Genomic DNA, 71,195 nt, shown 5'->3' with positions numbered 1-71,195 from the left:
ATTACGCATTGAATTTCATTAAAAAATTGTGGAAGAATTTTGGTACTCACAACTGCAAATATAACGATTCTTGGTAAAGCAAGCGATTATGATTTTGTTACCATTCATCACCACTTACCTTTGCGAGGCAGGGTTCTCAGCTCTTGTTACAATAAAAACTAAACATTGAAATCGTTGGGACAATGAAGATGACATGCGTGTTGCATTGTCAAAAACTCAACCACAGTTTGGTTGTTTAGTTCAGGAAAGGCAACGACAACCCCCTTAAAGTTTCGGCATGGCGCTTTGCGTCCTTATTCAACTTTTGTTCTTTCTCTTATTCAATATTCCTTTTAAAGGGGAAAAATGTTGGGAACCACTGGGTTAGTTGATTAAGAAACATTTGCTGTAATACTGATTTATTGAAACACAATAAAAACAATTTCAGTAATATCAACATGCAACCAGAATAAACATTTTTGCACATATTATAAAAAGTGTATAATACCAACATGAAATGCAGTGTAGCCACACCATATAACTTTGTTTATATAAAGGTAAAGAGTTCAGGTTAACACTACAAATAATATAAATCCAACAATAGTGCATTATTTCAAACATGAAAACATTATATGACAACGTCATTAAAACATATGCATAAGCAATCAGTGTATAATCAGTTCAAGGGCATTTTGGGCAACATCATTTTTATTCTACGTGTTTAAGCTCATACACAACATTAGATATGACAATGTAGTGCGTTGTTGCTTTTAACTTGGTAAACTATTTTGAAAACAATTATTGTCAGTAAGCCAAACTTAACTAATGCCTCATAAATGGTAGGGGATTTGATATTATTATTGAAACACAACAAAAAGGCGGTTGGCAAACAAACAAAAGTTTCGGTAGCAGTGACAGGCTGTAAAAAAATCACAACCAGTGTCCCAACACAACATGCAAATACAATACAGTATTATTAAACATATACAGATTAGTTTGGGTTTCTTTTATAAACGTCATTTGTACACAATAATATTGGTTACACATAAACCTATGGAAGTACCAAGATTATTAAAAAAAGTGTTAGAGGCTTTTATGTATATTTTATAAAGCAGTACACAACAACTGCTTAGGTGGGTCCTGTAAAGTTGAATAGTTGTGCTTTTAAAATGACAGCTTCCTGACATATGAACACGGCCATGCTCTTCTTATCTGATTGAATTTTGTTAGTATTCTTCAGACTACAAGTAGTAGCCAGACTTTCCTACAAATACATAATGCAAAATTGGCTAGGTTCATTTTACAAATAAATTAAACGTAAAGTGACAGTTTTTCAGAGGTAACATCATTGTACATTTATCAGTATATAAGGATAGTTGTTTATCTACAATTAAATAACAGCTAAAACTTTGTTTTACAGTTTTGTAAATTAATTGATATTATTATACCTTTATTTATGTGCCTTGATGTACACCAGCGGCTCTTAACCTCTTCTAGTCAACCACCACCTGGTTTCACAAAAAAAGTCTCAATTTAATGTTGATTATTTGAGCGGAGCTGATTTTAAATTTATATGTAGTTTAATTTACAACGATAAATTGCAACATTATTCCATTTGAAATAATTTTTTAAATTCCCATTAAAAGCTGGAAAATAAACAAACCTTGTCATTCCATGATACAAAAAAGTTTTGGTAGTAACCAAGCACTTTAAGAAAGCCAAACTCGATAACTTAGACCAGGATCATCATTCAAGGGATTGGGAATGCTTTGTAAAACAAATTCAGCTTGATTTGCTCCAACTGGATAAAATAAAATGACAACAATAGTATCACTGCGTTGTCATTCAAATCTTGATCAGAAAAATATTTAAAATTAGTTCATACTGTCAACCTAAAAAAGCATTTTAAATGAAATGTGAAAAAATACTAAAAAACACAATATTAGATTAACCAAACCTTTTGATTAGGTTTTACTAAAAGAACAAATTATTTTACCCAAGTAATTTCAAAATAATTATTCAGACATATTTTGAACAAGCATAAAAATAGCACTTACCATATAACTAATTAATCCAATTCAGAAGCAGTGTTATGAATGAAGTTAAAACATAAACATGTTTTCAGTTACCAAACCCTAATTTATTAATTCTAAAACAAACAAGGAATAAAATTATTGCAACAATCCAAACTCTATAGTGACAGGCCATTGAAAATATTTCTGTAAATTATGATCGATTATTAGTTATATTTTAACTTCTAAATGGTAATGTAAACATAAACATCCTATCTAAGCATAGCCTTACGATAATCTTATAAAAGTTACAATAAACTGAAAAAACAAGCTAAATATCATAGTGACAGGCTACTAAAATTATGCTGTTTTACCTGTCACTGCAGAATATTACTCTTGAAACACATATTTTCTTACTTCAATCTTATAAAAATTTTATTAACATAACTAGAATATCATGGCAGTTACATTAAACTGCAGAAAACTAGCTAAATATCGTAGTGACAGGCTGGTCAAGTGCTTTTGCTATTTTACCTGTCACCGCACAAAATTGAAACTTAAAACAGATATTTCCTACTTTTTTAATAAAATATGATAACTATACAGTCTTATTAGGGTATAACATAACTACAATATCACAAAAGTTGTATTAAACTGCAAAAACTAGCTAAATATAATAGTGACAGGCTGCTAATAAAGTGTTTCTGTTTTTTACCTGTCACTGTAGAATATCGGCATTTAATGCACATGTTTTCCCTACTTTTTAGTGAAATATATTACCTATAATAGTATTGAGGTATAGCATTACTATAAACTGATAACAGTTGCATTAAGCCGCAAATACTAGCTAAATTTCATAGTGACAGGTTGTTAAAAGTTGTTCGCATCGGCTGAACTGTCACTGCGAGAGTTTACTACCTTCCTAACGGATAGTATTCACCTTTTTCGTACTGATGTGATATGGGATGCGATAACCAGCACTTCTATCAAAGTAAATTGTCAATACTATTCCTTGAAAGTTTCGTTTTGCTATAAAAAAAACTGTAATATTGTAGTGACAGGACGTTAAGAAACTTCACCTGTCACTACAGAACATTTACCTGTCACTAGTCTCAAAGCAGCCGCATGTCACCCTACTGACAGCTGGCAGTAGTAGTGACAGTTTGGGCTCAAACTGTCACTAGTTTACTGACACCTGTCAGTGACAGGTAATAGTGACAGGTGTCACTAAAAAAGTCACGACCCCTCCTCAATAAACATGCGGTTTAGCAAGCTCACTGTTAATCTTAACAGAAACGGCTGCGACAAAACCGGGGGCGTTGATGTAGTGATCGGTGTTGCTACGGATATGTAAGGCACTATAGCGTTGAAGGTGTGTTGCTACGGGTGCTTGCCGACTACATAACTCTCGTTCCTTGTATATATCCGACTCCAAAAGGCTGCTAACAAACCCGACCTTGTACAACTTCTTTAAGTCTAACTCAGTTGCTATTGCTCGTTGAGTGTATTGGCAGTAAAATCACAGTTAGGATAAGGTAACACAGTGAATCAAGCCGCTAGTTTAAAGCAATAAGAACATAGAAAAGAATGGCATTTACACATCAGTGAAAACAAATGACATAGACACACTGCAGGTTGTATAAGTGATGTTACAGTGTTGTTAACAAGGACATTTTTTCAACCCAGAATACAATAATTCAAATACAAATACCATTAATTAAGTGACTTTTAGAATTCATAGCAACATGCAAAATTAATTACGCAGTAATAAAGCACTGGCTGGCAAAGCAGAATACTGTAGGTTTTTTTTTGTTCGATCATCTCTAAACATAGTGTAAAATTAGGATTAGAAAGGTGCTTAGAGGCAGTATAAAACTATCTAAAAATTCAAATAAAAAACAGACATGTACGCTTTTTAGGTGGTGCAATGCAAATGTTAAATCGATTGTACAGGAAGGAAATTATTTCCTGAATGGCTTCCTGTAAGTTGATTTTTCAGATTTTATCACAGTTAAGTTACGCGATTGTACAGCAGATTTGATATACTGGTAATAAAATAATATTCTTGCATATTTTGTTCTTCAGGCTAAAAAAATCTTAATTTCTTGATAAGATTAGAACATTGGGCAGGACAAACATTTCACACATGAACAGGAAAAGGACTCCAGCCATAAGATCGAGACAACAACATCAACGTCGAAAAAAAAAAAGTTCGGCATAAGACCAAAATAGGCCTAACAACTTTGTTAAAAATAAGGTGTGCACACAAAAAAAATAGAGAAATTATACTGGAGTTTCATCAGTATTCATCAGTTTTGCCGAATCAGCATCAGCTAACTTTTTCGTGTCATTTTGATATTTCTTATTAGATTTATGTTTACTACATACAATAAGCAATGCCAAGGAAAATGCAAATACAATGATAAAAGCGAACCAAAAGAGGACCCCCATTTTATCCTTAGGCGTTTGTGGCGTTTGTGTCACCAAATTTTCAATCGTGGTAGTAATGGTATGTGGAGGTGCAAGATCCACAGAAGCAGAAGCGCTTTTGTTGTTTGAAAAACCTTCATCAGGCTTGCCAGAAGGACTAGCATCGCCATTAATAACCTCAGGTTGCAAAGTTGAAGTAGGAATCAGCGGCGTTGGGCTGTTTATAGGAGTTGCAGGAGTCGGTTTCAGTGACACTTCTGGGACCTTTTCTTTCACAATGCTTGGGTTTATGGGGCTGCAAAAAGGGTGAGCAATATGCATGATGTATTAACATTTTTTGTAAAGTAATAAATTCGTACATAAAACACAGCAATGTTTTACTCAACATTTTGGTCATCCAGATAATAATTATATTTTTATGAAATGAATCATAAAAAAGTTTAAAAAACCCCTTTGTATAATAAACAACGATTTTAACAAAATAGAAATTCTTAATTGTTTCTGTTCAGATTGTTAAAATGATACAATACATATCAGGTGGGAAATTTGGCCTGTTGCACTTTTAGTCAAATCCATGGATTTCTTGAAAAAAATCGCTAAAATGCATATAGCGATTAAAGTCAATCAAACACACAAAAATTATGTTGCAGTTTGCTGGTTTTGGTAGTACTTAATTTAACAACTCACAAAACTTTGTAATTTACTACAGCGGCACAATTTAAGCTGAATAAAAGTATCTTTCCAATGTGGAATATTTACGTTAAGCAACGGTCTGTGAAATAGTCCGGGTTCGAATAGCCAGATGGACACTGGACACAAGTTTTAGAAGCGATGCTGTAAGTCGTCTGTACATCCGGGCACGCCTCCTTGGCAGTTACACATCGATTGTTGTAGAGGAATGTTGGTTCTCTGCACTGAAAGATAAAAAAGTGTTTGTGTTTTAAAAGCCTGGCAGTATATAATTTAGTATGCATAATAACTTATAAAGGTTTAAGACAAGCAATACTCTAGTATGTTTTATTAACATTATTTTTGTTGGTGGTTTAATCGCTTTCTAAATAAATTATGTATAAACATTTTCAAAAAAAAGAAGGATGTTAGTGAATGCTATAACACAGCGGTTCCCAAACTTTTCTAAAAATTTTGTCCAGTGGACCCTTTGCAATTATTTTGCTATTTCACGTCCCTATAAAAATTCAAGGATCAGTTGAGTCATGTTTCTTGTAGTACACTAGTGCAGTCATAATTCTTTCTAACTTTCAAACTAATGCGAACCATTCACTGATAGCAGGTAGTACAGCATAACAGGTGCTTTGTGATGTCAAAATAGACGACTAATTCTCATTGTGGACCCCCTGAAACTGCAGTATGGACCCCGGTTCGTCCGCGGACCCCAGTTAGGGGGGAACCGCTGATATAACACATCTAGTTTTGAATGATTGTACAAGTTATGTAACTATGGTTAATTTGCGTTGCCCATCGGCAAATTAATGTACTGAAGATGACTGAGTCATGACCCCACCAAACTGTATTTTTAACATGTTTTAAATAATAAAATGAAAATTGTTTTCGTGCAATGTTCTAGGTGATTTTTTGGCATCATTTCAGACAAAAAGCGTCTCTCCACTGTTCGACTCTATTCAATGAAATTTTAACAAACTTAGCCTAATATACATAGTTTTGGCACTTTAGTCAAATGTATTCCGGTATTAAATTCTGTACAAAATACAAGCCGTTTACTAAGCTCTGAAACATACCGATTCACATTTTGTCCACCTAATTTAGTTTATGTCAGGTTGTCCGTGTTTCAAGATTTATACCGTTTGGCAATATGGCAATTATTTCAAGTTTCTAGTGCTGCCGACGGTTAAAAACAATTGCCCATGTTTACATAGTAGCTGTCATAAACTCATTATTTGTTTGCTGTTTCTAAACTAGTAAGTTTTAGTAGTTTGCATGTTTATTGCAATTACAATATATTTAAATATATCTTATCAACATTTAAACAAATCAAAACATAAGCAAGACAAACCTCCAGAAAACTGTGTGTACCTGTAGCAAAGAGCATGCAAAACAGAGCAAGTGTATTGAGAATTTCCATAAAATTCATAATTTTTCAGAATATATATAACAAAACCAAGTTTTTGTAAACAAAAAGCTTTTTTTCTAGAATAAATAAACCTTTAACGGAATTTTCAACCATATATAGAAATTTTAAAACAGTAAAAAAATATAAAGCCTAAACAAATTACTGTCTGACCAAGGATATTGATTTCAGTATAGGAACAAGCTACATAAGGGTGACATAACGCTGATATTCCACCATTAATAAACAACAAAGGTGAACAGGACTGGGGTTACCAGATTAAAAGTTTGATTGAAAGGTAAAGATTTAGTACTTTGAAATCCTACCACAATTATAAAATCAACCTACAATATTTGGGCTAGGGTGCGAGTTAGCGTTTGACTTTGGGTAAAAATACTTGACCCACCAAACGGCAACGCTAACCCAAATATGGTGATCTTTCATCATTCAATATTACTTACTGCACGCTACCGTTGTCCACTGATGCGTGACTAGCGCCGAACTGTGTGTTTTTAACCGGAACAAGACAGTGGTTCTCAAACTTATTTGAGCGCGACCCAAATCTGAGTTTTATGAGCATCTCACGACCCAAGCCTCAAACATCAAAAAATGTACTTTTTCTGATATGCATGAAATAAAAAAAGACACTACAACTAGATATAGTAGCCTACAGTTTACACAGTTCTATGATTACAAACAAATGATTGATTGATTTTAGTGTGATTGGTGAAACTAATTTTTTTCCTTTATATTATCAGCGTGGCTTGTTGTGGTAACTAAAAGCTTACACCAGTCTTAACAGCTACTGTAGTTGACTTTGGCTATTGCTATACTGTAGCTGGCTGCCATCAAAACGATCATAAAAAAACACTTATGATGCAATAATCCAGGTTATAGATTTGACACGTGAAAAGCTTATCGTGCAATAATTCAGTTATGATTGAATAGAAAATACTTAAGAAAAAAGTTCGTTTGCGCAGGATTGAATCACCATAAAGCGACCCATTTTTTGACCCTGCGCGACCCATGTTTGGGTCGCGACCCATACTTTGAGAACCACTGCAATAAGACCTAGACCTAAATTCTTCAGAATAAGGCCTAAATTCATCGGAATAAGGCCTAAATTTATCGCAATTAGTCATAAATTCATCGGATTAAGTCCTAAATTCACCGGAATAAGGCCTAAATTCATCGGTATAAGTCCTAAATTCATCGGAATAAGTCCTAAATTCATCGGAATAAGTCTTAAATTCACCGGAATAAGGACTAAATTCATCGGAATAAGTGCCGAATTCATCGGAAAAGGCCTAAATGGCCAAAATAACGCCTGAACCTGTGGGTAGTAGACTAGAGGGTATGGGACGATCGGGGCCATCGGTCTGGCATTGGCCGTTTTGGTGACTAAGTTTGTACGCCGTAGTCTGATCGGTGCCGCCAGGAAGCATCGGATTTTTAGTCCTGTTTGGGGTTATTGGTGGGTAATGGGTGGGGTTAGAAAATGGGTTAGTGTTGAAATTAGGGGAGTTAGTGATGTACTTAGGGGTGTGGATTGGGGTTGGTTAAAGTGTTGTTTAGGCCTGATTCTGACCTTTTAGATCTCATTCCGACGGATTGAGGACTTGGTCGGATTTAGACAGTACTTAGAACTATTTTGGCCTTAATCCGAATTGTGTTTTATTCTGACGTTGGCGTTGTTCTTATCTCGGTATTATGGCTGGAGTCCGTTTCCAACGTTCGCAATTCATTCTATTTAATACGTCTTATAGACTATCGGCTTGAATCACCGCTCCGTTTATCGTGTATTTCTGAGATTTGTGAATGAACTCAACGGGCAATATCAACTGAGTGAAGTGACTTTGTCGAGAGAACAAGAGGTGGTTAAGGTAGGAGATTTATGGCCTGTTCTTCGGAGTCAGTTTCCTAAACATTTTGGCTCGTGGCACACTTTTAACAGAACAACAATAGAGAAATTTTATAATCGCTCTTAACACACGACAAACTATGTGTAAATGTCTCAAAATTATTAATTCGTAGTGAATAGTGCGTATTTAAGTCTAAAATGATTGCGTGTATGCCTATTGGTAATGCAAATACTCTCTTTTCCGAAATTACAAAATGTTTCGTGGCACTCTTGGCAATCTCTTAGGCACACTATTGTGCCGCGGCACACAGTTTGGGAATCACTGGTCTTGACTATAGGAACGTGTGGGCGACTTCGGCAGCCGTCGGCTCTCGTCTGAAGAGCCAGCGCTTTCTTACCCGTTTCTACAGCCCTCCCATTAGCTAAAGTGCGGAACGAATGATTTGCAGAGTGTAGACGGTACCTTTTTTGTATTTTTTCTTTTTTACGTACCATATGGATTGAGTTCTCCTCTTAGTTGCAAATTAATTCTATAGCCGTTTACCGAACTTTAAGTTCATCATCCATATATGGAAATTCATCATCCATATATGGAAAATAAATCATTAACCGTACTTCGAAGTTACATTTTTTTATCTTTGCAAATGGCTGCATTAAGCATTACGTCATACATTATTCTGTAATGGACTCAACATTTGGTCGAAGTATTTTCCGTTTCCTGCACCTCATTTATTGACGGCCAACGGCCATCGAGTCCTATTTTGTTTATCCTAGCCTCAATTATTCAAAACCTATCATGTAGCAATAAATATTTCCTTGGGCAAATCACATTCCTTCTTTTTTATAAGGAACTCTTCACGATTTTGCGTGTTATCCTTGCGCAAGGGCCTTCTTTTCGCAATCGATCACTGAGAGTGAACTTGACTCGTCGAGATTAATTTTTGCCCGAGAGAAGAAAATATTAAAAAAACAAAATCGTCTAGTTTATCAAAGACTTGTGCGTTAAACTAAGGGAGAAAGACAATACAAATAAAAATACTTTCGCAATGTGATTCTTGTGTTGTTCAACATATACAATATCCTGTTCTTAATTCCAAGTATAGCTATCTTATAAGTTTTGTTAAAAAAGTAGCAAAATGCAGTGTTGTAAACAAGTTATTTTGAAATGACTTAAGTCGCAGTCAAGTCATTCGTAAAATAACCTAAGTCCAAGTCAAGTCATTTGTAAAATAATTTAAGTCCAAGTCAAGTCTTTTTGAATAAATAACAAGTCAAGTCATAATTAGAGCAAGTCACCTTCAAGTCACGTCCTTGTCGTAAAAATAAATAAAGCATTGAACTATTGGAATTTTTAAACTCGTACGATTATGAGCAATAACTGAACTAAAAAATGAGAAAAACGCAACTTATAGCAAGTAAATTGTTTTATGTGCAAACATTTGGATAACTAGTTCAATTTTATAAAAAAAGACTTACATTAAGCACTTCAATTCAACCTAAGTTATTTGCCCAAAAGACTTAAGTCAAGTCAAGTCATTTGAAAACAGTGACTTAAGTGCACTTAAGTCAAGTCATTTATTTAAGTCATTACAACACTGGTAAAATGTTAAAAATGCATTTAAACAAAATATCCGATTTATTACCAATTATTGCCTGTATGAACTTATGCAATACGTCAGCGCACAACAAGACATATATTAATTCTTAACTGTTCGGTACAGTAAACAGAAAACTTTAATTTTAATGAATGGTCCAGTAGAATATCTTAGTATTTTTGTATGCTCAACAATCCTGATTTGACATCAGGTTTGCGGAGTCCGAGTCTGTTTGTTTTGCTGGAGTCGGATTCTAGTAAGACTACCCGGGTCGGACGTGCGCATTAATAAACTTTGATACTAATAAGGTCGCAAACTGTAAGTTGCAAATGTGGAATAGCATATTGTGGAAAAAATTTACGGCATGTATTGTGATAGGAAGGATTAAAACAACCATATATGAGTGGATTGCTGATATGAGTTGATCCACTTTGTTTTAGTTTCGAAAGGGGGTGAAATACAGACTGTGGAGTCGGGGTCAGAACCAAATTTCGAGTCGGACTCGGTTTATTTTCAACCAACTCAGATGCCTTGATTCAACACATACTTCGTAAATCAATGTAGCATTGTTTAATGAAATACAAAAAAAAGTTTCTGAAAAAGTTGGTTATGAAATTAGTTGAGTGCTGACTTAATCTAACAATACGCTGCGTTATAGTGGCAACATTTGCAATTAAATATGACAACACACAAGAAATTACTCTGAGAAGCTCCATTCAACGTATGTGCACAGTTGGCGTGTAAGTTTGTTTTTTAATTGTATCTAATTTACTTCGACGCTTGCTTTATCGTACATGCCAACAAAGCTAGTCAAGTGTGATAAGAGTTTTATTGGGATATAATTGCCCTCCTTTTTTATAGCAGGACTGCTGAGTCGGTATCGGCGGAGTAGCTTTGTTTTGCTGGAGTCGGGACTCGAGTAAGACGACGTAAAACTACTCGAGTTCCGAGTCTGACTTTTAAACTGATATTACCGCTTACTCTTAACTAAACCAATAATTTATTTATCAAAGTCGGCAATTTTTGTAGCCTATATGATATATTTTCTTCACACATATAATCAGCAAGAAATAACGGAAAATAAAGGAACTTTAAAAAAAGAATCGTAGTGCTTGGTTACCACAATCTAATGCAGACATCAACCAACAGTGAAAGTTGCAAAAGATTCCAGAAAAAGATCAGGATGTCGTAAAGTTGAAAAGGGATGATGATGAAGATGATGTCCGATAGTTCGAATTTAATTCCGATACCCGATATTTGGGACAGAAGTATCGGAAATCAGACCCGATACTAAATGACGTCATTACTTTGGTTAACAAGCAAAGTCAAATTGAAAACGTTATGTTTTTCCGGTTGTTCGCATAAAATTGCGTTGGGGGAACTTAATTAGCTGCCTTTATTGTTAATATGCTTTAAAAAATGCATTTTAAAGTGACAAACGGTCAGTTAGTTTGAAGACCATGGCTGAAACGTTTAAATCAGTTTGACATAGTCAGACTTGGACAACTAGATTTATTTTAGCTTTTTAAAATTAGATTAGAATTAAAATTAGAGCATTTTAGTTTTTTCAAATTAGATTAGAATTAGAATTACTGAATTCCTAAAAAAACAAATTTTACTAGAATCACATACAACCAATTTAATTTAATCGGAAAGTATTCTTATAAGAATGTGAATGGTAAATATGTGTGTGCTAATTTTTAGGCCTTTTTATGCTTTTTAGACTGTAAAAATTACATACAACTCGTTCCAACCAAAGAGTTTTAATTGAAATTCTGTGTTTTAACTGAGTCACTAAAAATGCCGTTGGGAAAGTAGCAGTTTTGGTAAAATCCAAATTAGATTAGAATTAGAGCACACACGCAATTCACAAATTAGATTATAATTAAAATTAGCCGCATTTTGCTCTAATTCATTAAATTAGAAAACTAGAATTATCTAGTTGTCCAAGTCTGGGCATAGTATCGGACGAGTATCGATATTACCACTATAGTCATCAGGTATCGCCGCCGATCCAATATTATCGGACATCCCCAAAAGATAGTATTCCAAAATATAAAGAAGTATTCCAAAATATATTTTTATACATTCTACCAGTCAGAAATAAAAATATTGCTAGCTCGCTTCGTCCACAAAAACAAAAAGCAGTGAGGCTGTTTAACGGGGCAAGACGACACCAAGCGGAATCTTGTAAGAGTTCACGCTGCCGTGTGGTGGCGCGCGAGATTAAAATGCAGACGTTTCTCCGTGCATATCGTTCCAACGTTCGTAAGTGTGCAGCATTTCCAACGAAACACTGGGACGAATGCGCTTCAGCGATTGGACGAAATCGTCCATGTTGATTTTGCGCATCTGAAAAAAAGGTGGTGTTTCTGGGGTAGCAACACAAGTTTACGCAACAAATTTCAAGACTTTTAAAGGAAAAGTAAGAAGGTTGTTAAAGACCTAAAATTGGATCGCTCGGCGTTTTTTTAAAACTAATTCGAAATCAACATAAACAAACATTTTAACGGCAATTTGAAAAACACAAAACTTAAGCTAGGCAAAAAATAAATTTAAAGACTATTTAAAGACATTTGAAAAAAAGGTTCTTCATACAACCTTGTGACAACCCTGAAATCGCATTTGCAAATATTTTACAATTTCTGAGCTAAAATAGGCAAAAATAGCCCCCCACCCCACCCCATGCTGATTAGTGCGAATTTAAACGTTATGCTGACATCTTGCGCCATTGCGAAACATCACGTGACTGCATTTCCACACACCTTATGACGAGTCGAAATATGATCTGAACTTTGTTTTAAAACGGCTCTAGTTGCAAGTTGAGTCCCTTTTTGGTTTGTTCATTAATATTTGGTTTTCCGTATTTCGTCAACAAGATACGACATTTTTTGTAACGGCTATCCAATTGATTTTGTCAAACAATGCATAAAAAAAAGTTTTACAAATTAAAAAAAAATTCTCTAGAAATGTAACGTGAGATGTAGGAAAGTAATCGAGCGCTGTCCATAAAGTGATAAGGTATAAATACGAAGTAAAAGTTTACCTTTTTAGCGTCGATCGTTTCAAAAAGATCTCGCGGAATTTCTGCAAACAAATGCAAAAAATTTAATGAAGTAACGAAAATACAATAAAAATAGACCTAAAACTGTTATCTCGCCGGCAAGTGTCCATCGTATTTTTACATCGTTGGACAATTTTTCATATATTTCAAACCTTTTTTTATATATTTTTAATTTTTCTGAACAATTTTATATATTTTAAACCTTTTTGTTTAAATATTTTTATTTTTTCGGACAATTTTATATATTTTAAACCTATTTGTTATTTATTTTTAATTTTTTTGGTTAATTTTATTTATTTCAAACCTCTTTTACATATATTTTTAATTTTTTGACAATTTTGTATATTTCAAACCTTTTTTATATATTTACGATTGATTTGGACAATTTTATATATTAAAAAAAATGAAAATAAAAAAGTAAAACCTAACCGAAAAAATCGGTGTTCTTATTTAAAACCCAACCACCCAAGATAAAAACGCACGATCGACCACGCCCACTTGATACTAACCCCTGATTGGTCCGAGCGCTGCGTCCTTAGCCAATGAGGTGAGGTCGCTGAAGGAATAGCTCTCACACATCTGAGAGAGGCGGGCGACTTCGTTGGACTTGAGCGGGGAGTCGTGCCTGTTGAGGAGGAGGTTTAGGAGGTCGCCTCTCGTCTTTGCGTCCGGAAGACGAACGTAGATCCTCTTCGGGAAGCGCCTGGTTGGAAGGGAGGTGATTTTGGTTGTATGGAGTATTTTAATGAATTACGGTGGTGGGTACCAGTTTTCTAATTCTATAAATTATACCAGAATGCGACTATTTCTAATTCTAATCTAATTTGAGAAAAAAATGAAACGCCAAATTTAATATTTGTCTAATTTTGAAAAACAAAATAAATTTAGTTATCTATGTCTGGGCGTGGAAACGGTCTGCCTAACAATTTTTATTGGAATCGGCGTTTCTTCTATTGCTTAACTCTGCTATCGAGTCAATTTTTGGTTGCCCAGGAAACAAATTTTGACTTAATTGTTTTTTTGACGGAATAGATTGATTTGAGCAACACATTGTTGCATGATTTTTTTAAAGTTTGCGACCGGCGGAACACAAATTAGCTATTGTTTTGAGTTTATGCAAATTTTTTAGAAAATGCTTCGTTGCTTTATTAGCACATTGAAACGAAAAATAACTACAAGTAATGAAGAAAAACAAGATGCTGGTAATTTAGGAAAAAACGAATTCCAGCGCAACCTAATGTGATAAACCAGGCCTGTGTGGTTAATTATCGGGTCGGGTATACCGTATACTGCTTTAACGAAGGCGTAATGCAGTTAAAATCTTGTTGAAAACAATTATAAGCTAAATTTAAAAAATCTTAAGTGAACGATCATTTTACTTGCTATTTGCGTGATAGTTATTTTTAATATCTGAACACAGAGCACTTTTATAAACAGTTATTTCAAAAAAACTTAAGTCCAAGTCGAGTCATTGGTGAAATAACTTAAGTTCAAGTCATTTTAAGTATTTTATATAACAAGTCATTATTAGAGCAAGTCAACTTCCAGTCAAATCACTGATATAAACATAAAACGTTTTACCAATAAAATTGGTAAATTCGTCCGATGATAAGCAATAATTCAACTATAAAATAACAAAAGTGACTTAAGTGCATTTAATTCAAGTAATTGATTTAAGTCATTACAACACTGACAGCGAGCATTATAAAATAACGAACATGACTAAAATGACAGGAAAAAGGGTTAGGAACCTGAGTGCTGCGTCGTCCAGTTCATGCGGTCTGTTCGTGGCTCCCATCACAAGTATCCTCTCATCTGACTCTGTACCTACTCCGTCAAACTGGAGGAAGAATTCGGTCTGGAGTCGACGCTGCGAGTCGTTGTCACTCTCCTGGCGAGTTCGCAGCAGCGAGTCAATCTCGTCTGAGGAGAAACGAGTACGAGTTGTGAAAAGTCAATTTCACAAAAGTCTTAATAAAGTTCTTTTTAATCGTTGGTCATTTTCTAGATATTTAAAAAAAAAATTTCTTTGTGTTTGAAATTTTTTTCTTAAATTCTAAAATTTGTTTTCAATGTTTCTTCACAAAAGTGGTTTATTTATTTTTGGATATTTTGTTATTTGGATTATTTAGAAAATTACCAGGTGAGCGATTTTTGTGGGAAATTTAGCTTGTGTGGCGTTTCTAACCTATGCCCCCAAAATTTAAAGCTTCTATGACGGAAAAGGGGCTTCGATCTTTATTTGCGAGTAATAATAAATCTTATTCAAGTCAACGATCTCCTACGCAACACCGGTTGAGAACCACTGCCTTAAGAAGGTAAACCTCACCAATAAATATGATGCTTGGCTGAACTTCCCTGGCCACAGCGAACAAAGCTTTCACCATCTTCTCTCCCTCGCCAACCTGACGAAAAAAACAAAACAAGGTTGTACAATACAAGAGCGTTTAAGGGAATTTATTAGCGAAGAATGGTCCTCGGCCAACATAATTTGTTTGATAAAAAAATTCCGAAATTGTTTAATAATTTGAAACCCGTTTTTGTTTCGATTTCTTGCTGTTGTTTTCATAATTTATTTGGTTAATGATTTTCCACCATTAGTAGGAAATAAAAAGAGATAGAGTGAAATGAACTTTTAAGTATTGTATTCTTTAAACCATACACTGACACCTACAAAAAATTTGATTAAATTTGTATCAACTTCATGCTCTATTTTAAGAAACGTCAAACTGTCTAGATTAAGTTTATATTACTACGTTCTGTTAACATTTGAGCATTGCTGAGCAGCATTATACAATCACTTCTCACCCGTTTTGTTAAAAAAGCTAATAAATGAAACTCTAGTTAATTTAAAAACTTCAACCTTTATAAAACAAATGGCTTGAATGATTATGTGTTTTTTACAAAATTAGCTATATCAAGCAATGCCAGTCCCATCGACAGAAAATGTAGGTTAACAGAACAAGACAACCAGGCTAAACCCTATTTTCCTTTCTTTAAAAGCCCATCTAAACTGGAATTTTAGCTAAAATCTGGTCAACATACACAAGAAAGTAGTTAAGTACACTCAACGCACCCATTTTGAAGTCAGTGTTGCTGCACTGATGTTAAAGAAAACCGCCTTGGCTTCTGACGCAACAGCTTTTGCAAGAAAGGTTTTGCCATTTCCAGGGGGACCAAACAACAGAAGGCCTTTCTGTGGAGATCTTAAACCTTAAAAAAATATAATTATGTTTCACTAATATAACTAGGTATATGAATATTGAATATACAAAACAAAATAATATCATATCAAAATTTGCTCCCTTCAAGAGTAAGTAAATCAGGGATTTTTTTTCACTAAAATGATTTAAAAAATAAGGGTCTAGTTATTACTAAAAAGAATACTATAGTTTATGCTCAAATTTACAACTTTTGCAAACGCATTGATGAATGAACAATTTAACATAAAGTGTCAAATAACTAATTACAAAGTAATAGACGGATCCAAACACTAGATACATAGTTATAAATTACTTCAAAGACATGATGTAAAAAAAGGTACCTGAAAACAGGTCGGGTCTTAGTGCTGGCAGGATGACAATTTCTTGCAGAGCTTGTTTCGCAAGCTCTTGTCCAACAATGTCTGACAGTTCGATGGAATTTGTTCTGTAACGTTGACAAAGTTAAACCGATTTATAAAAAAAGTCAAACAGCTAAATGTATATACACACTTATTTACTGACAGAACTGGCAAAGAAAGGTTTCAAAAAGGAAAATCTTTTATAATCGGGGAGTATATATTGTTGGTAAAATAGAGATTACTTTATTTTGTTAACCATATCATAATTTAACTCAAATATGTGACAATCAAACTAAACTTTTGTAGTACATACCCTGGTTCCACTGCTGTGTCCATTATCTTGTTGGCCATGTCTTTAGGGACAGACTTTAGATGTTTCCTGATCGATGATTCACCTTTTTCTGTCAAGCTGTTTGACTAAAATCATAGTAAAAATCCTTCATGTAAAGTTCTGTTAAGAAAAATGCTGAAGTTTAATTGAAACTAGACTGTAAACAGTAGCAACAAATGAGTTTTACAAAAAACGTAAAACAGCCTTCAATATTAAAAATGTCTCCCACAATGTAGCAGGCAATGGTGCTATGGTTGTTTTTCGACATACTCTCCTATGAGTCTGTGTAGCTCAGTTGGCAGAATGACGGTCCCGGTTTGGGCAGAGGTCTTGAGTTCTAACCTCACTACAGGCTAGTTGTTTTTCTAGCCAAGCCGTGCTTGCACTATAATCCTGATAAAACTGACTGACTAGGCAGTGGTTCTTAACCGGACTATTTGTGTACGATTAGAGACCATTATATCAAATGACATTTTCCTACATGTTTTAAGTTAATTGTGTTGTTCCAGTTCCATTTATAGTGACGACATTGTGTAAAATAATCAACAAAAAATTCCAGTTTGGGTCCCGCAAATTTTAAGAGGTGACCTAAGCCATAAAAGGTTGAGATTCACTCAGCTAAACCTTTGCGAAGGCATCTTGTGGTCTTACAATGTAATATGCTTTCCTTACTCTTTTTGGTGCAACGTGGTTTCCTTTGGGGGTTGGGGGTCTGTAGGGTGTAACTTTTGTGCCGTTATTCCAAGGTTTTTTATTTTCAGATTTTGCCCTTGAGGGAACAGCTTTATAACCCGAGGAAGACCCTGCAAAATAAATAAAATAAGTATAACCAAACTAATAAGGTAAACACTAAAGTTTATTACCGTTCTAGCTTTCAACAGTCTTACAATGAGTTTATTTTACAGTTTAACTGACTGATTGAAAATAATTTGCCTTGATTTAAGATTTTCAGATAGATTAAGCTGACTCAAGTCATTTGGGTAAAAAAGTTAACATTTAACATTTTCACCATTTTTCATGAAAGATGCATACATAATTACACGGTGTACAATAACTGTGATCTAGCCCTTCTAAAGGGTTTGGTTGATCAACGATAAGGTTAACATATTATAGTACACGGTATGTCTTTAACAGATTTCAATAGTATACCGTTTTTTTAAAAAATAAAAAAAATTGTGGTTTGCGTTTTTTTAATTAATTTTACCTTGATACCAAATCGGCCAATTAGTAGACTTTTTTCTTTTAACAAGGTTAATAAATAAAACATATATTAGATTCTTTTGAGATTCCCAGTTTTGCTCTATAAATACCTTTCCGAAATCCATTGTTTGCGTTCTATTAGATTAAAATTAAATCAATTTACATGGTTTTACATTGCACACAGTTAGTGGGCCTTTTTTGTTTATTATAAAAAAGAAAATTATTCGTTGAAAATCTAATAAAGGTGCCACAATTTATTTTACCTTAAAAAAAAGTTTCTGATAATTTGGTGTTGGCTTATGTTTTTATTCTACTTTTTTAATGTTTTACCTGTACTAACACTTGGTGGCCTTGCTGGGGCAGATTTTACTCTTGAAGTTGTGGCAGTAGTTTTGTCATCTCCTATTTAAAATAAAAAAAAAATGTTAAGAACACCATTGAGTAAACAAGAAATATATGCAAGGTTTTAACATCAGAAAAAATTAATTTTGACTAAAAAAGTATAAATACAAGAAAATGCTTCCCATCATTTTTTTTCGGTTCTGCATAACAATTGGGTATATATAAATAAAATTATTACACAAATGTTTGTAGAATACTCTATATGTTTGTGAGATTTACCCATATATAAGGCTTGACACATTTAATAAAAAGTTCCACATATGCAATACAAAGCCAGGATGGTGGATTGAAACCTAAAACTCTGGTAAAAATAAGTGAATAACTCAAAATTTGTATATTATCTGTTATACAAAATGGTGCATTTTTCCTACAAGATATTTTTTAAACTAACAAGCTACTGAAAGGCTACTAGACTTTTACATATATTTTTCGTAGAGATACAAAAGGTTTACCTAGAACAGCAAGTCTTTCTTTCGCCATTTCCAAGTTACGAAGCATCTTCGTTTGAATCCTTATTATTCTTTCTTTGTCTTCAGGAGTGGCACCCATTGTCTTAATGGCGATTCCCTTTTCCAGTTCCACAACTCCTTTTCGGTACCAAGAAAGTGCACTGTCTTTGTTTCCTGAAAAGCACATTAAAAAATTCAAGAAAAAATAAAAAATTTTTGTATGGCTTGACTTTGATTTGCATTCCATTCCCTTCCCGTCAAAGATTTTTGTGAAAATGCCTTTCAAAAACTCTACAGGGACGTCATTTGGCATGCAAAATCACCAGCCTAGTGAATTTGCCAAAAAGTAGCCCGTTTTTAACATTGATGGCACAATTTTGACATAAAATTTCACCAAAAAAGCCACAAATTCTGGAATGCAGTAGGTGCTGAACAATAAATAGTGACAGCAACTGTTTTAATAAGGAAGTAAAATAATCACTCATAACTGTGATTACAACTACACTTTAGAATACCGTTGGATAATTTTTAGAGATTGTTTATGTCCTTCGAAATACCCTAAGCCAAAAACCTCCAGAAAACACCCATACGTCATAAAACATTATTTTTACATATTTGGAGGGTATAGATTGAGAGATGTTTTGTGAAATGCAAAACATATTTAAAATAACACTGCTGCCTAAAAGCATATGTAACTATTTTTTCTGTATTTTTCTGTTTCTCAACTGCATTCAAATGGATAAGATTGTTTACTCAAATTTTATAGATTGTATAACTAGTAACTACAAGCTTTATAAGAACACAAACTGTAAGGTGTAAGGTGTTTCTTATAAATGCTTTATTTAAACTAAAACTTGCATATTGGTTGGTTATATAAATCTACACACTAACCATTGACATCTTCATCAATTTTCAGAGCTTCAGACATATATTCAAAGGCTTGCTTGTGATGGCTTTTAACCTTATTAAGCAATGTCATGGAAGCCATTACAAAAATAATTGCAGGTTCTATTGAAATATAAGCATGATATTAAAGTAAAATATTAAAAACATCTTTGATGTGTACCATGCAGACTGGATTGTTAAACTTAGCACAACCAACGAAATGTTACAAAAATAAGATTACTGTGTCCCACTTTTATAGAGTGACTTTCTTGACAATTTATTTCACCAACAAAATAACCTTAGTTTTTAATTCTGGTACAAAAGTTGTACAGAAGTTGTACAGCAGTTGCAACACACAAACAATACAAACATGTAAGGCCTATAGCATTACAATAAAGCTAAAAATATACTATAACGCATCCGCCATTTTATTCGGAATTGAAACAGAGGTCTCGTCATGTGATTTAAGTATGAGTTGTTGCTGGAAATACGAGATGATGTTAGTTGTTTATACATTAGCAAATTGCTGCGGGAAATCCCCTGAAAAATCAACCAACCTTATCCGTTTATTAAGAACACGTGTGACATGAAATACTATGTTAACTGTGCTATTTGTTTTTTACGATGTTATAATATAAAACAGCAACAATCTAATGAAATTTAACTAAAGGATGAAGACTGAAATTTCACATTTTGTAAACACTCGCAATGTTTAGGGCCGGTTTTTATTCTAGTTTTTTCTTTACTGGTAGGCGCTGTACAGTTTTAAAGCTGTCTGAAAATATGAGGAATAAGTGGATCTTCTTATTAATTAAAGCACAATGTTGGTTAATTTAATCTTTGTACATTGGTTCGCAAATAGTTTATTTTTTGCTACCAATATTTGCTGTTTTGGCTGCTAATAACTGCTAAAAACGTTCACTTTGTATTATGATGCTTTTTTACTTTTGGGCTGCTGCAGAATAGTACGTTTGTTTGTATTTGGTCACCAAGGTTTGGAATCGATTGTGAAAAATAGGCTTTCGTTTACTTGAAGAACAAAACTATAATTTAAACTATGGAAGTGGACGATGACTATCCCGAAGAACTGAATGATGTTTTAAAGGGGATTGACTCTTCACTGAAAGATGTGCAGAAAAGTTTAAAGCCATTGCTTGAAAATGAAAGGAGCGAGATTGTTCGGAAGGTAGTTTTCTAAAAGAGTCTTCCAATTTAATTAAAAACTTGTGATTTGAATATACACTTTGATGGTAGGCCTACATATAAGTTGAATACATTTGATATTTTTATTTTAGTCGGAACCTTTGGATGTGGCTAAACTGGATTTGGTGACTGCATATGCTGTCAATTCTCTATTCTGGGGTTTGTAAAATTGCCTTTTTTCTTTTAGTGGCTAGAATTAAACATTTATTTTTCAACCATCAATGAAAAACTATGACTAACTCTTAAGTAATTTAATCATAAGATATTAAGGGTGCATTTTTATTTTTACCTGAATCATGTCTTTTAGTCTAATATATGAATGTTGGTGTAACTGGTAACTGATTAACCCTTTATATTGCTTAGGTTACCTTCTAACCCAAGGTGTAAACCCAAAAACACACCCAGTCAAACAGGAGCTCGACAGAATTAGAACTTATATGTCCAAAGTTAAAGAAATTGAAGATCGTAAAAATGGTGGGTTTATTTTTATTTTTTTAACAGCAATAATGTGTTGAAGCAGCGAAAACCTGTTATTTTGAATTGTTATTTGAAAATATAAAATTGTGATTTTTTTATTTTAGCCCCAAGATTTTCAAAAGGCGTTGCAAGGAGATTTATTAAAGGGGCGATGTTTGATCTCGAGCAAAAGAAATCTGATTCTAAAGAAGAAAACTCTGAGCCGACGAAAGAAGAAAACTCTGAACCAGAAGTACCTCAAAAAGTTGCTGGGTCGGACGAAAAGAAGATACATAAAAAGAAAAACAGGAGACATCGAAAAGACAATCCTAAGAAAACAAAGAAACCAAAAATGGACAAATAGTTTTTTTCTTTTCTTTTATTGTCTTTTAGCCTTCACTTTTCAGCAAATACACCTTTTATTCAAAGGAATTAATTTAAAATAAGCACAAAAGCAAAGTAAGTTCAGTCTACTCTCTAAACAGAAAGTACAACAAAACCATATTACAAGTGTTTTGATAACCCTAGCATTTGCAGGATAATGAAAGGATCACACATTTAAAAAATTCTCTATACCTTTTTTTAACTTTAAGACTTCTAGTTTTTAAGCACATCTATCTTTATAGAACTCGCAGATTCTCAAAATAGGGTTTGTACAACAAATCCTTTGAATCTAGACTCGCAAAATAATACTGATAAAAATTGTTTGACCGCCAATGTACAGCAGCAAATTCTTCGATGTATTTTACTGGTAAAAATAAATTGTTACACTTCAAAGTCTCTCAAAACTTAATCGCGACAACATAGATATCAGAACTAAATTAAACGAACAAACACACTACAAGAGAAATTGCGTAAATGACCTTCCAAGTAAATCATGCCAGGCCTTTATAATTCTGCCGCACTTTTCTCAAATTTAAATTACCCTGCACAAAAAATCTTCGCCTTGTATTCTACTGCAGCCGCCAAACCTTCAGTTTAAGCAAACAAATTCTTACTAGAAAAAAGCTATAACCACTGTTCGAAGAGTTTACAGATCATCTGTTTTAAGTGATTTGGTTGGTCGGGTAAGCGAGCCTACAAGACTTTCGTTTTGTTTCCACGAAAACTACAGCAGTTATGCTGAAAAATTGAATCGGTTAGGTGGTGTATAACAGAAGAACACACACAAATCTACGGGTTTTCGTTTATTTTGCGGGCACCATCCCTACTTTACATTATGCAAAGAGGTAGGGTGAACAACAAAATGGCGCTTAGTCGAAGAGACCAAAACCCATGTCATCGTCAGATTCCTCTTCCGATTCTTCCTTTGGCTTTTCCTCTTCCTTCCCAGCTTCTGCTGCTGCGGCAACAGGTGCAGCGGAAGCGAAGGCAGAAGGGTCGGCAAGGTAGGCCTTCATCTGTGAAACGGGAAGAGTTGCATTAGCTTAATTAAAAAGGCGGATACATTTAGGATACTTAACGTTTTTAAACACCAATCAATTCAGGCAACCTTTTTAGAATTGCTTTACAAACCATTCTATTTATACAGTTAATTGATAACGTTCAGTAAAACATTTTCCGTGTTTACGCATCCCTAGGAACAGTTCTTGCACCCACTGGTAAACCCTGTTTTACAAGCTGCGCTATTGCACTAAATGTGTTCGGAGTTTTAATGGCTGGGAAGTAAACCATAATGTAATTGCCTACAGGAATAAAGCCACTTTTGTAACAACATTTTCACAGGATTGAAAGGATCTACAATGGTCACTTTTAGGACTGATGTTAGGGGAAGTAAACCATAATGTAATTGCCTACAGGAATAGAGCCACTTTTGTAACAACATTTTCACAGGATTGAAAGGATCTACAATGGTCACTTTTAGGACTGATGTTAGGGGAAGTAAACCATAATGTAATTGCCTACAGGAATAAAGCCACTTTTGTAACAACATTTTCACAGGATTGAAAGGATCTACAATGGTCACTTTTAGGACTGATGTTAGGGGAAGTAAACCATAATGTAATTGCCTACAGGAATAAAGCCACTTTTGTAACAACATTTTCACAGGATTGAAAGGATCTACAATGGTCACTTTTAGGACTGATGTTAGGGGAAGTAAACCATAATGTAATTGCCTACAGGAATAGAGCCACTTTTGTAACATTTTCACAGGAATGGTCACTTTTAGGACTGATGTTAGGGGACTCAGAGTGAACTTTAAAATATTTTTCTATTGCAAATCAGCGTTAAGTCTGTTGAAATCTTATTTGCTGTCCTGGCAGACAGGATTCACCTCTCACAATTCAGTGAAGATGAGTTTTAAAGCCAGGTTCATTTGATCTCACCACCCCGACAAGGTTGGCACTCCAACGGACAAATGAAGTGTCATGGTTAAAGGGGGTTTGCATAGAGTTGCTGACTAAAATATTAGATGTTTATGGTAGAGCAAAATGTAGATATTAGTGTTGCATATTAAGAGAAAGGGTTGCCACACAACTTCTTTGCAATTTTTGCAAGGTTTGAAAACAATACCAATTGGTTTAAAAAAATAGGTTTTGCATTGGCACTCTTTCAAAAGATAGGTTTTCAGACCATCAGTTCAAATAGTTTTTGGAAACCCTGGCCTGTTTTAACAGTTTATAATCATGTATAAAAATAAAGTTATAACAGTACAAAAATACCTTTTCTGCTTCTGGGAAAGTGATGTCGGTTTCGGCAGCCACAGCAAGAATATTCTTGAAACCATTGATGATTGAATGTGGCACCGAAGCGACGGTTGGGTAGCCGATGGAGAGGCACACCGAGGCCACGTTTCTCACTCCAGTGATGAACTTCATGCGAATGTCGTCATCGGTGATGTCCAGAATTTCGGGGCTGAAGCAGGTTCCGGAATCATAAACTAAAAAATTAAGGACAAATCTAAGTTTCATTTTATTTAAGGGTAAACCACTAAAAACATAGCGATTTATTATATACAGAAGTGAAGTTCAATGAATATTTTTTTTTAAATACATGTCTCAAAGACAGCTATGTGCTTCAAAAGTATAACAAAAACCTTAGAAACGAGTTGTGTAAAGGTCAAATATGTATATTGTATAAAGTAAAAAAAATTCTAAGCTTTAAAAAATAATGTAAACAAAATCAAGATGTAGATTGCAGAAATGTAAAATTTGTTAAATAAAATGGCTTTCCAACTTCAATGTAAGGCAGCCTTTTTTGTATCCTATTTTATAACTGTAGCACAATGAACTTCCATCCCAGAAATAATTCAGGCATGGCTTGGTATTTCACTTGCATATGTTCTTTCATTTATGCGAATGCCAAGCAACATGGAAAAGATGCCAGGCAATTAGAGAAATGAGTGCTAAATTTAAAGAGTTAACATAATCTTTGCTAAATACAGATACCTTAGAGCAGTGTTTGTTCACACCTAGGGGGACAAGCATATAATATTTTAAATATTAGCTGGACTCAATTTCTGGTTTTAATAGGACATCCCTTAACAAAAAAAAATTTTGTGGAAAAAGGGGTGGGGCCAACAAAAAGTGTTAAGGGGCCCACAAGTAAAAAAAGGTTTTAAAACCCCCATACTAAAATCGCGTAATATCTAGGTTTAATTTCCTCAAACAGTATGTTAAGTTATGTACCTTGTTGAAGTTCAAGACCATAGAAGAATGGAGAGATCTTCAACATGTTGAGTAGAGTGGCATCGGAAGCTCCGACCTTGTCTCCAACTTTGATCAGATGGACATTGCTCTAAAAATAACAAGGAAAATAATGATGAAGGCATCCCGTGTAGTGCAGAGCAGGCGCTTCAAACTTTTACGATTTCGAACCACTTCAACGGTCTGTACTGCCATGCACGCCATAACTAATTTGATCGAATCATATTTTTTCTATCTTTTTGACAGGATCTGTGTTTTTAAGATTGTAACGGTACAAAACAACAAAGATAGTCACGCAATAAAGGAAGGAATGAGTCCTGGAAAAGCTTATACAGGGAATATTTGTAGCCTAGTCGCATAGCTTCAGACATTAAAATAACAGTAGGAAAAGCTCTTTTAAGTATACTATACCTGGTTGCAACTGTAGCACAGTTATGGAGGGAAAAATATCACTGAAACTAGAGATCTTTCTAAATCATTTTAATTATTTGTGGCACAATGAACTTCCACCCCCAAAACATTTCAGGCGTGGCTTGGTATTTCATTTGCGTTTGTTCTTTCACTTTTACACAATTCTAGCACCACAAAAGATGCAAGTCTTCTGGAAAAATGAGAACTAAAAAAAATTTAACTATTTCATTTTATGGGACTCCTAATCAAATATTTGGCGTCTCTAGATCATTGCATGTTTATAACCAAAACACTTCATATTCCTGACAAATCATTAACCTACAATAATTTCAATGGTTCCTCTTGAGATCTTGGTTGGAATGGACAAAGCTTGGAAGAAAGAAGTTTTTTCTGGTCCCAGGCCGGTGTTCTGGGCGGGAACAATTACGTCGACAGGGGCGATGGCGTTAGCACGAGCGGGGGCTTTTACCTGGGGTAAAAAGAAAACCATTACAACTGCTATTTGTAAAATAAAAGAATCTTAAACATATTTTCGGTTTCTTTTCTTGCTAATGTTTTTAGCATTTGTTGGGTCTAAAAAGGGTTTTCGTTTATGTTAGCTGTATGTATAGAATTAAGAAAATTTAGTAATACCGAAATTCCAACTTTAAATGTAGAAAACCTATTGGGAGTATAAATATATTCTTGACTTTGTTCAGACTGTTCTTTAGAACGTTTTTGTATCAACTACAACTTCACACACTGGTGGGTTCCGCCATTTCTAGCGCCAGTGCTAATGTCAAGTTGTATCTGTGCAGTTGAACAATCATCATAACTCTTGTCAAGATAAAACACCAAATTCGCATTAGAATAACATTTTTGTAGTACAAACAATATTTAAATGTAGTAGCGTAGAGCTTGCTGTTATTGTAGTAAAGTAAAAACGGGTTGCAGAACATAAAAAAATACTTCCTGTTTTCTGTAAAAAAATACGCAAAGACCACACAGGGAAGTTTGAATGCTTACCTTGTTGGCAAGAAGGAGATCTCTGATGTCAATGAGTTCTTCGTTGGTGAAACACAAACCAATGTTGCCACGAATGTGAGGAAGAAGCCTGAAATATTAAACACTAGTAAAAATCTAAAAGTTAATGCGTTAGTTTCATTATTAAGTTGTGTTAAGATTAGTATTTAATTCTATAATGTTGATAAAAATATTTCTCAAAATCTAGCTGTAAATTTCGATCAAGAAGTTTGGCAGCATGTTAAAACCCTTTCAAATTAATCTTCTGGCAAGTTCCATTTGTATATTTTCAAGTTCTTTTTGACTTAAAAAAACAAAACAAAGCCACTCCCGCATTCCGTAAAAGTTTTTAAGAACCATAATTTTAAAGGTATAAATATATTCTTGACTTTGTTCAGACTGTTCTTTAGAACGTTTTGTATCAACTACAACTTCACACACTGGTGGGTTCCGCCATTTCTAGCGCCAGTGCTAATGTCAAGTTGTATCTGTGCAGTTGAACAATCATCATTACTTGTCAAGTTTGGTAAACACTATAGAAAAATGATTTAACCAAAAGTCAATAAAATGTTAGGACCCAGGACTCAAATTTAACATATCATTTGGTTAGTTTAGTAGCATGCCATGCTTCAAACAAACAAAATCACTTGTGCCAAAGTAAAATTAAATGCCATGGATTTTTGTGATTGACCCGAAAAGCGAACAAAAACTTACAGAGAAAGATTATGGCTTTTAATCAGGCATGTAATCGAGTCAAAGCAACCTTCAATAAACTGGAGATGCTACACAAAATTCCTCACTTTTCCAGGTCTGGGTTGTTGCTCATGTAACCACGGATAGCTTTCCTCATCATTGTGTTCTTTCCCATCAAGATGGTGGCACGTCCCCTCATTGATGCACGGATCTGCTGCATCTGCTTCGAGCTGACATTGTCGGCCCCGACAATAAGGCACCTGGGAAACTCTTCCAAGAGTTCCTGCAAAGTGGTTCAGAATGAACAAATTGGAAGGCAATCTCAGGAAAGTTTTAGATTATTGTAACAGGGTTAGGACTTTCGACAAATTAGGCACCTTGTAATTCTTACAACAGTTGCTGCAGTGGTTGAGAATGAACAAATTGAAAGTCAATCTTTGGTATGTTTTAGATTGGCATTATAGACTAAAAGGTTGTTGTTTTACTACTGAAGGTATTGGTTTATTAATCTGAAACCAAATTATTTTGTTAAAACTTCAACGGTTGGTCAATTTTTTCATGAAATATGCTGACTTTCCTTTTTATGTATAGCAGTGGTCGGGAAACCTTTTCACCAAAAGGAGCTATATAATACTTTTTTAACTCATCGCACAAAGCGCCGAAAATTTGCTGTGTGTTAAAAAAGGAAAAATAGCGTAAAGTTAGGTAAGAGATCATGGCTGCGTGCAGTTTTATTTGATATCATGCTGAGAAATGATCAAAAGAGCCAAAGGTTCCCGACCCCCCTGAATTATTGAATTAATTGGTAGGATTAGAAGGCATGCACCATTTTTGGCGAATTTTGTTTGGTTTACATCTGGCCCAAATCTCAAGTGCAAATTTTAATTTCAAGGTCAACCCTACTAAGTCAAACACCCAAATTAATTAAGCCCCCCATTTTCAGCAAAATGTCATTTAACAATTAAAATAAAAGTTCCGAAATTTTTTGTTACATTTAGCAAACAAAAAAGGAAAAACTCTCTAAAGTTAAAAAAAAGAATTAAACAGGTTAACTAGTTTGTTAAATACACTTATGTTTTAACATTAAGCAGTTTCTGGCAATAAATGAAATATTTAAGTTGCTATTATTAAAAATCATCTTACCGCGAGTTTAATAAAGTATTGGGCTTTCCATGTTTTCTTGTCTTCCCTAGGCATCTTGTAGTGCGTAAGGATTACCGGGCGGATAGTTTAAAGACTTTTCTGAAATCAGAAATAAAATTGATTAAAGGGTTTGCAAGAAGCTAAACATTAAGTCAAATCCACTACAAAACGCAAACTATCTCTATCTTACGAAGTTCATAAAATGTCAGCCTCCAAGAAAGGCAATACCAATACTGTAATAATTTCAATTAAAAAATTATTTCACAGGACACATAAAATATTGGGACAAAAGGGGCTGTAGTAAGGTACCTTCGAAAGTTTCTTTACTGATAAAATTTTGCATATTTACGAACAGGCTAAATTGCTAAAGCAATTGAAAAGATATTATTATGTTTTTTAAATGGATATACACGTTTTAACACAGGGAAAATAGATTTTTTAAACATTATTTACAGTCTGTTTTAACTTTTAAAGAGTTTGCTGTCCTGGCAGACAGGATTCACCTCTCACAATTCAGTGAAGGTGAGTTTTAAAGCCAGGTTCATTTGATCTCACCACCCCGACAAGGTTGGCACTCCAACGGACAAATGAAGTGTCATGGTTAAAGGGGGTTGAAATGATTACACTAGCGACCTTTTTTCACACGAAATCTTAATGCTAACGTTTTGTTAAGTTATTAATAATAAACATAATATTACTTGAATTTACTCACACCCAAACAATGTGTTGTGGTATGCGGCATTTGAAGAAAGATTTTTTTTTTATTAATTTTTATGTACATAAGTAAAAGAGCGCCAACATTTTCTTAAAATGCCCACATGTCAAATAGAGATGCCCGAAAAACGATATTTTGAGTAAATCTTAATCCAAATGACAACATGGTGCTGATCTAGAGTCCTATCACATTTATTTTAACATCAACAAAACGAGTTGGTAAAGTTGAGATTGCAAGGTAGGCCTAGATATGCAAGAATAAATATAACAATAATACTTAACTTGACCAACCTAAACTCTCACCCTAACCCAAATAATGTTAGCATTATAAACCCAGACAAAATGTGGTAGGATTCTAGACCAGCGCCCAAACATTTTCTCAAGTTACCCACATGACAAATAGGGACGTTTGAATCTTTACATTTCATCTGCGGACATCTTGTTAAGTTTCTGACTTTTAAATTCGAAGGCTGTGTGCCACAGAACAAAGTTTCAACAGCACCATGGAGTAAATATTTATAAACATGGCGTAGGTCACATAATTAAAGTGTAACATGTTTTTGAGTGAATCTACTTGGGAGATCAAACGCTTGATTTACTACTACAACTGAATGAAATAACCTCCCGGATTACCAACCAGGTTAAAATTTACAATTAGGCCTAACTAGAACTATTTAATAAAGTAAAGAAATACGTTAATTCGTGCAGATTTAACAAGATAAAACACAACCCACCGTAGAATGTGGAAAGCAGCAAAGAGAGAGAGAGAAAAATATTTTCAACGTGTTTTAATGACTTTTACTCATAACGATTCAAGAGTTGTTCAAAGATTGCCATTCTTGTTTAGTCGTTATTCATTTCATAGCATAAAATCTATTAACTGCGTTACATTTTCGAACAAATTAACTGAACTATACGCATTAATCTAATTTAACATCTACACAAGTTGTCAACCTAAACTTGGTTAAAACTTTACTAATATGGTACCGCAACAAATTAAAAATAAAATGATTCAAGCAGCATTCGTTAATTTCAAGTTAACTGACTTATTTGTCAGTAACAAGATCTGAGAAAACGCGTTTTATTAGATCTACAAAAATTCAACCACTTCTTTTATCAGACATCTTGTAACATGAAACAACAATTTATGATATGTAGTAGTTATTTATTTTCATTAAACTTTGACTCAACACCAACACCACAAACACATTAGGGACGAAGGTAATATATATCAAGCAACTGCTTAATTCTTTTTTGCTGTACTCACAATATCGCAACGTTTGCAAACCTTAAAAAGCAGACAAACTAATAATCATAACAAAGAACGAACAAGGAGCAAAATAGTACGGTGAAAAGATTTCAAAAACTCACGAAGATCAAGCAAGCACATAAAATTGCAAACTCTTAATAAATCTATAATTCCAGTGGTTAACACGTTATTAGCCAGAATGCCATATGGATTTTAATGTCTGAGGTGTAGCCTACTTAAATTCATTTTGATAAGATGCTAAAAAAAATATTGTGCTTTTCAAAAAATGAACAAAACGTAAACTTTCTGGTTGAAAAAGAAACTGACCGATTCCTAAACGAACCATGATATTTCCTATTTAAAATGTTACCGAGATAAATAATCCATTTGCAGGAACATCTTAATATTTAACTTCTATAAGAAAGGTTTGTTCTGTTACCAAGAGAAACGGAAGTTTTTGTTTTTGATTAATTCTGTTGAAACACGAATGTTCGGGTATATTTAATTGTTTACAAGAAATAGAAAACACATGTTTTTTTAGATCAGCATCTTGCAAATAACAACAACCTTAAGAAAACAAACGGGAGGTAACTTTACACGTAAGAGAATATTGCGCGAACTTCAAAAGCAGCAATTATTGGGAACAAATTTAGTAAAGTATGGCATTGCAGTGCAAAGTACGATAAACAAACGTTTGGATATGGAGCGAGTAAAATGACGAAATGTATTAAGAATAGACATATATGTGTTAGGAATATTTTTCTTTTTTTTTTCTGTTTAATATGACCTTGCAAATTACTTTAATATCATTTTAAATACATTTTTTTAAATATCATTAAACTTGACAAGAGTTTTGCCGTCGGGAAAAGATGGCCTATATATTTATGCCTTTTTCAAAATCGCACCTATATTATAGAAAAACAAAATACCTATTGCGTAAATACAAGCCCAAAAAAGTAACTTGGAAGCCCAAAAAATAAAACAAAATATTCTTTGGGGTGCCGAAAGGTTTAAAATACTTTGTTTAATAAATTGAGAATGGTCAAGTTGTTGACTGTCTTTTACGTTCAAATTTATGCATAAATGGATGATTTTAGTAAAACCAATTTTATCGAAGCGATGTTTCTTGAAAACGTTTTGTCGGATGAGCACGAAAATAAACAGATAGTGAAGCGAAATGTACAAGGAGATAGTTTTTATGGGAATATGCATTAGGTTCACATTGTTTTCCGATACTGATACTTAACATTACAGGCAAAACTACCCCTTTAGATCTGATACCTATTCACGTCATTAGTATCACAAAATTAGTAAATTGATTAAAATCAAAACTTTCCTAGAAAAAATTTTCAGGTTTTTAAGCCAAAATTTGCCCAGCTATAAAAGGCGAACGTACAACTCTTCCAATTTTACTTAATTTTGTTTTTTAAGCAAAAAAAGATGACGTTGAAATGTTAATCCATGTAAAAAATTCATAAAGAGATTTGTATCGGAACCCCATACAAGATAACAGACAAATAAAGCTGTCGGAACAAAATTTTTGATGGCGAAAGGGTTGAATATTTTTTTCACAGGTCTCTTTGTAAAGCGAAGTTTTGGGATATAGGGAGACGACAAATAACCGCGTCAAGAACACGCATGACATTCATAAATCTAAATTTCTTTATTTGTAATTTATTTCTTGCTTTTCTTCTTGGACTTTTTGCTTGGTTTTGCGTTCACATCCTCCCCCTTAAGAATCGCCAGTTTCTTCTTCAGTTCCAGAAGTTTCGCAACCTCGCGGTCAATGTCGCTCTTCTCACCTTTATTCGTCTTCAGTGACCTCACAACGTCGCCCTGTGACGTCATAATAGAGAAAGTTTTTAGTTATTGTTTAAATTCCACAAAAGCTCTTTAACTGATGACTTTTACCCGGTTTTACGTTATTTTTACACCATTTTTCATTTTCCTAAAACATGGTTATTAATATAGTTTATAAACACGAATGTTGTCATATGCAAAGCTAACCTAAATTAAATTTCAAAATTAAACGACCATTTTACAAAGTTCACGATATTTTTTATTCATTTGTTTCATAATAATTAGGTCAAGCGCCATACAAATTTTTATATCCGGTCCGCGATCTTTTCAGTTATCCTGCCCTTTATGAAAAAAGGGTAAACCCTTCTTAAACATACACACGTTTTTTGTCCACAAAAATAACGTTGACAGAGACAGGGTTTTTTTTAAGGTTTGGTTTGGGTGACCGCTAAGTAGTTTTAAGAGACCGCAAGTGTTTCATTTAAATACCAAAGAATAGCCATATTTGCTTAAACGAATTATTTATTATTTTTTGTGAAACCGCTGGAGAAATTTGGGGGACCGTTTCGGTCCCCCAAAACACCTTAAAAAAGACACTGGACAGAGATACTACCTCGTCCTAACGTTTTTTATAATAGTTTTACCTGCTTAGCGACTTCGGCTTCCAAACCTGCGGCGTCTCCAGTCGCATCGACCGCTCGTTTGGCTGCTGCGTTGGTCGGTTGTACATCGGGAGCTGGCGCGGCGTTCTGTGGGCTTTCGGTGCTCTGTTTCCCGCCAAACTTCGCTTTGTACCCGGCCATCTCAGCTTCGTCCAGTTTGCGAAATAGCGGAGCGGGCTGGAGGTTAAAAACAGTTGTAGAGGTTAAATTTGGCGTATCGTTAAATATGACTTCTTTTTTAATTTGTTTACGAAATTTAGGGTGCTCAATACTCATTGATAGAACTTTTAACAAATACTTGCAGATAAGAATGTTCGATAATATCGGATCGGAGTTGAAACGTGGTACCAAATGGTGGTATCGGTATTCGTCCGATACTAGGGTGTTATTGGCGTCGATTTGATATCAAATAAATTTAAATATTTACACCATAGTTTGTAATCTAACGAAACGTTTTTGAAAGGGATTTTGTTTGAAAAAAAATAGCCAACAATAACAATCAAAAGTATCTTGCTCTTATCGCTAAATCAATTATATTAGCTTAAAAAGTAGAAAATATTGAATTTACAAGATTTTGCTTATTTTCCTAATTGACAAAAGGGACGAGACCATTTAGATATCAGATAAGACGGCCTTAATTTTTCAAAAACACTATCGAGGTATCAGTATCGGACAGAAAACGAAAGGACATCCACACTCATCAACCAGTATAAAATCCTGAGAAAAAAAAGTTTTTTTCTTACTTCGTTTATCCGATGACCGGTGGGTAGCATCTGTGTTAAGCGAGGCGTGTCGCCGAGGACGTTGACCCCGGGTGGCGCGTTCATCTGACCTTGAATAACCCCGCTGGTGACGGGCATATAGGGCTGGACCAACACAGAGAGGAGACAAGATAAGTTGGAGGCAACGCAAGTAACTGTGGCAGCTCGAATCCTGGAAAAGATATTTTTCTTCAGCACTTGTTTGTTTCACTGGTTTAGGCGGTTACCTTGGAAAAAGCTGGGATGACTTTTTTTAAATTGCTAACTTTTAGTATTTCCTTTTTACAAAACGTTTTCATACAATCGAATCCTTGAAGTTAAAGTTTAAAAGGAGGAGTAGCTTTGATGCTAATTTAGGCGGTTAACTTGGAAGAGGCTGGGATTACTTTCGTAAGAATTGCTATTTTTAAGGTTCCTTGCTTACCTAGTTTTCATAGATTTTTTGCATTTGTGATTAGGGGTTTCTGATACAATCGGATCGGATCGGGGTCGATAACCGATTTCAAGTGGTAGTATCGCTACTTGTCCGATACCAAAATAATGAAGAAATTTCGGCTTTAATTTGCGATACATACAATGTTTTGACCTAAAAAGGTTAATTTATCCTAAAATAATAATAAATGAACCCAATTTTAGGTGGCGACCCATGGGTTTGGAAACACTGCAGTAACGTCGGGTTCGGAACGGGTAGTTTTCTCGATTTTTGTCAAATAAAATCGATTAAAGAAGTTTTCCTGCTGGTTTCTTACTTGTCATTCTCGTCTCCCTTTATTTTCTTCCAGGGCTGGTTTTCCTGCAAATATTGGTTTCCAAGCCGAGAAATGGTCAGAACCCGCTTCAGGTTGTCACGAAGTCTGCGACAAAATGACGTCAGTTTTGTGGAATGGTAGTTAATAAGACGTTTTTAATGGCCAGTTTACACATAGTCATTAGTGGGTAAAACTAACAATACACTGAGTCAAACTAACAATGGCTGACTGATTTCGGTAGCCTTTTGAAAGAAGGCATCTTGTACTATAAATTGGGTGTTATCGTTGGCCAGTACGACTTTAGAGTGACTCGATCGGAGAATTCACATTGCGTAAATGCACGTTTCAGTTGTAAAAACCGAAACAACATTCTTTTTTTTTCGAAAAAAGGTTTAAGGTTCAAGGTCCATTAAGAGTCAAATTTGAATTTGTTGCTGGACGATTTTTTAAGTTTAATTTCTAGTTTACGGAGGTATATATAAAACGAAAATTTTTATTTACATGTTGCTTGGCAGAATAAGCCTCCTTCACGATTGCTTTTATTAAAATATATTTTTTATACCTTATCGATTTCATGTCTTCCACGTAGGCCTTCAGTTCACGGTTGACTAAGCACATGAGCTCAAGGTCAACCGAGGTCAGTTGGCATTCGGGGACTTTTCCGTCGTACATGTTCTTCACGAACTTGAGCGACCTGGGAAAATTTAACAAAGTTCGTAAAACACCTTATTAAAATAAAAATAAAAAGTTAAGTTTGAACTTAATCACAGAACACCAGCTATGAACAATAAAAAAGGAAAAGAAAAACGCAATAATACGAATACGATGATATCTGAAAACCAAACAGCGGGATTTTTTTTGAAATTATACGCGAAACATTGACCATAGTGAATAATGATATTTCATTAGGTTAAACCCTAAACAGTGTTTTTTCTAACTTTTGATGATGAAAATGAATGCAGATATATTCGAAACATTCCAAATCTGACCTACTTTTGTACGGGCTTTGATATTTCCTGAGTAAACCTCCAACCATTATGCTCCAAACTACTTTTTAAAGATTTTTAAGTTTAACCCAATTATTAAGGTGACCCTACAATCAGTTATGTATACTGACCTGTTGATAAAGTTTCCAAGGTTGTTCAGCAACTCCGAGTTGTTTTTCGTCAGGAAGTCGCTCCAACTGAACTGCGTATCCTGACCTTCAGGGCGCATGAAGAGAAGGTAGAAGCGCCAAATATCCGGGTCTAGAGAGTATTGCAATAAGTTTGTCGTGTAGTTCCAGAAAACTCATAAAAAATAAATATTTTTGTATATTAAATTCTAGTGATCACCGATTTCTAAATATATAAACGCCTTTGTTTTAAAAAACATGGCGCGATTGAGCTACTTCGAAAGACTATAACACCATAATATTATTTTTACCTGGTTATTATTGTTGTTTTCTATTTTTCATTTGGTTTTCTATAGTTACCACGAATTTATCCTGTCTAGATCTTTAGAGATTTGTGCACTATGTACGGATCTGTAATCTAGTTAAAAATGAATTTTAAAACTAAATAGGTCGAGTGAATCGACATCATCTTGATTAAGAGGTTTCAATAGGAACTTGTATCACAACCAGTCATTGATTAGTGTGTATCAAAACGTCTTTGATAATGTTTTCTTACTATAGCTAAAACGAGTGGAAATTAATTCAGTATCGTATCGGACGACTACCGATACTATCACCTAGCGTCGGACATCGGCTCCGATCCGATATTATCGACTTCCTTGACCTTAAAGGTAGTTGTACTTCAAACTTACCGATGTCGGTTGATCCGGCTTGGTCTCCAAACACACCGATTCCACGACTTTTGGAAAACTTTGCGTCTTCGTAGTTGAGGTATTCTGCGGGTTCAAGGGTCAGAGGTTAAGTCAGCGGGTCAAGTTTTAACTGAAATAAAAGCGGGTTTTGGGGCAGTACACCATCGGACTTTAGAAAGGTACAAAAAAAGTAAAATTGAGATGGTTATCTTCTATTTAAAAGTGTGATAATCTTTTATGCTCTTTAAGCCAAAATTCTAAACAGAATTGTCGTTTTCTTTGTCTCATGCTACTCTGTTGCACTGCAGATATTCTGCTCGGAAATGCCAATTTAAATTTCTCTCAATCTACCACTTTATTTAAGGCCGTGCATCACTTTTTGCTTGCACCCCATACATACCTATTTATGACAGTTAGAAAATTTATAAAAGTTAGAAAGCAGTGTTTTTTTACCTGTAGCGTTGAGATGACTGAGTGTTGTGTAGTTGTCGTCTGCTCCAAGCAAAGTACAGGGAAACACAACGCTATGGAAGGGTACGTTGTCCTTCGCCATAAAGTTAAACATCTCCACGTTCTAGACAAAAAACGTTTCTTGTTTAAACCTAATTGTGAGTACGTTTTTTTTTCACAGTTGGTGGTATTTTATCACAACACAAAGATATTCATCGCCACGTTCTTGTTGAAAATACTTACTATTATATTTTATTCAAATTTACATTTTTTCAAAATTAAAAAAACTTTTATAAAATTTTCACATAAAATCAACATTTTTAGAAGAAAACAATTTCGTTTTTATCGATCTTAGTAAAAGTGTTATTGACAACTCTTTTTCAGCTAGCTTTATAATATTTTATGTGGTGCAAACTGTTTTTTTATGTATGTTCTCTTTTAAGCAAACAATATCACACTTGCCGTTCATATTTTTAAACCATAAATCAGGTATTTTTCATCAAAGTCTATACCTTTTTTCAAAACAGCTGAAACAACGGGTCTTTAGTTTACTTTTATTATGCTTTTTACCTTGGGGTTTTTCCACCATTGAGCCCAGTCTTTTGTGTAGTTCGCTGTGATGGAAATGTAGCCAATAGGGGCATCGAACCACACGTAGAACACCTAGGCACGTAATCTTGAAAAGTTACCAAGCGAAACAGTTTAACGTAGTAAGAACATCAATGCCCATACAGAAGTAGGTAGCATTTCAAACTATTCGAATAACTCTTTATTCCTTTTCAACAAAAGTTTTACGTTTCCAATACCATGTGATGTTGAAAATGAATAAAGAAATAGTCAAAACTTTCATAAAATTCTACCTATACTTCTGTATGGGCTTTGAAATTCATTCTGGCGTTTATGACAACGTTTTCATAAGAATTCTTCAGATAAAAAAGGGAGGGCGGGCGTTTATGACATTATGACAAACAGCTATGAAGTAAAGTAAAACAAATACAGCTGAATATCTGCTAAAGGCATAAAACAATGTAACTATAATATTGCAAAATTGAAACCAAAACAACCCCATTATGACGTCACACCCAGTACGCATTCAAAAATATTCAAACAAAAACAACACGACTTACGGGGGCGCGAAAGTTTAGTGACGTCACAAAATTTACCCACCTTGTCAGTGAAGCCCTCCAGGGGCACGGGGGTTCCCCACTTGAGGTCACGTGTGATGCACCGGGGTTTTATTCCGTCCCTCAGCCAAGCTTCGGTGATGGTTTTGGCGTTGGAAGACCAGCCCTGGCCCTCAAATGACTTTGCTAGGGTCTCGCGTAGTTTGGGTTCCAGCTGGTTTGCAAAATAAAATGATCTGTTTTTACTGATATTTTTACCTTTAAGGATTTTTTAGCAGTTAAATTTTTTTTTAGAAGTATCTTAGGGGGTTCGATTTTGCGGTAAAGTAAAAGTTTTAATTCAAGAGAAATAAATGTATTTTCAAAACAAAAACTAGGTTTTAGGCGTGGCAAAAATTAAACAAAAAAAAAATAAGGTTTTTACTTGACAAAATAGGTTTGAAGTCAATATAATTAAAATGTTGGAAGACCAACCCCGGCCCTCGAACGACTTGGCCAGGGCCTCGCCGCTCGCGTAATTTGCGTTCCAGCTGATTTGAAAAAGATGACGTATTTTAGTAATTTTAAGGATTTTTGAAGCAGTGAGTTTTTTTTTTGTTTTTTTAAAGGTATTTTAAGAAGATGGATTTTGTGGTAAAAAAGAAACGTTTTAGTTTCATAAAAATGTAACTACATTTTTTATGGAAAAATAAGGTGTTAGCTTGACAAAATAGGTTTATAGTCAATATAATCCAAATGTTGGAAGATCAACCCTGGCCCTCGAATGACTTGACCAGTGTCTGGGGTAGTTTGGGTTCAAGGTGGTTTGGAAAAACAAAGTATGTTGTTTTTTAATCTTTTTCAGATTTTCTTTTTCAGAAAGAAAACAGACTTATATGCAGTACGCTTCACCTTTGACAAGTCGATAAATAGATGCTCCGAGTTTCGTACCGAAGGAGTGTCAGAGCACATTTTGCACTTAGGCTTCTGCAAGAAAGTCGCAAGCAAAGTGTTAGTTTTAGGTTTAACTTTGTAGTAGTTGCCCCCATTCTGCAAACCCCTTTTACAAAAATTGGTTTTGGAAAGTAGAACGGGATACGTTACATTGTATCAGCGTTTCGAAAACACCTAATTGACTTTTATCAGGCGTTAAAGGGTTTATATTCTTCGAAAAAAAAATGCCTTAATTTACAACCACAAGGTCGACAATTACTTCTGTAAACTTGGACAATTTAAGCTCAAAAGTCTTCTTTAGACTTACTATAAAAAAGCGAACCTTGTAAGTTAAGAAACAAACACAATTGTAGATTTCAGAAATGGGTGTATCAAAAGTATAAAGATTAAATTCCCGGTATATTTTGACCTTAAAAGTGTTGTCCAACTCACTTTAAGCTCGATTTCAATATTAAGCTACATTACAGATCCGTGCGTAGTGTACATAAAGAAGAATTTGCTTTTTACATGTCCCTGAGTAATATGGCTTATCAACTCACTTTGAGCTCTGTAGCGTTGATGAGCTTCCCACATTTGTCGCACTGGTCGCCTCTCGCGTCCTCATAATTGCAAAGTGGGCAAGTTCCCTCGACAAATCTGACATGAAACAGAACAAATCACATAAAGTACAAGCGTGACTTTGTAAGATGAATAGACAAGCTTTTTACAGAAAATCGCTATACTCTTAGAGAAAATACTTCAAAAGAAGCCAATTTGACTACTGAACAAAAAGGTTGACCCCTGCAATCATGCTTAACCTAAAAGTGGACAAGCCCCCCAACAAATCTGGAATGAAACACAACAAATCACGTAAAGTACGAGCGTGACTTTGTAAAGGTTCAGCGTGTATTTAGGTAATAAGCCACTTTCAGGCACATGAACTCAATTCTTAAAAATAAAAAAATTGCACCAGTTTCTTCAGTTTTCTGGCTGATTCTTCGGCCGACATAGTCGTCAAGCCGCCAGCATTCTACTGTTGAACACATATGTGTGTCTATATTTTATATCAGTGACCTTTATACAACTTCCCTGGAATAAAAAAATCATAATTAACCAAAAAGCCTCACTCACCGATCAGCGAGGAACCGATCGCACTTGGGACAATGTAGTTGCTCGACTGTCTGCTGCTCCAAGTGGCCGTTCTTGTGCAAACGCCAGAAAATGTCCTGGGCGATTCTGGTGAAATTAAAGACTTCTTTATCGATCGGAAACTTTATACTAATTATTTTCGAGAAAGTACTTTGGGCTTTAAGTAAGAGAGCTGTCAACTTTTATTGTGAATTTTATTCTATAATTTTTTGGCAATTTTATTTTTTTTTAACTTTCTATAAAATTTTATGATAGGTTTTATTGCTATCTTTTTTCTGTTTGTAAGACGTAAGAATATCAAAGCCCGTACAGAAAGGTGGAATTTTCGAAACGTTCAAAATGCTACCAACTTCTGTATGGGCTTCGATATGCTTATTGAGTCTTACTACAACCTCCAACCATTATGCTCCAACCATTTGCAATAGTTTCCACTTACTCTGTCTGCTGTTGGGTTGTTGTGCGACCAAAGTGGTCAAAGTCGATCTTAAACCAGTCGTAGACCTCGCTGTGTAGCTTGTTGTACTTGTCGCAGATCTGTAATGGTTTCAGGAAAAGTTATCGCATAGCGATTAACATGAACAGTGTTAAGTTGTCTAAACCGTTTTAGCTTTCTTTGTATCGCATGTCGTTCTCTTTATGTGTTGAGCTTTTTATGTGTTGGTTTTTGCTCTTAGTTTGTCTTTCATTTGTGTTGCAGTAAGACTCAACATTTGTACTTGGTTAGCCTTTTTTTAGTTACTTACCTATATTAATATTATAACTTATACACATTTTCTTTTTATATAACATTGCTGTTTTGTATTTCAAATTAAGTTGCTGTGGTATACGTTTTGCAGTTATAACAGATAAAAACTATATTATGAATTATACGTAAAAACTATTTTTTTTAATTTCATATTCAGTTTTGCTAATTTTATTGGAAACTTTGTGCAACAACGCAAAAACGTTAGCTAATGGATGTCACGTTATTTGTGTGGTTAACAATCATTTTGATTTGGCTGGCAAAAACGCCCTTGAATTTTGAAAATTCGGCGACCAAATCCCCGTATGGCGTGCTGAGCCTGTGCGACATGCGACATGCGTTAATTAGTCGTGACAAACAGTGGTTGTCGTGAGTTGGAACTTCGCCAAATGCTGGTTTTACAGAAAGGATGCAGCTACTTTTCGACTTGCTTGATCGATGATTTATGTAGCGTTGCCATCAGTGCGATGTTCTCGGTAATGCGTTAAAATATCACCAAATTAATTGTTTTCAGAAAAGTGGAAAAAGCATTACTGTTCAAAAAAACGAGAAACGAAGCTTCTTATTTTTAATGATAATAATATATATTACACCTTTATCTAAGTATTTCAGTGTGTTAAAAAAAAAATGCTATAGTTAGCAGAAAAAAATGCTATAGACATCACAAGGCACCCTAAAGAAGTATTAAAGTCAATCTACTTATTTTAAACATGACAAACGTGGATACAGCGTGTCAATTTTTATGTGGAGCCCACCCACACCAATGAAAAATAATAACAAACCTCTTGAGGAGTCACACCCTCCTGGGCAGCTTTGGTCTCAGTGGCCGTTCCGTATTCGTCTGTGCCGCTGATATACAAAGTGTTCCACTGGCGCAGACGACAGTACCTGTGACATAGTGCAGTGCTTCTTAAATTTTTTTAGCTTTGTTCACCCCTAGCATCTATCCCAAGATTTCATTCACCCTTGTCTCATGATATGATAAAACTATCTCGTGTATATATAACAGCACAAAATGAGGTTGTTTCGATTTTTGTTAAAATCAACTCAAGCTAAGTTTTACCATTGCAAATCTACAATTTCTCGGGTCCAGAAATATGAAGCTTCAAAACCACAAACTACAGTCACGAAATTTTTGTACTTAAACACTCAGTGCAAACCAACTTCACTATTACAATAAGTGAAAAAACACATCAAAAAACACCAGTTCAGTAGTCGATTTACTGCAGGGCTATCATCCATTGCTGACGGTTCACCCTTATTCACCCCTTTTGGTTGGTTCACCCCTGCAAAAATTTGATTTACCCTGGGGTGAACCATTTACCATTTTAAGAAACACTGACATAGTATATCCTGCTTGTATCAAACGGAAATCAACTGTTCATCTCTGATTACACAGGAAATTATGTGTCAAACCAGATTCTCCCAAATATTTTACAAATTACTTAGTTTTTGTTAAATAGATTGGCCCACTGTGTTTCAAGTGTTTATTTTATCAACATGCAATCCACAAAATCGTGCATCTTACAATTTTAACGGCAAAAAACATATTAACGTAGTCAATTTATTTTTTTTAATTCAGAAAATATAGGCCTGTCATAGTATTGTGTTTTTTCATGCTTCGTAAATATGTTTATTTTGCCTTTATCTTTGTAGATTGACTTTGTTTACTTTTTCCAAACGGAAGTTTAAATGAAAAAATAAATTTATACAGAGAAATGTTTTGCTTTCTTTTTGTAGCGAAGCAGTTTTTCTTAGATTATTCAGTGATTTAACTTCTTTTTTTTTAAACAAAAAACTACAGTCTTGTAAAAACTAAAAAAATTTAATTTTACTAAATATTATATTGTCGACCTACACCTGGAAACAATGATTTGCGTCTACTTCGGTCTTATTATCATCACTGCTGTTCGGTAGAGTATTTTAAAATGTGAAATACGGCAAGGTTTTTTTTTTTTTTTTCTTTTTTTTTTTCTACAATTTTTAACATAAGTTTACCTTGAAAATACGTCAGCACTGAGCACACACCCAATGATATTTCCAAGATGAGGAACGTTGTTAACATATGGCAAGGCACTGGTGATTAAAACGTTCCGTTCGTTTTCCTTGGGAAGACTGAAGAAGAAACAATATAACAATATGACAAATGACAACTTAAACATTCGGTTGTCTTACAAAAACCCTTGAATTTATCTATTCATGGATCAGGACAAAATCTCGCTCCACCTTCTATAAGTGAGGTTTGGATATATTCCAGTCACGTTAACTGATGATGATACAAGTTCCCAATGGAACATCTTTATCAGGATGCTGTTGATTTACTTGACCTATTTGGCTTTCAATATTAAGCTATATTACAGGCAAATATACCAGATCAACCTTATTGTTAAGAAACTCATTTTTCATTTTTGTATTTATTTTGTAATATACTTGGTTAAACAAATAAGTTGGTTGCAAGCATTAACCCTTTGAATTTAGATAAATTGGTCTCCCGAGGGTTTTATATTTTGTAGTTTTTTGAGTAATGTAATAGAAACCTATTTGGATTACGCATTCCTTATCACGTTACATAACAGGTCGGTGCATTGACGACTATAAACATAATGTTGACACTGACATTGGATGTTCTCTTTTTTTTGGCGAAGGTCTGGCAGTGGAATTCCATGCAGATCTAGTGGCCTCTAACTCTTCGGGGGAAATTTTAACTTCAACCTGGAAATAAAATCACGATCCATATTTTAAACTTTTAGAAATCAGATAGGAGTTCAGCTTTGAAGTACATAAGGTTTAGCAACGAAGGTGACCGACCATTTACAAAAAAAATTGCCTAAAATATATATATCTTTCAAAAAATATATCAAAAAAATATTAATTAAAAAAAAATAGCTTTTTAAAAAAAAACATTTACAAGCAAACACCAGATGCAGTGTGGTAATAAAAGTATTCTAGAGTGATATTTCATGCAATCCATTTAAGTTTTGCTACATCAAAAATGCTAATATTATATGTTCTTCTTCTGAATGCCTGTCTTGAATATTAGACCATTATTATATAGAAAACAGTTGGTTTAGAGCAGAGGTCACTAAGCTAAATTTCGCGGGCCAAATCCGGCCCTAAAGTTAATTTTACTGACCAATAGCATGTTTTCCAAATGTAAAACTAAATAATGACCAACTTCTAAACTGAACAACAATTTTATAAAGTTGACTACACTTTTTGTTGTATAGTTATTTACATTTTCTTTGTTTAACGATATTGAAGTTAACAAACATCGCCACAAAACGATATATAAGAAGTGACTCGTATAGAGTGATACCTAACAAGTCTACTCTTCAAAAAGAGCCATGACTCGACCGCCAGTTATCTAGCCTAGGGATGGGGTATTAATATTCGCTTAAAAAAATTCAAATTGCACTGAAAAGCAAAAGCCTTATTACTCGAGTATTAACAAAGATTTTCAGTCAAAATTTTTACACATTACTTTATGGGACATAACTTATCTAGCAATCAGACTTTTATATAAAATTTATTAATAAAGCCACTCCTTGCATTTTGCGAGTGCTTAATACATACCTTAACAGTAGTATTAGCATCTTCAGTTTGTTTAGTTACAATGGCTGATAGCGGCAAAACAGTTGGCTTTGAGGTAGATTTGGGTAACAAAGCAAAGTAACTCTGCAATGAAAAAATTTATTGAATTTAACATAAAACTATCTTTGTAAGCATATCCAGTCGATGAAAATTGAGCATTTTTGGAAGATTTGTTAACATGTCCGAAAAAAGCCTTTGACAGATTAACTGAGTTGATTAATGATGCAAGCAAGGCGAGCTAGAAAACCAACCACATGGTTGTATAATTATTGGAACTTTCTCGTGTATTATCTCAATGCAGGCAAGTGCTTTTCTAGCCTTGCCTTGCTTGCATTATGACCGACCGATTCAGTTTGTCTGTTATTATTAAAATGGTAATAGTATCGTGTAAAAACAAAGAAAAAATATTTTTATAAATAATAGTTTTTCACAAATCACAAAATCAATATGGACCAACCTGAAACTTGCCATCCGTCTTGGACTCCACAAGTTTAGAAGCTTTTTTGAAACTGTCTTTGCTTGTAAACGCATTGTGCCAGGCAGAAAGCTTTGGGAACTTTTCACTAAACTCTAATGCTGATTGCACAACAGGATGCAAGGAGCTTAATATTAAACAGCTCGCAAGGTTGTTCTGCATATAAATAAAAAAAAAATAAAAAAATTGTGGATCAAGATTTACACTTTCAGTTTTAACAGTAAAAAGAGATAAACCTCAGTATTTTGATAAAAACATTACTTTCCAAGTTTTTCAATATTTTTTCTTTGCGATCCAGTTTTATCAACTTTTTATGTGACCGCCATTGGAATATTAAAATATAAGAAAAGAAACCATCTATACACATGCAATTTAATGCTAGTGTTGAATTTGTATTAACTAATTCTATTAGTAAACATGAATGTTACGTCACAAAAATGCGGCAATGTACCAATCTAATAGAAAACTAAAACACTCATAAAAAGTACTGCAAGGATAATTCTTGCCTATATTGTATATTTGTAGTCCAACTAAATTAATGTACACATGTAGTTGGTGATTTATTAAAACATCATAGCCATAACATATCACAAAAACAATATATTTTTTTATTTTCTGACATTTCTTTTATTTTCGTTATTGCACTTATTGATGTTGTTTCCATGAAAACTTTAATTTTGGAATATAAGTTATTAAACCAAATTTTAATTAAAAAAAACTAACTACGTAACAGTTGCATAAAGAGTATTTACCTCTTTCAGTTTGTCAACAAAAGATTCAAGGTCAGACATGACTTTCACGAAGGTCTTATCTTGAGCCAGCGACTTGCTACCCGAACAAAATTGGGCCACCAACTTGCGAAGACAAACCAACTCCCATTCCAGCAAGCCAGCTTCAAAACCACTCACTTCTTTTCTCTTGGCCATCTCAAAAACACACCTAAATTTCAGTGTTATATGTTAAACTTGTATTTACAAAATTGTACTCTAAAGACCCGACTGCACTCAATAATTTGTTGCCGCCAAAATTTTATGTCAAAATTTGTTTTGAATGGGATCCTGTGACCAAATTGGACGATGTATAGGCAAAAAGGTATGTCATGGCGTGATTTTGGGAAAGCATTATATGCCAACATCTTTGTACTGGAATACAATCGGGTTCTAAGATAGCTCTAAAATAGGACTCAAGTGGTGGCTTTTGGCATGTTATCAAAGGGCAACTAGTCAAGCTTTTAAATCATCTACGGGTGTCATTAAAGCATTTGCTTGTTTTTTTTCATTTATTATTAACTTCAATCAGGAAAAATACCTGTTCATAAACACCTCTTCAAGTTATACTGTTGTGTCATATATATAGGCTTTGGTAATTTTATCTATTAAAATTGATTTCCTAAACAAGCACTCAAGTATAGAAATAAATATGGTTAGTAAGTTTAGAGTTTGTAGATTAGCTTCATTTACCTGAGAGCAGCATTTGACGAGAATAAGGAGTCTCCATTTTTAAAGGTGACATTTAAAGTAGACCCTTTGCAAATAAAAAAATACAAATTATACAGTTGATTTGTGTTTAATTTACACATTACAAATAGGGTCCCCAAAACAGTTAATTGCAACATGCAAACAAAAGTGTTTATTATATGCAGAAAACTCTCCATTTAGTTAAAATGCGCCGACCCTAAAAGTTACAGATTTAAATCTACATTTTGTTTCGGCTTGGTTTGATAAAAGTTGCTGTACAGTGAAGATTATGACAACAAATATGCCTGGCGCTGATTTATAATCTATTACATTTTTGTCCGGGCATTTACATTGCTAACAATATTTGGGTTAGGGTGAGAGTTAGCGTTTGGGTGGGTGAAGTATTATTATTATATTTGTTCTTTCAGATTTATTTTTCCTTGCAGTTTTAATTTTGAAAACTCGTTTTGTTTCTGTAAACAAAAAGTGGTAGGATTCTTGACCAGTGCCAACAAGGAAACTAACATAGTTTATTGCATGCAACTGAAATTTTTTAGTTGCAGAATTAACTATTTATTACTAAATCACTTACCTTCACAAAACTTTGCATCAATTTTTGATTCATAGCAAGCAACTAAAACCTTAAGAGTTTCTGGACTTTTGGGCCCAACAACATTCACTACTTGCATGATAATTAACTTAAGTTACTTGACTTTTTTGAAAAAGCACTAAAAACTAATAAGCACTATAAATTATTTTTCATATAAAGTACCAATTTTAATTGAATGACAACGCTAAAAAAGTCACGAATTGGAATTGGCAATGCTTAAAAACAAAAATACCGTTATTCCGTTTTTCAGCATTGTTACTAATTAAGATTGGTATGCCACGGTAGTATGAACAAATTTACAAAATGTATGGAGTTTTGTCCGAAAAAAATGTATTATTTAAGTTAATTTGTAGAGTTAAATACTTCTTTTAAATTATTAAAGGCAAAATTCTATTTCTGATGTAACGTGTTTTACATCAAGGGACTTTACCTTACCGGCAAAACACTTTAACATATAATTATAAATTGCATATAGGTGTCAGTACATACTTTAAACAAAAAACTATTATATCTTTGCTTTATTAAATCGTACTATACTATAGTATTAATGTTTTAATGGATCAAAGAGATTTTATTCGCTTTATAAAGGAAAAGATGAATGTACCGATAATTTTAAAAAATCTTGCAAAACCTTTGATTGTGAGTAAATTCATTATTTTTAGAATCCAGGGTAAACAATCTAGTTCAGCGAACGTTTTTCTCAGCTCCGTTTCAGTAATTTGCTTGCCTTAATAGTCTAATTGTGATCTTCAGTACTTTCCACTCGAGTTTTTTTGCTATATGGACAAAAACGTGACGAGAAAGTTTTTTTGCTATGGACAAAAACGTGACGAGAAAAGATTTCCACAAAATATATTTTAACATAAACCTTGTTTTAAAATTCAGGTAAGTTTGATAAAGAAAAAAAAAAAACATTCTATTAATCTGCCACTAGTGTAGATCTGTCATAAATAGACGAAATTTCATCACTCTTTGGCACGCAGCAATTTTCTATTTATGCATAGCACCGGTACAAGGATGTCCATAAAGTAAACAAATAGCGATTTTAAGCAGTAGAGTACGCAGTTCTATTTTAAATAGGCATAGTGGGCCTTATTACTGGAAGGATGAAAACGATTAAATAGCTATTAGCTTTTATTTTAGTAATTAGGAAAGAAATGTGTAGAAACTGCAACAGTTACATATTTAAAGTTTGCAAAATTATACACACTGTTGTACATTTTAGTGTGAAGAATAAATTTATATCTGACTAATTTTCCATAAAAATATTATTAGTGGCCTTAGAGACAATAACATCTAACTTGAGTGTTGGTAAAAAGCAGCATTAGGCATAGAACTTAATTAAGGTGTATATTTAAAAGCCTTGGACACTTTTTGTTGCGTTAATATTTCAATAATCTAAATCTTAAATCATTTCATTTTAAATGAATGTTACTCAAATCGGATAGCTAATTAATTTTTTTTTCTTTGTTAGGATTTGATTAAAAGTTTACCGTTTCTTACAATTTTAAACATTTGTCACAGAATTTCTCACAGAACATGACAAAAAACATAAAGTAACGTATTTTCAGCAAGCGATAAACATAAAAAGAAATTGCACTAATCTAAGTAGGGGAACTAATTTGTCTAACACTACGCCGCGAATTTCGAACAAAGGCCACTGTTACGTCACAAGCTTTTGCAGCTCTTCGTTCAACTGACGTTCTTTCCTTCGATCGAAAATCCAAATGACACTAAAAGTAAAAAATTGCAACATAGTAAGTTAAATGTAGAAAACAGTTTTGTACAACCTATTGGTCGTGACCAAAATTTGGTTTGGTCGCCAAAAGCGTTCTCTCTAAGAAAATTTTCTACTGCGCAAATATTTTTTGTAGTGCGCAAGAATATTTGAAGGCTGCGTTGGCAGATCAATGTTTTTTATTGAGGCGAGGCGTGAAAATTTTAAAGATGACGTCACAAAGCGCGACGTCATTAAACAAATAATTTGAATAAACTTGCATGTGCAGCTGCAATCGAGTTAAATCTGCAAAATCGATTTTAAAAATGTCAAAACTGCAAATCGAGTTTAAAAATGTCAAATTAAAAAAAATATGATGCGTGATGCCTTTAGCGCAAAATCAAGAATCACGAACGATTCGCTCATTTGCATTTATCAAGAGCATTTTGTCAATTTGTGAGGGCCATTATTACCCCACAGCTGTATCTGCAAAGAAATCGTGTAAAAACTGCATTTTGTGTTAAATGCATTTCGCTTTAATGATCCCGAACTATTGTCAAACACTCCACTGCTGTGTTTGGCACCGTTTTAAACTCAATTTTTTTTAAGCTTGATTTTCCTGAGTAGACATTTAATTCTACGTAAAATAAAAAACATACACAGCACGGATGATGAAAATCGATTAGACTGCGGATTTTTTATTGCGGATTTGTTACCTTGCTTTTAGCTGCAAACATCAACGAAAAAATGGCCCGTGCGAAATGCTCAAACTTTGTGGCAAAAGAGTGAAGATATTTTAGTTTTAATTTGAGAATAATGTGAGTGCGCAAAAGCAAATTTTACTGCGCAATTTGTCTGGCGTGGCTGCGGAATTGCGCAGTTGCGCACCTTAGAGGGAACACTGGTCGCCGACTGCAGTAGTTATATGTGGTTAGATTTATTAAGGTTCATTCTGCGAATGATTCCTCTAAATTTCAACAAAATAGTGGGATCCATACGAAGACATGGCTTGTATGAATTAATTTCGAATTATTTAAGCTATCTGTTATACGTTGTTTTCTCTTGTAATAAAGTCAGCGGATAGAATGGGGCTACCAAAGCTTCGCTGTTAGTTACGCCTGGAATAAAAACGGTTGAGAAATACTAGGAAGGCCAGTGGTTCAATATTTTTCGGATATTTGTTGACGGCGTTTTAAGCTTTGCAGACTTGGTTTATAACAAAATAACAACATTGCTTGAACTTAGTGTCGAAGCCAAATAGGTCGAGTAAATCAACATCGCCTTAATCAATTGAGGAAATAAGAAATGTGAGGAAATAAGAAATGTGACATTCATTGCTACATTACATATCCTCGCATATAGTGTAGCTAATGAAATTAATTTTAATGCAATATTTTATTCATTACGAAATGCCTATTATTTAAAGCCACCAACTTACCATATAAGTGCTAATGGAACGAATGAAACAAACGCAGCGAAAACCCATGCGAACCCGCTGAATATGGTCAGAGTGGCAGAATACAGGGATAGAAATGAGATAGTGGAAACGAGGAACGTTAAGATTTCAGTGGTCGAAAGCAGTCCAAACGCAGCTCCTGTAATAAACAAGATGGCCCGACATCTTTATAACCAATAAACCAGTTATAACTATGATCTAGTCTAAATTCAGAGTTGCCATTTCGTGTTAATTGTAATATTTGTGCTTATTTTTAAGAACAATGTCTCAGAAAATAATAATGTGCTGATTTTTTAGAAACGTGATTATTTTTAAATTGTATGCTTATATACTGTAGTTTGTCTTAATTGTACTTTTAATATAATTTTATTTCTAGTAGACTTATCTTGACGTTAAGCATAAATAAGCCCAACATTACCAGCCAGAAAATTTTTAAATCAAGAATTTCGTTAGAAAAAATTAATGCGCAACATCTTGCCTTTAATAATTACTGGTGGTAAACTATTACATCACCAAAAAGAACCGCGCCTTTTTTGTCCTAGCAGATGGCCTGTGTAAAACGGTGGTGCTTAACCGCCGGTCCGCAATAAGTTTTGCCGGTCCACCCAAATGTTTTCTTTATTGTGCAGTTGAAAGTTATGTTATTTTTACCAACGTTAAATAAAAGTATAAAAAAAATCGCTTTTGTAACGTGCGAATTTCACCTCATGACTAAGTATGTGAAGAGTCTGTTCAGCACAAAAACGCAACGAGTAGTGAATGAAGCTCTTATAGCTGTTTATTCTTTTATTAATGAATACCCCTAGTTGTCTCAGTAAAGAATCGTGCTTTCGAAATTCTGGATAGCGGTTCTTGAATTTTTTTTTTTTTTGGAGCATAATGGTTGGAGGTTGTAGTAAGACGTAATAAGAATATCAAAGCCCATACACAAGTAGGTATCATTTTGGACGTTTCGAATAACTCTTTATTCGAAACGTCCAAAATGATACCTACTTCTGTATTGGTTCTTGAATAGATTTTTGTATTTTTACCTGTGTGTCAAACGGTTACAACCACTGCTCGCATACAGCTATAAATATCCTTCAAATTATATCATTTCTACGCCAAATAAACGCAATACATTTGCAAATAGATTTACTCTTTCCGAAAAAGATATTTTGACCTAAGTGGATAGGTTTTTTTAGGTAACATCGCTTCTAATAAGCACAAAAAGTTAAAACTATTTTCAATTTATAGTAGACCTTTGTTAAATGCAAATAGTAATTGCTTCATTATATCGTATTTTTCTCACCAAGTTCTGGTTTATTGCTTACCGTGTTCTTGGATCGAAACCATGTTGGAAATCTGCGCTTGTATGAAGGGTTTGGCGGCGTGTGCGAAGAACATCGGGATCGTTGCTGAAATAAACAGATAAACATGATTAAGATAACGTAATGACAACCAAGCATAAAGATTAAACTAAGTATCGAACTTAGCAAACGAAAATCAGTTTGTTTGTATGTAATAAAAAGATAAATATATTTCGCTATAAAGCATCTTCAGTATCTAAAAACATAACACAACATAAGTCAAGAATACGCTATAAAAACCTAAACCAACTGTTCTAGGCAAGTAATGCACTACGCAAGCCGCAACTGCTGCAACTAAATGACGATGCGATCAGTAAAGTGACGTAAACTGATAAGATCTGTCTTTGTCAGCAAACCAAAGATTTTTTATATAAACTTCTAATCAGTGCCGTCTCACTATGTTTAAAATGAATAAAGACTATTTCGGAACGTTCAAAATGAACCTACTTCTGTATACGGGCTTTTATATTCTACGTCCCACTACCTCCTACCATTGTGCTACAAAAATTGTATTGTTTGTGTTCTTTGTCAAATAAAAAGTGACGGTAGAAATGAATAGGAGTTAAAAAGCATTACGAAGTGCTAGCTACTTCGGTTTAGATCGTAAATTCATCCTTTTTTGGCAGTATGTTACTCAGAAATCAGATATCAAAAGAGTAAAGGCTATACCGGTTACAATATTTGTCAGCGCAAACAAGCAGCATTTTTTTTTAGTTTTTTTAAGAGTTGTTTAAATAAATAACCGACCTGCAAAAACTATGTAGACGTTGACTGCAAAACCAGTAAGACAGGTGTAAAGAATAAGACCGCAAAACCCGGTGACGATTATAAAGTTGTTGGAGAACTCAAAGACTTTCTGGTAAGCCAGAACAAGAAACGGGGCGAAGGCGACAAGGAAAAACTTGGCTCCCTACAAAAATATTTACAAAATTGATTCGGATATTAAGTTTACAAAATTAATTCGGAATTTATTGTAACCTCTTTAAGTAAATACAAAACCTAATCTCTAACAAATTTTACCTCGCTCATAAAGAGCAAATAACAAAGTGAGGATAAATATTACAAAATTATACTTGTCCTTGCTTTTTGTTTAAACTGAGATGTACGTGAAACATGTTATCTTTTAATCACGCGTTTCATTAAAATTAACTTTACCGCCTATTAATATTAAAGCTTTTGGTTGTAAGTGTTTATTTTTTAGCAATTCTTAAGCTGAGGGCAGTTTCATTTGAGGCTGAGTTACAAAGCAAGGTTTAACTCAAAATGATGTCTGGCACGACATTTTGCGACACATAGACGGTTAAGCATTTTTTCCACACTAACTGGTATTGGGATTATTTAAAAATATCATAGATCGGACGCATATAATAAATTAAGGTTCATGCTCAATCAAGTGTAAGTTTTTTTTAAGAGAACAGAATGTTTGACACAACTCTTTAATGGTTCGCTGATCATTTAGTCTAAGTTGGTTGCGAGAAAAAGTCACATGTTCCGGTATTACCTTATTGAGGTTAACATTTACTTAGGGCGTGCTAACACATTTCAAATATTAGTGCTAAATCAACTCATACAAATGTTAAGCAAATACGCGTCATATAATGGCGGTAGGCCTGTATCGTATAACGTGAACTTTATGTGCACTTTCATGTAGTGGGCGTTTTTTAATTATATTAGAAAAAACTCTCTATGCTTGATGATGTTGCTATACTGATTTAACACTTTCAAATAATATTTTATTTTTACTCGAAAACTATATTGTGTCAAGGTCCAGAAGATAATGATACCCAACCACATAATTTAATTAGTATTAGAAATATATAATGGTCCGTAGTAACATAATGACTCAAGTGTACCTATAAGTCATTGGTTAAAAGATTCTTTAACTGTACAAAATGATTCCTTAAGTGTACATTTCCTGAAGTGCGATTTTTGAGATCTCGTTATATTACTCAGAAGTATAGTGTGACAATTTCAGTAATTTAACATTATTTGGAATTGACTTTATTTAATTAACTTATTCATTTAGATGTACATTGTACAATCTATTAAACGACTTCAATAGATTTTACACATGACTAGTCCTTAAAATAAAAAAATACATGTGAACATCTAGAGGAGATAACAACTTTAAACTACCTGACTCAATTAAGTCATTTCTTTAGATGTTGTTTGTTGAAAACTAATCACCTATACTACAGTTACTACTTGTGCAACTTTTCACATGAATAGCCATTAAATTTAAACACCTCAAGTGTCCAACAAACATATTTTTAGAAAGAAAATCAACGTGAGGCTATAGGACTTTTAAACGAACCGTCTGAGCCCCTATAAGTACAGGGGTGAAGCATAGAGGTTGCGAGAGGAAATAGATTGTCTGGAACGACATTGTTCCAACATTGACGAACATGAAGAAGTTGTAAGCGATCAAGTAAAACCAAATCCTCCAAACACGACCCGGGTATCTCCCTCCACCGTGAACACAACGCTCTGTAAAACAATGACGTCACTTGGGTACCCTATACATCAGGGGTTCTTAAACTTTTTTACACCAGTCTCCTAAATTTTTTTTTTGCTTCACGTGGACCACGGTAGGAAAAAAATGGGACAGCGTAACCACGGTAGGAAAAAAGGACAGCGTAAATTAACGTCACAATACAAATAGACTTTATAATCTGCTGATTTCGGTCAAAAATTTTTAAGGCCAATGGAGTCTAAATACAGTGCGATACGCAATTGTATTATTATCGGTATTTAATTTTTACTCGACCTTATTGGCTTTGAAATTCACTTTACAAATGTATTTACTAACTAAAATTTACTATTCCTATTATTAGTGTTTTCAACAAAATTTCTAGAAAAGTTTTTTTTGTGAAAGTGTACTAGGTTCAAACTTTTCATTAATTAGTGTTAAGTTGTGAAGTAATCAGCATTAAAGTGTGAAATGTCGAAATCTAATAGAGATGCCTCACAACAATAATATTTCCACCCTGACGAAGGCGACTTGCATAGGTTGCCGAAACGTTGGTTAACAATTAAAATTACCAGAGGAGCTGTTTTTGATTAATATTACTATGCCTGGTAGCAACAGTACATATAATAACAATTTCGTTACAATCGCCCAAATGGATTAGTAAGCTGTTACCTGATTTATTAGATCATTTATGCAAGGGAATTCTCAACATACTGGTCGCGCCTATTGTTTGGGTCGTCGGTCGGTTTTACAGTAGAACTATATATTATAAATACTGTAAAAAATAAGATATATTCATTTAAAAATGCCTGTAAGCCTTCTTAACTATATGTGGTAAAAGCTATACAACTTAAAGATAGAGTATTAATTAGTAAATTGATAATTATGGTATTCCTAGAATTTCAATTGTGTTGCGTTACTCTCAAAAGAGTGGTAGGATTCTCAACATCGCCAAATTCAGTGCTGGTCCAGAATTCTGCCACAACGCACATTATTTCGGTTAGGGGTGTGGTTAGCGTTTGGGTTAACGCAAATGGTGGTTGGCTTTGGGGCTTTCAGGTACAGTGATATAGTCTTTAATGAAGGGGTTCTTAAACTTTTTTCACCGCGGACCCCCCCAATAATTTTTTGCTTTACGTGGACCACGGTAAGCAAGAAATTAAAAAAAAAGAACGTCATAAATTGACGTCACAATACAAATAGACTGTAGAAATCGGCAGTTTTTGGTCCACAAAATGTGAAAAGGAAAATAGAAATAGGGACATTCAGTGCAAAAACGTTTTATTTTTAATTAAACTCTTTCCTTAGAAAAATTGATTACTTCCTAAATATATACCAATATTTCAATTTGGCCTTCGCGGACCCCCCAAAAATAGTTCACGGACCCCTAAGGGGTTCATGGACCCCAGTTTAAGAACCCCTGCTTTAATGGGTTCATTGTTGCCTAAGCTATTTTTTTTATATCGGATAAGGTTCATGTTTTTAACAAACAAACCTTTCATTGTTATTTCACAAATAGGTTACTGTGCTTGTTTCGTGCGGATGAAAATTTTCAGAAATTACTAAGTGCGGACAGTTCTTTAAAAGGTTGAAAAGTACTGCCATAGCTGAGAAAGTAAACTGCGACAATACCCTTGTATTAGTGATATATTCTCACCCGGTTCTGGCACTTTGGTGACGTTGCCGTTGTCGTCGATGATCACGTGACAAATCTCGCAAATGCTCATCTCACTGCTGTAAACAGACCACACGGAGCGCAAGAGATCAAGTATGGTGTAGCTCTTTTTCGTGACGGAGCTTGGCTCGTCTGGCAAAAGAAATAAACTGTGTAAGTAATTTTGTTTTTCCATGACTTAATTTTAAGTAAAGTATATTCCACGAGGCTTTTACAGAAAATTTATTTTTTGGTGTTTTTTGTTGGCTATTTTGGACTTTAAACAAACTATTTTTAATGTGACGAAATTGAGTTTTTTGGCTTGTTAGATCAGTGGTTTTCAACCAGGGTTCCGCTAGTACAGCCAGGGGTTCCGCAATTTGTAAATTGTTAAGCTAATTGAGGTGTGTTTATTACACTGGGGTTCCTCGAGCCAGTGAAATGTTTCGATAGGGTTCCACTTCAGCAAAAAGGTTGAAAAGCACTGCGTTAGATGAATGTAGGCTATAACTTAATTTTGTTTTGCGTATATTTTTTTGGGGAGGGGGGGAAAACAAGCTTTTTAAATGTGAAGAAATTAACCTTTGTGTATCGTTCCAAAATTAACTTTTTTTTGGCTGGCCAAGAAAAAAATGTATAATTTATTTTGTTTTGCGATGACTTAATTTCAAGTAAAGTATATTCCACCAATACTTGATAAAATAGTTGAATCGCTGTTACCGGGAAATTAACTCGATTTACGAAAAGGCTTTGCGGAAAACCTTATTTTTATACTGTTTTCTGATTTTTTTGGCTATTTAGGACTGTAAACAAGCTACTTTTTATTGAGAATAATTTAACATTTTAGGCTCGCTTGCGACAAGAAAAAAACGTAGAAGTAATTTTTTTATGTTGATGAAGGATCCTGGATAGATAGCTGAAACGTCGAATTAAACCATTAGGCATTAGGTTTTCAAATGACTTGACTGGGACGCATACAGTCCTTTCCAATGTTTTCATTACATTTTTTTAAGTCACTGACTTTAGTAACTTCAAACCAGTCAAACCTTCTTTAGAAGATCCATCGCAGCTTCCGTAATCGCTCGTTTTATCTTCCACCACCACTTCTCCACCATCGTCCTCCAGAACAATGCGCGATTGTTCTCGCTCCTCCTTTATCTTCCGGGAGTCAGGGAGGAGAGGAATCAAGAGTAGAGCTCCGAAAAGCATGAGGCAGCTGTACATGATGGGAGGGAAGAACCAGCTGCTCTGAATCCAGTATCCGCTGCTCAATCCTGCGATTCCTCCTCCTAGAGCGAGGCAGGTATCCAACATCACCATCCTGGAGAATAAAATATGTCGAAGGACTTTTAATACCCTGGATCCTGGACATCTACTGTTTTAGGCTGAATAAAGTCCATTGAAAGCAAATGAAAATAGTAAAAAATTTTATAGGAGGTATCCAGCAACACCAACCTGTAAAATACGAGAAAAATTGTGAGGAATATAAAGCGTTGTCTGAGGATTTTAAACCATCCTGAGAAACAGGGCGTAGTTTGGTAGCCCCTGTAGTAGAAGAACTTTACACCCTAGGCCTATATAAACATTTTTGACATCCACTTTAACTGAATACAACCAATTTGCTCAAGATGCCTTCGAAGAGGCTGGAATCAGTCCGCCGGTTTAGGATTGTAAAGGCTAGACTGAAAAAACAACTAGCCAACTAGACTACGCTTGAAGGAAGACACTTCCAACAAAAGAGCGACTGTCAGAAAAATGCTGATAAGTTAAGCCTATAGTCGACAGAATATTTTTATAGATAAAAAGTTTCCATCGGTTTCAATTATTGACCGCTGACACGAAAACAATTTACGATAAAAAAAATGTCGTGATTAGGGGAAGGTTGAGGTGCCGGAGTTCGCGGGGCTCTGTCAATTTAATAACGGGTGGTTTTACTAATGTTTAGCTGTCATTTACCTGATTCCCCTTTTTTCTGTTGTGGTGATATCGCTGATGAAGGCGTATCCTTGCATCAACAGTGTCATGTAGTAACCGCCAACACCAGCTAAGAAGTTGTAGATGTACATGGATGACAGCGACCAACTGAAAATACATGACGAAAATGGGTTATGTAAGACAAAGATGTACTTGGTGTGATAAACGCTTTCAAAACATTACTTTGACTAGAGTTGTGGTTTTAGTAAGTACTTTTACATTTTTTTAGAGGGCACAAAAGTTGTAGGTTTTATTAATAAAAGCACACTAACGTCGTTTTAACAAATGTCTGAATATTTTGCAAAACTGGTAAAAAATTAAACCAACACACATTATACATCTAACACAAATTTAAAAAGTAAACGAGAAATATGTTTTGGTTTAAAACTTCACAATCTTAAATTCTTACAAAGCTATTAACGAAGATACAAGAATCAGTCACAGTATTAAACAACCCACTGTAAATGTACGGACACCGCCAACAGGATGTTGCTGATCAGCATGGCAACCACCGGTATCGTCATGGCAACCTTACGTCCCACCCTGTCGCCCCATGACGTCACTAAGATGCCGGAGAAGCTGGCCGGGATGAACATGGTGATGTCAAAACGGAGGGTCCACCTTGAAAGTAAACGGATCGATCAATATAAAAAAAATTAAAGTATTAAAAGTAATCGAAAATAAAACTATAGAAAAGTAATAAGAAATGAAAATAAAAAATATACATCGGAAAGAAAATACAAGTAAACGAAGCTAAAAGTAGTCACATTAAAAAAAAAAAATTTTTTGAGTTACGTTTCATTTTAATAATGTGACAGTTGTCAATATGTGTTAAAGCTTTGGCAGGCATCTTAGACTACTCAGGCCTGCTAATTCAACCTATCTTACTTTTTATATAAAATGACGTTTTATTAACTTTAGTATCAGCTGTAATTATAGTCAACTTTTCGCAAGTTAACCTTTGCGTAAAATTTGTATTATCGAGGCAGGCTAAAAACCATAGGCTACCTTGTATTTAAAAGTAAAACATGTTTAACCTATATAAGCGTTTTATCTATTTGTTAATGTAATGATCGTTATCTAACCAAACGGTTCTTTTGATTAAAACAGTGTTTTGTTTTTACTGTTTTAAATACAATTTTTGAACTTTAGTTTAACAGCACTTTTAGACAATTTTATTAAACCTTTTTTCCAAACAGTAGCCTACAAATGTCGCTCTACAATCTATAAGTTAAATCTTATTATTCGGTGTGATTTTACAATTAGGATCGTGCATATTACTGGGTTAAAAGGGGAAAGCGTGGTATTTTTAATGTAAACTGTTTAGAAGAGTGGGTGCAAGATGGCCAAGAGTTGCCTGAAAACAGTTGAAATATAACGTAGGCCCTAAAAATATAATTGCAGGAAATTAACAAAGACCTATAGTTATCGAAAGAAGAAATGGGACATGCGAAGAAAGACAGCAAATACTGTTCGATACATTGGTCCGAATCAGAGATAAACAACTATATAAAGCAAAAACGTACTTCGAACTGAACAAAATGCGATAAACCAGGCCTGCGTGGTTATAACCAAAACATGTCCCGAGCTAAAGATTCCCAACCATAGTAGGATTTCCGCTGTGTTCCAAACAGCCCATTCAAAGCATGGGCCAACAATTCGTCGAAACATCGCTGCATCCGTGGTAACACCTTCCCTTCCATTACAATACAATAAGGCGTATGCTGTCTTTGTCGGGTAGGAATCTTGCGGTTGGTAAAAAACGATTAATTGGTGGTGACCAGATTTTTAAATTAAATTTCGAAGTCGCCATATTTATTAGGGAAGCGAATCCTGATATTGATTCCTACTTGTAAAAATTTGTTTCTACTGGTTAACATAATACTTCAAATTAAATTTTTGGGTGTTTGTGTTTCAAAAAAAAAGGACACAATTTTTGCTTTTATTGATGAAGAGACACTTTTCCTATAAAAATAAGAATAAAATGATTTGTTTTACTGCAAATTATACACTGGTCGATAATGATTTCGACCGACTTGACCTTTTTGGCTTTGCAATTCGTTATCAAGATACATTAAAGATCCGTGCACGGTGTACATAACTTATGGCACTTTTTACAACTGAACATTTCGTTTTCCCACTGTAAAACTTACCATCAAGATACATTAAAGATCCGTGCACGGTGTACATAACTTATGGCACTTTTTACAACTGAACATTTCGTTTTCCCACTACAAAACTTACCATCAAGATACATTAAAGACCCATGCACGGTGTACACAACTTATGGCACTTTTTACAACTAAACATTTCGTTTTTCCGCTGTAAAACTTACCATGATGACTCTTGTGCCACAAGTTGTGTGACCGCCGACTTGTTTTTCGTCATATCACAGTTGGACATGAAGGTATAAGTGGTGTTATGTTGCTCGGCTACCCTCTGAGAAATAAAATTATTAAAATATTTTTTCTTTCTAGATGTTGTATTGTAGTTGGTTTAAAATACGTGACTATTTTGTTTCATTGTCTAATGTGGTTAAAGAGTTTAGAACAGATCTGGGCGAATTACGGACATGAACTGAAATCCGGCCGCTAAGCAATATAATCCGGCCCGCAGCTCATTTTTACTAAAAGTGTTTTAGGTAAAAATGAGCCTTAACATAATGGCACTTTGTAAAACTTTTACAGATCTCCAGCTTCGGGTTATTTCGCATCAATTTTGACACAAAGCCTTGCAAAGTAAATAGATTCGTGGTTACGAAAAATCAAGTAAAATTATTTTTTTAGAAAAAAATAGTACTTACACGAAATTAAGTAGTAAAAAGCAGCCAAAAAATGTAGTTAGACGTAACATGAATACCAAAGCCCGCACAAAAAATGTTGCATTTTGTAAACGTTTTGAATTAATCTTAATATTCAGATGCCAAAAGTGATTTGTAAAGATTTATTTTGACGTTCAAAATTTGCCCTCAATACCTCTGTAATCTTAATATTTAATCTAAGCGTAAAAATCATAGTCAAAACATTGACCCAGTCACGCTAAAAGCGTCCAAGAAAATGCTCAACCCCCTCTCACCAGGTAAATATATTCTCCGAACACAACGTCCAGCAGCAGAGCGTTGAATGATACAAGCACGATGATGAAGTAAATGATCACCCATCTCAGCTTTTGGAGCGAACGCTCCATATGTTACAACCTGCAGCCAGAAAACACAAACCTTTACCGACCTTATGCACCTAGAAAATACAAGTGTAACAATTTAGGCAATACCCAATTTTATATCGTTTCTATAACGTGTTTTTCCTACGTTTTGAGACATATTTTTTGATTAGTTGGATAGAAATTTCCGCCAAAATTATTGGACTTTTTTACAATATTTTTGAGCAATATTTTTTTTTCATTTACCGGTGTAAAACATTTACGCTTGTTCTGAAGGTAAACTTTATTTTTTTTTAACAGTGTACTATAGTACTTTATAGGACATCCCTAAATGTGATACAAAAAACATCTTTTGTTAGACAGCAGTAAGCCCACACCCACCGTAAAAATAATTTGAATAGTCTCCTTCATTTACCAAAACAGCTTTTCCTTATAGTAGTCCTTTATGGCAACAAATATCGTCTGATATTTCTTTGCCTCGTGAAACGCGAAAAGGGCACAAGATATTTTCAAGTGACGCCCTGAAAACAAACATTAGTAGCTTAAACGCGCTAACCGCGAAATAAGGCACTTTGTTCATTTTGTTCTGCTTTCCCAATGCTTTAAAACTCATATATTTAATCCACCAAACGATATACTTGTTTTTAGCTCTGTGGATTCGTGATACCTTTAAGATTAAGCTTAAACCAATCCTTTCATCATTTTAATCTCTAAGTATTCGGATATTTTGAGGTTTATTAGCTTGTCTTTGTTCACAGTTTTAAGCTTACTTTGGCGTACGTGCTGAAACTTCTTGAAGCGCAAGGTTTAGCTACCAATGCAAAAATAAGCTTTTTAACCTTGTGACGTCACCATCGTTACGTCACGTTTTTATTCACGTTTATAACTTTGTTTTAAACAACAATTCGCACCTTTCACTTGTTTCTGCCTTCGAATCGGTTATCGAGATGTTTTGTTCAATGTTATGACAACTCGAAATAAACATGACTTTGCTTTTGTCACCCTAAGTATAATTTTCAAACAAATCATCCACATCATACAACTTTGTGAAACGAGTTCTTATCATTTTTATCCACTAGCAAGTTGAAAAGCTTAGCGTTTTTGGTGCAGACCGGTGGTGATCTATAATCCTACCACTTTTTGTACATTAACCAAACGAGTTACTACAAATGAAACTGCAAGGAAGAAATAAAAACGGGAGAATACATAGAATAATACTTGTTCAACCCAAACCCAAATAATGCTAGCAGTATAAACCACGGACAAAAATGTGGTAACACTCCAAACCAGCGCCGCGCTTTTTCAACTGTCTTGCAAGACATTTTCTAGTTTCTCTAAAACAATATTCATCCATTCAGCAACTCTCCACCTTTGCATGCTACAATCGCCTTTCCAATGAAGAAAACGCCTTTTTCCGGGCAATAAAACTACAACTAAAAATTAAAAACAACCAGCAGCTAAACATCAGAAATACAACAAGCTTTGCCTTCCTTTCTGTCATCGCTTTTCGTTCAAAAAAGTCTCGCAACTTGCCAGACAGCTTTGCTCGTGATTCCGCAACGCTAAAGCGGCGCCTTAAGCAAACTTCCAATGGAAAAGAGTGCAAACAAGTCGCTATTGTGCAAATCATGTCACCTCAACGTTGCTTTTATTCGGCAGCTGAGGTTCTATTGGTACCCTAAGCTGCGTCACAATGATTAGGTCACGTAATGCATTGGGAAAAGGATTTAACAAGGTTAATACATTGGTACTGTATTTCATAACCTTGAATTTCTCAATACCTATACGGTATAACGGTGATTTTTAACCGGTATTCCGCGAAACACTAGTGTTTTGTAAAACATCGTCAGTGTTTCACAGGAAATTTCCTAACTTTTACAAATGTTCTGGCCGAAAATCACTGGTTTAGCAAAATTGTATAAGGTGATATTTATTCATTGAAAGCCATTTTTCGCTATAACCAGTTGAACTTTTTTAATGATTTGAATTTTCCACTGTTATTCAATTTATTGTTAACTAGCAATAAAACTCCCTGCGTAATATTATTGTAATTTTAAATACAATATAGCCCGTAAATCAATTTTGTGTTCACCCAAACAAGCCTAAATATATCACTAAGAAAAACTGAACGTTACTAAAATGTTGTTATGTTGTTAATTATACGGCCTTATATAAAGTTTAGTTAGGTGTTTAGCAAAATTATTTTAAAGCCTGAAGTGTTTTGTGACTCACTAAAGGTTGGAAAACACTGAGAAAAAAATATTAAAAAACACCACTCTATACAAGTTTACAAATTTTATCTACTCACCTTACTCGGACTAGTAACGAGTACAACACAAGTTCGTATTCTGTATTTGGTTTGAAACCGGCATCGACGGGTTTAGCTTCATGTTCTCACGAACTGTTTGTGTCTAGAAATAAAAATGAATTGCGTTCTATCAGGGTTTCGGAGCCGGACCCAACGGAATTGGGACTAGAGTAAGACCACGTAAACTCCCGCGTCCGATGTGCGCATGCGCAGTCCAAATTTCAAAACTGATATTGCCGCCAACTATAAATCGTAAAAGTGTAATGGCAAATGGTGGAATATTTTCCAGCCATGTATTATATATAAATTAAGCAATTAAAAAAATATCAAGGAAGCAAATTTAAAGTCCCAAAAACTTGTCGAGTGTAAAACACACTTACTTGGCGTTTTCCTAATATTTGGCAAAAGTATGTACAGTTCAGGTTATGTTTGATGTTCCGACAAACTATTTTAGTTTATGAAAATAGATATGAAAATGTATTTTTTTTATAAAATCGACGTCACGGAAGCAGGGATGTCTCGGAGGTGATTTCGATGCCAACCTGATATCGAATTGGTTGCAACCATTAATTTGGTTTAGCCCAGCGTTTTATAACTTAAAAGGTTGATTTTCGGGGCAACATAAAACTTTAATCTGAAGTCATATATTTGCGGTTTATTTTGTGTCGTTTTTTTAAGTATTTTATACTAATAAATAAGCCCAATTCCGGTTCAGACTTTGACTTTGACTTTTCTGGTTCAGATGTCGATCTATATACTCGAGCTTTTTGGCTTTACATTCATTAACCTTTTTTATTATTATGGAAATCCAGATTGGGCAAGACTCAATAATACACTGGGTATAGCTTTAGAGTGTACGCTGTGTGAAGATAACAGTGCGGTGTTTTTGTTGACGCTCGCAAACATGTGCGGAACACCGATATACACAGGAAACGGCGGCCTATGCGTGTTATGATTCCTATAGACTGTGCATAGGCACCGCCATAACATCTCACAAATATGGAACAATAGGCCTACGTCGGAAATACGCTTTGAAAATGTCTGAATCATAGTCGCAATTACAAAACACAGTTGCAGTACCAGATTTATTATTGCCACCGTGCCAATGCCAGTTAAGCGACTTTAAATGTGTTCTTTGTACTAGATCAGTGGTCGGCAAACTGTGGGCCGCTGAGCCATTTTTAGTAGGTCGCGAGTTTCGTTTGAACAGCTTAGTGTTAACATGTAGTTGTGGGCCGCGTGGTAGCCGTGTATTCATTGCACTTTGTTTTAAAAGATGGTTTGGTATAGAATTTTTAAATTGGCTCAGCTTGGAAATGCCCACGTTCCTAATGTGGTCCTGAGAGCCTGTCGCACTTCATTTTTTTGCCAACTTCAACTAATAGCTCTGAAAAGAGTACTTTGGGCCACGACAAAAAAGGTGGCCGACCACTGTACTAGATCTTAACTTGCGGGATAAGACGGTTAGTTAAGGCAGTCTTTTTCAACCTTTTTTGGCGTCTTTTTCAATCAATTGGACAATACAGAAATTTTGTAAATTGGAAATAGGTTGATTTTAGTAAGATAAGACAGATTCGTAGAAGTTTACAAAATCTTGCCTTCAACTTGACTTGCTAAAAAGTACATATTCTACAATTCGGGAAATCCCATTTACTATATTATTACAAAACATTCCAGCTGAACTTGTTGAGATTTTAAGCTTATTATGATTTTTTTTAAGATAGCGCATAGCCTATAGTAAGCCGCAAATGTTTTTATTTGACATTACGTGATGATCACCTAAGTTTTTCCATTTTTAACGGCACTGAAAGGTCAAGAAACACTGGTTTGGATATTTGATAAATATACATGGTTTAACCAAAATTTTACCTAGACTTTTTTCGCCTATTGCTGAAAATTTGAATCGTCATTTATGTGACAAGATGTTACAACGTTTCCTGCGAGTTTATATTAACGTGGCCATAACAGACAGGCTTAGAATTTAGTATATTTAGCAACATACACATTTATAATTAATATTGACGTTTCTGTACATAACGGAAAAGCAGTATTTAGCATTATTTGCAGGAAAACAAAGAGAATAATAAAATAAATCTAATTAGTGCCATAATCTGCTTTTGCGGAGTCAAATGTTTTTAGATTTTCGCAGTGTTTTATTCAGGGAGTCGAACCGTTTAATTTTTCCGGTTCAGGTTCGGTTTGAAATTGGCGCAAATTTGAATAATTTTTATTATCAATGTCAAGATTTTAAATTTCAGATTTTTTAAGAAAAAAAAGTAAACTGAAAAGGAACTTGCTGCAAAAATGACGAAGTATTCCATTTCGATAAAGGTGTATATCCTAATTATTATTTGTGGGGTTATTTTAGATGTACGTCGCTTTAAACATATAACATAAAATTGTTTTAAGTGCAAATATTAAAAAAAATTATCAAACTTTATACAAAAAATTGCTTGAAGACATTTTAATTCAACCCAAGTCATTTATTCATAAGACTTAAGTTAAGTCAAGTTTTTTACCCAAAAGACTTGAATCAAATCAAGCCATTTGTTTAAAAGACTTCAGTCAAGTAACGTAACTTAACCCAAACAACTAAGTTATTTTACCCAAGACTCAAGTTACCAAAGTAATTTTACCCAAAAGAGTTACCAAAGTAATTTTACCCTTCAAGTAATTTAAAAAAAAACAGTAAATTAAGTAGCCTAAACTTAATTGTAGTCATTGACTTAAGTCATTACAACACTGATCATTTCTAATACCCAGACGTAACACTCGACCTAGAAATCCATCCTACTTTTTTCAGACCTCTGACGCTTACGCCGATGCCGGTACAGATGCGACGGTCAAACTGGAGATGGTTGGTGAGAATGGTCTTTCCACTGGTTGGCTCACCTTGGACCATTTCTTCTCGGATGACTTCGAGCGAGGAAGGGTCGACAGGTTCCACATGGAGGCAAAAGACGTCGGACTTCCAGTGATCGTTAGGATAAGTAAGTTTTAGCCTTTGGTCACATACAGTAGCCTACACATAACAGTTATTATTTGTTATATTTTTTTGATGACAGTGGTAACTGTTTTAAGAAGATTATAACTTCTGTTTAAAATTGTCAAACTCTTACTTCTCATTTTCTGTTGCATTTGTAAGAGTATTTTATTAGAGACTCTAGATTTGGTACAGGAGAACCTTTTATTTTCTAAAAAGTCATCGGATATGATATTTGGGGGTAAGCAACCGGGTAGGGTTTACCCAATTTCTCCAATCGACGCAACGGTTGACCGAATTCTAAAGAGTGAATTTTTGATGCAGAAAATAGGCAAACTTTAAAAACTTGACCACACAGTAAACCGTATTTATACATACCAAATGTTTTTCCCCGATGTTTTTAAGCTAAAGACAGCACTGTCCATAGTTAACCATATTAAAACCAACTAATAGAAAGCTAAAAAACGTGTTTCTCAACATATCTAATGTTGTTTTTTTCCCAACGCGGCATCGGTACTAGTATAACCATGACCAACCAAGCTGCAGTGCTTGGAGATCTTATTGCCCAACATTTTGTTGCACCTTTTCGTTTATTTTCTTCACACAGACCTGGACAAGAAAGGCAAGAAGGACGAATGGTTGTGCGACCGAATCGTTGTGAAATGCGGGGGTGAAAGTGCTGAGTTCCCGGTTTACGATTGGATTTCTGATAAGCAAGTCGAAGTGGCAACTGGGACAGGTGAGAAAATCTCAAGGGTTAGATTAATAAGTTCGCAAGTTTAATTTTCTAAAACATTTTTTATTTTAATACTGAATTTTTGCTTGAAAATTTTTGCATTATAAAGTCAAATTAACATAGGTCGCTTAATTTCTGACAGCCCCTTCTATACGTAAACTAACTGTGTAGTGTTCTTAAAATTAATTATTTGTGACGTCACGCTTAGATGCAACTTTGTGACGTCACGTCTTTGTGGAGCAATTTTGTGACGTCATCTAAAAACAAAAAAATTTAACCCCCCCAAACAAAAATGCTAGCCTGGTAAGAGAATATCAGGAGGTTAGATTAAATTCGTTAAGGTATTAATTTTTAAAACATTTTATGATTTATTTTTGACGGGTCATGTTGAAAATGAATAGACGTTATTCGGAACGTTCATAATGCTACCTACTTCTGTATGGGCTTTATTCTTACTCATCTTACTACAACCTCCAACAATTTACTAGCTGTTGTTTCACTTCTTTTTAAAATTTTTATCTTATCTGACTTTTTTTCATTTTAGCGAAGTCTACTCTCCAAATAACTAACGAATAATTTGGTCTAAATAATTTTGGTTTGACGAATAATGTGGTCTAAAAATGTATCTCTGTTTCAGCAACTCTGCCCCAGAAGACCACTAACACTTATCTGGCGGCGCAGCGAAAGCTCGAAGTGGCCAGCAAGCAATCTTTGCTCAACTGGCTTCCGAAGCCTGCCGAGAACAGCATGTTCTGGGGATTTCCTCGTTTCGTGAACGCAACTTCTGAGGAAGAGCTACCGAAGATTTTTGTTGTGGACGCGATTCGAAAGAAGCACTCCAAAGATAAAACTTTCTCGGGAAGAGTTTCTGTATTGCTCGAAACGGTTGCAAGTGAGTTATAGGTTGAGTCAAAATGAAGTCCAGTCAAGTCAAGTTATTAAAAATCGGTCACTCAAGTGCAATACAACATAAACCTAATGAACTTAAAAACTCTCTCACTTGACACTCACGATTGGCGAAAATTATGAGTGAATAAAATGATTGGTTGTTATCTCATGCTTTTGCTATTTGCATTACTTTTCTGTTAAGCAGTAATTTGGTAAACTATACAGGTTAAGCGGTGGTTAAATGGGCTATAGCTTACAAGCCAAAATTAAACGTAGGGATTCTATATTCGAATGTCAGTGGTATTATTATTAACCTTTCTGTTTCATCGCAGCTATTTTCAACCCACTTGACGAACTTGACGACTTTCATCGTTATTACAAACACCTGGACAAAAAAGGAGGAAGGGTAGAGGGGTAGGTGAAATAAACCGTGTTGGAAACACTGAACTAAAAATGCCAATTGCAAAGAAAATTTTACTAAAAATGACTTACATCAAGTGTAGTAAATAATACATTTTAAATTGACTATAGTAAAGTGTTAAAAACATGCCTACTTTAATCTCGTCTGAGTTTAGTTTTTGTTAAAATGACTAAAGTCACTTTATTGTAAAACACTGTCAAGACAGGTCACTTGAAAACATTGACTTACGTACGGTACCCGAGTAAACTCATAAGTCTTTGCAACACTGGACGAAAATCGGTATTTTGTTCTTTCATTAGTTGGATTTGCTTAAAAAGCCTTTAAAAAAACAGTATTAAACAAATAGCTTAAAGTAAATATTTCCTCAAACAACAAATTATTTCAGTTGGGAAACTGACGAGTTTTTCGGACGAACGACCCTCGAAGGATTCGCCCCGGTTTCAATCGCCCGCTGCACGAGCATTCCGAGCGGGTTTGACGTCACAGCTGATGACGTCAACGACCTTTTGGCCGGGAAGTGTTTGGACAGCGCCATGAAGGTTTGATTGAAGAAAGCCTATGGAGGCGGTTGTCTATTGAATCCGCCTAAAATCAAAACGTGTTAAACAACTTAAGTTTCAGATGGCGTAGCCGTAAAGGATGGTAAAAAGCAAATAAATAAACTTTACAATAAACTGAGAAAAAAAAAAGGTTTAAAAATGTGATGAAAAGGCATAACTTGCTTGAAATTTAGTGGAATGTTGCTCATTTGTTGCAAAAGTTTGTAACCTTTGTAAAACGTAAATACATTAAGATTTCAATTTACAGTTTTCAACCCAAAGCGTTTGTAGTTTCCCGGCGATTTACAACTATTTTAAATAGTCTCGTGATTTATTTTCTGTGTTTTGTTCAGAAATTTTAAACCTAAAGCGTCGGCGAAAAACTTCACACTAGACTTACACTAAACTTTACACTAAACTTTACACTAAACTTTTACACTAAACTTTACACTAAACTTTTACACTAAACTTAAACTAAACTTTTACACTAAACTTTTACACTAAACTTTACACTAAACTTTTACACTAAACTTTCCACTAAACTTTCCACTAAACTTTACACTAAACTTTACACTAAACTTTTCCACTAAACTTTTCCACTAAACTTTTCCACTAAACTTTTCCACTAAACTTTACACTAAACTTTTACACTAAACTTTTACACTAAACTTTACACTAAACTTACACTAAACTTTACACTAAACTTTACACTAAACTTTTCCACTAAACTTTTACACTAAACTTTTACACTAAACTTTTACACTAAACTTTACACTAAACTTTTACACTAAACTTTTCCACTAAACTTTTCCACTAAACTTTTACACTAAACTTTTACACTAAACTTTACACTAAACTTTTACACTAAACTTTTACACTAAACTTTACACTAAACTTTACACTAAACTTTACACTAAACTTTACACTAAACTTTTACACTAAACTTTTACACTAAACTTTAAACTAAACTTTTACACTAAACTTTACACTAAACTACAGTTTGTTTACAGGAGCAAAAATTGCTTGACTGGCACGTGGTGTGGTTCCCGATTTTTTTTTGATTACGTTGTTTTAAAATGGTTCACAATATGTTTTTAGGCAAATGATGCACGAAGAACACCCAGAATGCGCCAGTGGCGATAATAAACTGCTTAATATGTTATTGTCCAAAGAAATATGCATACCCAATGAAAGAAAAACAACCCAATGAAAGAAAACTGCCCCAATTTGGCACGATTTTAAAACCCGCATATAACAATATATAATTAAAAAAGTGAAATTTCTATGTCAAAAAAATCTTCCAAAGGCGCCGTAATTAGAAAATAAAGTTTTAGAATCACTACAACAAACAACTCTGAGACCCGGTGAGGCTTTTTAGGGTGAAACAACAACCAGAAGGGGAAGGTCTGTTGTAAAAATTAATATGTAAACCAGTTTGGTAAGAACCAATTTTGCAGGTACGCCGTACCGCTGAAAAAAAACTGTTCAAGTGCAGGTTATTTGGCCAAATTTCCGAATGTCTTTAAACAACGACTTTCGTTTGTACATCATAGGGCGACAAACATTAGGTTTTAATTGTTTTACTTTGTCACGTCCGTCATGAAACTTTGTGTTAATTTTTCATGCGCTCAGGTTAAACGTGCACCCCTTATGCAAACCTTTTCTCACAGGCGGGAAAGATCTACATCTGCGACAGCAGAGAGCTTTTGGAGGGACTTCCCCGCAACAAGACCAAAGATGGCGCTCAAATCTACTGCCCGGACTCGATTTGCATGTTCCACGTTGACTGCTCTGGTAGGTTGATGCCGATCTGCATACAACTGGTGGCAGGAGACCGGGACACCCTCTTCACTCCAGCTGACACTAAAGACGACTGGCTGCTCGCCAAGATGTACCACAGATGCAGCGTAAACAACATGCAACAGGTAGTCATTTATGGTCGCTTTACAGCGTAGGTTATTAGTCCTTTGTTTTCAAACCAATTGTAGTAGTATTTTTTTTGCATGAAAAGTTTTTAAAATTTACCTTGAACAAGATTGCTTCACAATACCTTACTACATGAAACCACTACGACAACAGGGGTGGATCCAGGGTTTTTTAAGAGGCGAGTCAATTTTCTAATATGACGTCAGAATGTTACGTAATAATGTGGAATTATAAAACAATTAATCAGAAAAACAACTGTTGTTCTCGAGCAAACTCTTGCCCAAATATTGAGATGAAATCCAGGGTAATCATGCGTTACTCGAAAAAAATATACTTAAGAGTAACAATAATTAAACTGAAGAAGTTAAGAGGCAAACAGACGTTTTTTATCACGGCCCAAAATACTTATGTCAAGAGCTATTGGATAAAAGTCAAATTTTAAAAGCACTGGCTGAAAGCAACCATCGAAATTACAGTCAAACCATAAAACAGTAACAAAACAATCCAAGAGTTGTATATGTTCGTTTTTACGTGCATTTCAATCCTTAAAACTTGTCCTTTTTCAGTGGGTTTATCATTTTCTTCTCACTCACGGAGCTATGGAAACGTTTTCGATTTCCTTGTTCAAGAACCTACCAAGATGCCATCCTGTCTTCAAGCTGCTGCGAAGCATGCTGAAGAACATCCCAGACACCAACACAGGCTTTAGGAGGGCAGTCATGGGTCCGACCGGTATACTCAGCATTTCGATGGGATTAAGTAAGCGAAAAGATTTTTTAAGCCCTTGAAAGCGATATATTTTATTTTATATGTTAAAACCGATATAAACCAAGTGCGTCCGTCAGTATTTAGTACGTATGGTGTTCAGCCAAGCTTGCCAAAACGTGTGCTGGTGTAATAATGAAAACGTTTAGGTTTTCTGAAAAAAACCTTGTAGGAAAATATTTTATTTT

The 71,195-nt window shown here is 34.5% G+C and overlaps 5 protein-coding genes across 5 annotated transcripts; 1 reads left to right on the top strand and 4 right to left on the bottom strand.

Moving 5' to 3' along the window:
- Positions 1-11,553: 11,553 nt before the first annotated feature.
- Positions 11,554-19,975, bottom strand: LOC146139197 (spastin-like). The gene is made up of 12 exons (XM_083391193.1): positions 19,863-19,975; positions 18,975-19,145; positions 18,451-18,522; positions 17,593-17,723; positions 16,903-17,006; positions 16,572-16,675; positions 16,104-16,240; positions 15,357-15,432; positions 14,779-14,950; positions 13,537-13,730; positions 13,010-13,050; positions 11,554-12,315 (listed from the first exon to the last, which is right to left on the bottom strand). Exons 1-12 carry the CDS (start codon positions 19,957-19,959, stop codon positions 12,190-12,192), a joined length of 1,425 nt encoding a protein of 474 aa, XP_083247319.1. The 5' UTR covers positions 19,960-19,975; the 3' UTR covers positions 11,554-12,189.
- Positions 19,976-20,796: 821 nt separating this feature from the next.
- Positions 20,797-22,049, top strand: LOC146139196 (nuclear nucleic acid-binding protein C1D-like). Its single transcript, XM_083392251.1, has 4 exons — positions 20,797-21,042; positions 21,152-21,218; positions 21,423-21,533; positions 21,641-22,049. The coding sequence occupies exons 1-4, from the start codon at positions 20,914-20,916 to the stop codon at positions 21,877-21,879; spliced, it is 546 nt and encodes a 181-aa protein (XP_083248377.1). The 5' UTR covers positions 20,797-20,913; the 3' UTR covers positions 21,880-22,049.
- Positions 22,050-22,689: 640 nt separating this feature from the next.
- On the bottom strand, positions 22,690-29,909 carry LOC146139195 (large ribosomal subunit protein uL10-like). Its single transcript, XM_083391361.1, has 8 exons — positions 29,860-29,909; positions 28,412-28,510; positions 27,376-27,551; positions 26,579-26,666; positions 25,896-26,042; positions 25,145-25,253; positions 24,179-24,396; positions 22,690-22,915 (listed from the first exon to the last, which is right to left on the bottom strand). Exons 2-8 carry the CDS (start codon positions 28,463-28,465, stop codon positions 22,769-22,771), a joined length of 939 nt encoding a protein of 312 aa, XP_083247487.1. The 5' UTR covers positions 28,466-28,510; positions 29,860-29,909; the 3' UTR covers positions 22,690-22,768.
- Positions 29,910-30,316: 407 nt separating this feature from the next.
- On the bottom strand, positions 30,317-46,786 carry LOC146139194 (methionine--tRNA ligase, cytoplasmic-like). Its single transcript, XM_083393008.1, has 22 exons — positions 46,645-46,786; positions 46,056-46,119; positions 45,348-45,534; positions 44,578-44,751; positions 44,103-44,204; positions 43,147-43,241; positions 42,528-42,644; positions 41,312-41,417; positions 40,224-40,321; positions 39,770-39,874; positions 39,199-39,295; positions 38,618-38,692; positions 37,770-37,940; positions 37,173-37,265; positions 36,606-36,726; positions 36,153-36,236; positions 35,464-35,593; positions 34,909-35,040; positions 34,347-34,451; positions 33,580-33,769; positions 32,819-33,013; positions 30,317-32,210 (listed from the first exon to the last, which is right to left on the bottom strand). The coding sequence occupies exons 1-22, from the start codon at positions 46,739-46,741 to the stop codon at positions 32,049-32,051; spliced, it is 2,700 nt and encodes an 899-aa protein (XP_083249134.1). The 5' UTR covers positions 46,742-46,786; the 3' UTR covers positions 30,317-32,048.
- A 1,539-nt stretch (positions 46,787-48,325) lies between these two features.
- On the bottom strand, positions 48,326-60,468 carry LOC146139193 (lysosomal proton-coupled steroid conjugate and bile acid symporter SLC46A3-like). The gene is made up of 11 exons (XM_083391740.1): positions 60,358-60,468; positions 59,618-59,721; positions 57,742-57,903; positions 57,265-57,390; positions 56,355-56,629; positions 55,312-55,461; positions 53,499-53,671; positions 51,932-52,094; positions 51,149-51,232; positions 49,818-49,974; positions 48,326-48,395 (listed from the first exon to the last, which is right to left on the bottom strand). The coding sequence occupies exons 1-11, from the start codon at positions 60,466-60,468 to the stop codon at positions 48,326-48,328; spliced, it is 1,575 nt and encodes a 524-aa protein (XP_083247866.1).
- Between the last annotated feature and the right edge of the window lie 10,727 nt (positions 60,469-71,195).

The sequence above is a fragment of the Ascidiella aspersa genome, chromosome 6 (genome assembly GCF_963924565.1).
Source record: "Ascidiella aspersa chromosome 6, kaAscAspe10.2, whole genome shotgun sequence".
NCBI classification, from domain to species: Eukaryota; Metazoa; Chordata; class Ascidiacea; order Phlebobranchia; family Ascidiidae; genus Ascidiella; species Ascidiella aspersa.
Note: the sequence above shows the minus strand (reverse complement) of the source record. Positions and strands in the feature narration are given on the sequence as shown.

Bases quoted from the DNA above. Each gene is read 5' to 3' on its own strand.
- LOC146139197 (XM_083391193.1), bottom strand. From the start codon at position 19,959: ATGGCTTCCATGACATTGCTTAATAAGGTTAAAAGCCATCACAAGCAA. The intron at 17,007-17,592 runs GTAAGGAAAGCA...CTATGATTTTAG, and splicing joins ACCACGTTGCACCAAAAAGA to TCAAACAGCTTGACAGAAAA. The intron at 16,676-16,902 runs GTATGTACTACA...TCAACGTTACAG, and splicing joins GACACAGCAGTGGAACCAGG to AACAAATTCCATCGAACTGT.
- LOC146139196 (XM_083392251.1), top strand. From the start codon at position 20,914: ATGGAAGTGGACGATGACTATCCCGAAGAACTGAATGATGTTTTAAAG. The intron at 21,043-21,151 runs GTAGTTTTCTAA...TTTTTATTTTAG, and splicing joins GGAGCGAGATTGTTCGGAAG to TCGGAACCTTTGGATGTGGC. The intron at 21,534-21,640 runs GTGGGTTTATTT...TTTTTATTTTAG, and splicing joins AATTGAAGATCGTAAAAATG to CCCCAAGATTTTCAAAAGGC.
- LOC146139195 (XM_083391361.1), bottom strand. From the start codon at position 28,465: ATGCCTAGGGAAGACAAGAAAACATGGAAAGCCCAATACTTTATTAAA. The intron at 27,552-28,411 runs GTAAGATGATTT...ACCACTTTGCAG, and splicing joins AATACTTTATTAAACTCGCG to GAACTCTTGGAAGAGTTTCC. The intron at 26,043-26,578 runs GTAAGCATTCAA...TTTTTACCCCAG, and splicing joins ATCTCCTTCTTGCCAACAAG to GTAAAAGCCCCCGCTCGTGC.
- LOC146139194 (XM_083393008.1), bottom strand. From the start codon at position 46,741: ATGCAAGTAGTGAATGTTGTTGGGCCCAAAAGTCCAGAAACTCTTAAG. The intron at 42,645-43,146 runs GTCAGTGTCAAC...TTTCTTCTTCAG, and splicing joins AAAAAAAGAGAACATCCAAT to TCTTCCCAAGGAAAACGAAC. The intron at 37,266-37,769 runs GTGGGTAAATTT...TTACGTGCCTAG, and splicing joins TGGAGGGCTTCACTGACAAG to GTGTTCTACGTGTGGTTCGA.
- LOC146139193 (XM_083391740.1), bottom strand. From the start codon at position 60,468: ATGGAGCGTTCGCTCCAAAAGCTGAGATGGGTGATCATTTACTTCATC. The intron at 57,391-57,741 runs GTGGGTTGTTTA...ATGTATTTTCAG, and splicing joins GCGGTGTCCGTACATTTACA to TTGGTCGCTGTCATCCATGT. The intron at 53,672-55,311 runs GTGAGAATATAT...ATTGTTTTACAG, and splicing joins CACCAAAGTGCCAGAACCGG to AGCGTTGTGTTCACGGTGGA.